At 33.6% G+C, this 72,089-nt stretch overlaps 6 protein-coding genes and 1 pseudogene across 12 annotated transcripts; 2 read left to right on the top strand and 5 right to left on the bottom strand.

Annotated features, from left to right (window-relative positions):
* Positions 1-3,437: 3,437 nt before the first annotated feature.
* Positions 3,438-4,677, top strand: LOC133678313 (uncharacterized). Its single transcript, XM_062100600.1, has 2 exons — positions 3,438-4,164; positions 4,435-4,677. The coding sequence occupies exon 1, from the start codon at positions 3,513-3,515 to the stop codon at positions 4,029-4,031; it is 519 nt and encodes a 172-aa protein (XP_061956584.1). The 5' UTR covers positions 3,438-3,512; the 3' UTR covers positions 4,032-4,164; positions 4,435-4,677.
* Positions 4,678-14,568: 9,891 nt separating this feature from the next.
* LOC133677920 (RING-H2 finger protein ATL46-like) lies at positions 14,569-16,162 on the bottom strand. The gene has a single exon (XM_062100058.1). It carries the CDS (start codon positions 15,805-15,807, stop codon positions 14,680-14,682), a length of 1,128 nt encoding a protein of 375 aa, XP_061956042.1. The 5' UTR covers positions 15,808-16,162; the 3' UTR covers positions 14,569-14,679.
* A 2,909-nt stretch (positions 16,163-19,071) lies between these two features.
* LOC133677919 (probable inactive receptor kinase At2g26730) lies at positions 19,072-26,817 on the bottom strand (annotated as a pseudogene).
* Positions 26,818-36,097: 9,280 nt separating this feature from the next.
* On the bottom strand, positions 36,098-37,534 carry LOC133677921 (RING-H2 finger protein ATL48-like). The gene is made up of 2 exons (XM_062100059.1): positions 37,377-37,534; positions 36,098-36,567 (listed from the first exon to the last, which is right to left on the bottom strand). The coding sequence occupies exons 1-2, from the start codon at positions 37,459-37,461 to the stop codon at positions 36,392-36,394; spliced, it is 261 nt and encodes an 86-aa protein (XP_061956043.1). The 5' UTR covers positions 37,462-37,534; the 3' UTR covers positions 36,098-36,391.
* A 4,987-nt stretch (positions 37,535-42,521) lies between these two features.
* Positions 42,522-47,588, bottom strand: LOC133678681 (protease Do-like 9). Of its 4 annotated transcripts, none has more exons than XM_062101121.1 (10): positions 46,901-47,588; positions 46,103-46,302; positions 45,836-46,016; positions 45,507-45,698; positions 45,141-45,373; positions 43,809-43,910; positions 43,645-43,695; positions 43,409-43,513; positions 43,138-43,254; positions 42,522-42,863 (listed from the first exon to the last, which is right to left on the bottom strand). In XM_062101121.1, exons 1-9 carry the CDS (start codon positions 47,415-47,417, stop codon positions 43,156-43,158), a joined length of 1,680 nt encoding a protein of 559 aa, XP_061957105.1. In that variant the 5' UTR covers positions 47,418-47,588; the 3' UTR covers positions 42,522-42,863; positions 43,138-43,155. The 4 variants fall into 4 exon arrangements, with proteins under 4 accessions (XP_061957105.1, XP_061957104.1, XP_061957103.1 ...); XM_062101120.1 differs by having other exon boundaries at positions 42,522-42,814; XM_062101119.1 differs by lacking the exon at positions 42,522-42,863 and adding an exon at positions 42,896-42,949.
* An 8,287-nt stretch (positions 47,589-55,875) lies between these two features.
* On the top strand, positions 55,876-62,594 carry LOC133678081 (rac-like GTP-binding protein 3). 2 transcript variants are annotated; one of them, XM_062100269.1, is made up of 8 exons: positions 55,876-56,206; positions 56,580-56,667; positions 56,801-56,910; positions 57,010-57,073; positions 59,817-59,881; positions 59,971-60,036; positions 60,548-60,645; positions 62,182-62,594. In XM_062100269.1, the coding sequence occupies exons 1-8, from the start codon at positions 56,102-56,104 to the stop codon at positions 62,186-62,188; spliced, it is 603 nt and encodes a 200-aa protein (XP_061956253.1). In that variant the 5' UTR covers positions 55,876-56,101; the 3' UTR covers positions 62,189-62,594. The 2 variants fall into 2 exon arrangements, with proteins under 2 accessions (XP_061956253.1, XP_061956252.1); XM_062100268.1 differs by having other exon boundaries at positions 55,882-56,206; positions 62,229-62,594.
* Positions 62,595-63,634: 1,040 nt separating this feature from the next.
* Positions 63,635-70,651, bottom strand: LOC133678080 (uncharacterized). 3 transcript variants are annotated; one of them, XM_062100266.1, is made up of 4 exons: positions 70,107-70,651; positions 68,871-69,242; positions 64,383-68,798; positions 63,635-64,208 (listed from the first exon to the last, which is right to left on the bottom strand). In XM_062100266.1, the coding sequence occupies exons 1-3, from the start codon at positions 70,269-70,271 to the stop codon at positions 64,416-64,418; spliced, it is 4,920 nt and encodes a 1,639-aa protein (XP_061956250.1). In that variant the 5' UTR covers positions 70,272-70,651; the 3' UTR covers positions 63,635-64,208; positions 64,383-64,415. The 3 variants fall into 3 exon arrangements, with proteins under 3 accessions (XP_061956250.1, XP_061956249.1, XP_061956251.1); XM_062100265.1 differs by having other exon boundaries at positions 63,635-64,151; positions 70,107-70,650; XM_062100267.1 differs by lacking the exon at positions 63,635-64,208 and having other exon boundaries at positions 64,471-64,651; positions 64,731-68,798.
* Between the last annotated feature and the right edge of the window lie 1,438 nt (positions 70,652-72,089).

Here is a 72,089-nt window from a genome sequence, read left to right as displayed (position 1 = left end):
GTATTTACATGTTATTTTACATCTAACATCTATCTTTCATTTTTCATATCACTAACTCGTTAACCCACAACCCAATATAAATATAATAACATTTAATCACACTTCATAATTTATTATAAGCATAGCTCATCATTAAAACAATAACATTACATAATTTCATTAATTTTCATACTTTTATTTTTATCTTGTACAAAAATAACCTAATGTCTAAAATTTTTATTTCATATAGATCTCAATCATGCCTAAACACAAACTCATCATTTTAACAAACACATCATTTCTATTATTTTATTAGAACATCAACATCAATTCCAATATAGTTTGTCCAATCTTTCATATTTCTATCATTATATAAATCACACAACTTCCATAATTTTATTAGGGCATAAATCTCATTATATTTTATTCAATCTTTCACATTTCTATCTTTACACCAAACACACAGCTTTGATAACATTCTTAGAATATAGATTTCAACATAATTTATACAATTTATCATATTTCCATCATTACATCCATATTATATTAAGTAAACTTCTAATTATCTACCTTATAACATTTGAAATCAATCATAAGCATTATCCATATCATTAGAATGCCAAAAACAAATGAATTAATCACATTTCTAATTTCATCAAATTTTCAATTTATGGTCGGCCACTAATTCCCTGAAATTGGTTTTTAATTTCTTCTATTTAGTCCCTAATCAAGTTGCATGCATTATATTTACTCACTAATTAACAAAATTTTGCATTTCTCTTTCAATTTCACATAAACCCTGAAATTCAAAGATTTGAGACTTTTTAATTCTAGATGTTAATTAGCTAAATTGAACATTTCCTATGTTATTTTCATAACCCAACACCAATAAAAATCAACCCAATCAACGTTCCAATACAAAATATAATAAACCTTAAAATTTGTAAATTGAGGATTTTGAAACCCAAAATCAACATCATTGAAATTAATTCGCTAGGAACCTCTTAACACAACCAAATCACCCAATTGAATGTGTTTCTTGCAAAGATACCAAGGTTCTTCCTTTCCTCTTCAACTTTTTGCACACTTTCCCTCTCTAATTTCCAAGCTTCCAACCCCTCTCTCTAATTTGGTTTATTATAATGGATGGAAATCATCTAAGTAGTTTTGGAGAAGAAAGGAGGGGAAAAATCAAAATTTATATGTCTTCATCCATTGCTATGGCCGACGGGTTTAATAGAGGAAGGAGTAGGAATTTTTCCAAAAATTATGATAATATCACTCATTTTATATCATACATTATATTTCCTTCAAAACTACAATCACTAATATTTTTTTTTTGGTATAAATTCTTATTTACTTTATACCCGAGATTTTAACTGATATACAACGAGTGTTTTTTTCTCTCTAATCATAAAAGTTTTTCCTCAATTTCTTTTTAAATTGAAAATCTCTTTATTCAACATGAGTTTTATAATTATAATAATATCCGGACATCAATTTCAAAGATTAACACGGGTCAGTATAATTTGTTGTCATCTTTTTATTTTACTCATTGATTTTTTTTTTTTTGCAATTAAATACGTTGAGATTTCATTGTACTAGAGTTAGATAATGGTTAAAATGGCAGCTAACCTTACTTTTTTTAAAAAAAAAAACTGAGTAATTATTGAGCAAGCTGACTAGTTTGTTTCTTTGAACCGTTAGGTCTACCAAACGACACCAGATTTTTATTTATTCATGGCATGCATGAAAATATTGCTACGCATGGATTTTGATATGTTCGCAGCAGAGCGCGGACCGAACTATAAAAGGGTGGAGAGACCAAATTTTCCACAAAAGTGCATTAGACAAAGTTCATAAAGCGGTACCATCCCGCTTTCCTGTCCGTTCGATGATACAGCTGGCTCTGCAATGATAAAATCAAATGGACTCTTGGTGATATTCAATCAATTTTTCTGGTAATGACACCTCATCTGGACCCCACTAAGAAGTCCACCCAACGTCTCTCGAAAAGTACCTGATTACCTCCTCTGTTCATTCCCCACCCAGGGGCCTCCAATCACGCTCGAGCAATTAGCAGCATAATTAATTATCAGATAATGCTCTTAAATCCACGCTTATCTCTCCATAAAAGCCAAAAATATAGGCTCAGACACAGCCCATCGATTACACTTTTCACGGGTGTTTTGTTTATGGAAAAGTGATTTTTAAAAATTATTTTTTAAGTTTTTTGATTTTACCATTAAAAAAATTATTCAACAAAAAAACTCTTTTTAAAATTATGAAAAATTTAGAAATATTATATTATTTATTAATTATATCAAATTTCATCATCAAATTTTTTATTGCTATATATATTTTGTTTTAAATATTTATTTTTTAATTTCATCCCTAAAAATTTAATTTTTATATTAACTTTGGTTCTTATTTTTAAAATTGTTATTTGTTTTTCTCTTATCATTGTTTAATTGAAATTTTTTATCTATTAAATTTAATCCTTATTCTTTTGATTGTTACTTATTTTATTTGAAATAATTTATGAAATGTTAATTATTATTATTTTAATTTCTTCATATTTTAATTTTTAATTTTTTAGATTTAATCTCTATTATTTTGATATTATTTATTTTATTTGAGATACTTTATGAAATTATATTTTTTTTCAATTTTATTCTCATTCAACTTTTTAATTTGTAAAATTTGTTCCTTATTATTTTAATAAAGTTGAAAAAAATAAAACATTAATAAGTTATTTTCCAGTTTATTTTCCATGACATAACCAAAAACTGAAAAATATTTTCCAACTTATTTTTTATTACACTATCAAATATAAAAAAATAATTCACTTTTAAAAAATAAATTACTTTTCAGCAAACAAACGAGGTCAAGAAAGGCAATTCTACAATTTAGCCCTCCATTTATAAAGCTGAATTGCAACCAGGTCCTCCGAGTTCAAAATTAAGTAGATTACCCAACAGTTACAAAAGAAAAAAGAACCATTAATTAATTATACCGAGAAAAATAATTTATACGTCGTTGCTGAAAAATAACAAAATTAAATTTTACAGTTAAAACTAGTAAAAAATTGAAGTTTTGCCTTCCTAAAAAATTATTCTAATTTTGATCCTCTAGAAAATTATCCTAGCTCTGCTCCTAAGAAACCATTCATTCGAGTGCTTGTAAATTTATGAAGGTGTTTTTTTTGTTTCAAAGTATTTTTTTAAAAACTATTTTTTTTATTTTTTATTTTAAATTATTTTAATATATTAATATCAAAAATTATTTTTTAAAAATAAAAATAAAATTATTTTAATATATTTTTAAATAAATAATACTTTTAAAAACTACATATTCACTCTCCTAAACACTGAAAGGATTTTATATTCGTGGTTTCTCCAAAATAAATAATTATAAAGTAAGATTCAAATCTTCCTTCACTGGCAGCTGTCAGTTCCCGGTATCTTTCCGTTGCGTCTCTCTCGCATTTAAAGATCACTCTCTCGTGAAGAGAGAGAATTCGATCAATCGAAATGGCCTTTAGAGAGGTAGAACCGATCCCAGAAGAAACGACGTCGAATTCTCTCATAACAAACACACGCTGCGGCTTCCTTTTTCCCTGCTTTTCTTCCCGACGATCTTCCAGCGTCGGATTATCCTTCTGGGAGCGAATCAAATCATCACCTTCATCAAACGGCGATGACCTTCATCCTAATCAATGGTGGGCCAAGGGGATGAGAGCGTTTAAGAAGATAAGAGAGTGGTCAGAAGTTGTTGCGGGTCCGAAGTGGAAAACTTTCATTCGGAGATTCAATAGAAATAAAAACAGCGGCAGCGGTAACGGAAGGCACCATGGGAAATTCCAGTACGATCCCTTTAGTTATTCGCTGAATTTCGATGAAGGACCAGGAGGACAGAATGGAAATCTCGATGACTTGGATGATTATAATGGTTTTCGCGATTTCTCCTCCCGTTACGCCTCCGTTTCTGCTTCTGGTCGGCCGGTTGCTGTGGATGCGTCGAAGAGTAAAGATGTGGCGGTTATGGTTTGAGAAGAGAAGAGAAGGGAAGTGAAGCGTGCGCGCGCCGTGGATGCTAACATTCGCTGAGGAGGGTCGCGGATGGAGTGGAGTGTGTGTTGACTCCGTGACGTAGGCGCGGCCATGAAACGCGGCCGTTCAAATGGTATTTTATAAAAATTTAATTTTTTATTGAAAATTAATTTTTATATTTTTTATATGTCAATATTAAAAATAATTTTTAAAAATAAAAAAATATATTATTTTAATATATTTTTTTAAAAAACAATTTACATATTCTCAAACACCTAAAATTGCAGCGTGAACTCTCCTAGTTGTACCCACAATATTGTGGTGGAGGATTTTCTCAAAAGATTTTTAAAAAAAATTGAAAAAGTTTTATTTCCTAAACTTTTTGGTTAATTAATTGAAATAGGATATAGCAAGACGACGGTGATAAGACAAGGACATGCATGCGTGTTAGGATTGAAGAGAGAGGGTTTGGTTGGCTTCTTTGCTTTATAAATGTATTTTTTTTTTATATAAAATGGGTTTCTTCTTCCGACAGTATTCTGGGATTGCCTCTCTTGCTTGCTGTGTACGTAACCAAAAAAAATATTTATGTTGATGTTGTGTTATGCGGATGATAAATGGGTAATTAAAGATTTTATTTTTTTAATGTTATTTATAGTTATTATCATAATTTTAAAATCTGGCCCATCCCGGCGGGTCGATCTGGGACTGGAACTGAACCGGATTGATGAAAAAATAGGAAAAGTCATGACTCGGTATGACCTGGCAAAACCCGGTCAAAAATCCGTTGATTTTTTTTACAAAAACGATACCGTTTTAAATTTTTTAAAAAATAAAGATTGACTCGGTCAAAACCCGAAACCCGGGTCTTGAACCGAGTCAGGTTTAAAAATTATGCTTATTATCAATAGACAAGAAGTTAAATATTCATATTTTTAAAAACATATATTATTCATCACTCAATAAATATAAATGTAAATTAGGTGAGGGTATCTTTCGGTATAATATTCATTTACTTATTATTTTGTTTTTAATTTTAGAATCTTAAAAATTAATGGAGATATACATGAGCTAAGCTGACCGAACATTCATGATTATATATATATATAAAAAAAACATCATTTTTTTTATAATCATTACTGCGTTTAAGGTTATCAATAAAATCTTCTTTTAACATATTTAAATAATGAAAAAGTAACTATTTCTCTTATAAAACATTTTCTTGGCGGAACAAATCCTGAAATTGCGTTTAATCATTTTTAACTACCCTAATTAGAATAATCAATCGGTTAAATAAATAATTAAATGACGGGATATTTCTATGGAATAGAATTTGCAAATTTTGAAGTAAATAATGGTGAAGGTCTGCGAAAATGAACCAAACACTTCCTCGAGGCTCAGACAAGAAAAATAATTGGATCCTTCGTAGATAATGATGAGAGGATAAGGAGGAAATGCTTTATTCCTTTGCTTTAAGAAAAGTTGACTCAGAATTCACAAAGGGGCGTTATGGCCTATCATTAGGACGACGAAAAGCATTCCAAATTAACAGAGTCTTCCTTGTTATTTCATCAGAGCTTGAAATTCGAAGGTAGATCGATGCCATCGAAGATCGAACCACTGACCAAAAGGGGACTAAAAATCCGTTGGCTCGAGTAGTTTGGTTGATTAGACAAAAGGTAGTAATAAGTTTCTTAATGTTTATCGAAATATCCTGCCTTTGGACGCTACAATTACTCCCTGCGCCTGAGGGCTTGCCCAAATGCCTGAGCGGACTTAGGCGAGTAGCCCAGCTCTGGTATCTCGGAAATCTCACAGCATTCATCGAATGATAGATTCAGCATTCAAGTCAAGAAAACAAGTAACTCTTTTTCGACACTTTTAATATTAGTGATTTGGTATTTTAATCTCATGGTTAAATTCAATTCGTTATTTAACATATTCATTCGTATAAATTACAAAAATCATTAAGTTATGATTTATGTTTTTAATTTCTACTAAAATTTTAGTAGAGTCTCTTTACGTTTCAAATCCCACACATAATAATTCATATCCAAGTATTAATTTTAGTCATTCAATCAATCAATTAATTCATAATAATACACACCCAGTGAAATTCATTGAGTGCAACTAAAAAATAAATTAAGCTTAACTTTTAGAAAACATTTCATTACAAGAACAACATTACAATTATATATTCATATCACAATCCCTATCTATTTAAATTACAATATGCTACTAAGAATCTACCTAATATTATCAACTAAAAAAATCAGAGTTCTGTATCAACAGGTGATATTTCAGATCGTGAACCTACAAAACATACAAATTTAAATAAGATATTTATCACAATCCAATAAGATATGCGAGATACAAGATGCACATGATTCTTCATGGAACAAATCTCCATAATTTCTTTCTGTAATAACAAAATCGACTCATTTTCAATAATCTCTACTAACCATAAGTATTATATAGTCATCTCGTCAAGGTAATTCTAAGATTTATCTTCCCATCCAGAAGTTGCATCTCGTACAGAAATCCATCTTGATAACTTTATCCATTGAAGCTCACCCCAAGGTTTTATTGATGGTAAAGACTTATTCCACACATCTTACAATATACCATGTTTTTATCAAGGGTAAATTATCCTTTGTACTCTTTATTTTGTATGTTCTTTAAGGAATCTAACCCTTTACAAGTATCACCCAACAATTCCAAATAAGTATAACCAATAATTTATTGATTTCTATTTTCCATAAAAAAATCTTTAATATTGATTTAACTTGATTCAGTTTGAGTCAAGACATCGTTAGTCCTTCATCTTATAATAAACTTTTGTGTACACATATTCTTACATGCCTCAATACACTTATCTATTATTTTGATTGACCATCATATAGCCTAAAATATGCAAACATAAATACCTATGTTATTGTCCTATTTGGCCATCAAGATAGTTCTCAAATCTCTTACCACATAGTACCCTAATTAGCCTATACTTATGTCCTTCTTCATGATCAAACAACCACCCTTCTTTTCACGAGTACACCATAAAAAACACCTTCATTAAACCATGCCACATTGTTTGTTATAACTCATCTTATTATCATTACAATCCTTAGAGTTCTCATGCATACATTGTTCGAAACGACATTTAAAATGCATCTTATTGTTGTTTCTTAATAGCTCCCTGACTCATATAATATAATGTCAAAACAACCTACAAATTACGCCCCGAATGTAGCCTAAAACACAACACATTTAGTATAATTAGTCACCACCCCTATGATAGACTACCCAATAGGTTCTAATATTGTTATCTTCTAATACTACTAGCCTTCCTTATTGCTATGAAAATTTAAAATAAATTGAATATTAAATCACTGGTTTCTTTTGTCCTCACTTTAAAGTTGACTCATCAACCTTTTCTATTCATGCGATTAGCTATACAACTTTCATCCAATCCATTTTATATTCCATACTCCATATTCTTTTCTTTCCTTTTCCTTTTCTCATTTTTCCTCGATTCTCAATGCAACCTATATCTATTGTATTTTCAACAATTTTATTCTAAATATCAATAATTTTACTTTTTAATTATCTAGTCCACCTTGAACGACTATCATCATTGACACTAAATTAATCTTAACCATCCAACATGAAGGCCAATTATTTCTGGCCATCTCTCATAAATGTCATTAACTCTAGCTAACCATTATGGTTGCTAACAACTCCAGCTATCCCTCAAGGATGCCAATAAATCAAGCTAACCCTTATGATTTTTAACAACTCCAACTACTCCTCATGGATGTAAATAAAACCAGCTAATCCTTACAATTGCCAACAACTTTGGATATCTCTGCTAATAAATCCGGCTAACCCTTATGATCACCTAGAACTTCGACTATCCCATCTGAAAACCAATAAATCTGGCTAATTCTTATGGTTGCCAATAACTCCGGCTATCCCTTTATGAATGCCAATAAATTCAGCTAACCCTTATAGTTACCAATAACTATGGCTATCCCTTAAGGATACCAATAAATTCAGCTAACCTTTATGGTTGCCAACAACTTTAGCTATCCTTCAATAATGTCAATAAATCTGGCTAACCCTTACAGTTACCAATAACTTAGTGTAACATCACTAACTTATACACATTCAGATCTTTTTATCATCATGGTCAAATTGAAAACCATGATTTTTTTAATTAGGTTCCATTTTTATTTCATAGATCTTTGCAAAGATTCAGTAGAGTTTTCCCAATATTTAAACATACCAAGTTTTTGACATCACAATATATTCATATAATCAATCTCAAGTCACGGTTCAACTATCATGAACCTTTACCAAATAACAACAAAAATTACACTCTCTTCCATAATCCAAATATTTTCCACATTAAAAGTACTTCACCAAATTAAAGGATGTAATTAAATTCTAAAGATTAAAATAAGCTAATTACATGTATATATCTTTTAACCTAATGAATACAAATAAATATCATATCAAATTCAAACTTAATATATAGAATTCAAAGATCATAAAAAATCTTAATTCTAGTTTACTTTATGTTACAAGCACTAGTGACAACTTAATAATACAAAAGAGAATTTAACTAATCCATAATTACATCACTAGAACCTAACAAAAAGAAGTGTTAAGGCTAATCTAATGCTCCAAACGAGGTTGAGATATACCTAAAAATTATTATAACATACAATGTAAGTGAGTTAAAGAACTAAATCATGTAATACATAATTAAAACTAATCTTTAATGTCATCGATTCAATTCTATCCAAAGGTTTACTATTATTAGTTCAATAATTCTACTTATACCATGAAACTTCTTGAAGAAGTTAATTAACTCAAGTATCCTGGTCATCAATCTCGTTGATGCCACTAACACCCTTTAGGATAACTAGTCAATAAAAAACCTGCTTATTAGGCAAACTAATGTCACTAGCACTACCCAAGGTATTAGTCAAACAAATTTCTCAGTCGTTAGAAACTAATGTCAGTAGTACCACTCAAGGTACTAGTCACCATTTTTACATTGTTCTTATCACTCTTGATATATGTATGTCGCGGGGGGAGGGAGGGCTCCTGTCATGCCTCCTTATGAGGGGTGTTGTGTGTTGGGAAGGGTTTTTGGATTTAATCATAAAATTATGATTAATTTTTAGGAGTCGCCACCTAGTATTATGATTATTAGGAACCTATCTAAGGTAAGCTGCATTGTTGTTTAATTGTTTTTTCTAAGTCAATTTTCTATTCGTTGGTTTTTTCTAAGGCTCAAGGCAGATCTCTCTTCATGAGAGAGTCTCTATCTTATCGGGTTAAATCCTAACCGTTCTAAAGTCTGAATTTTAGCATCGCGTCTATTTGCACTTTGTATCTTCAATACCTGAGGGTGTATTTTATTGTGTAATTTTACACCCTATAAATATGAAAGTTTACATCTGGATCCTAAATAAAAAAGATTGGAAAAAGATTTTTGACATATTAGTCAAATTCTAATGGATAATTATAAACTAGTTACGATATCTATTTTGCATTTTAAAACGTGAAAAAGATGCAATTTTTATTTTTATAAAAATATGCTTGAAAACATTTTAGGATTTGGCCGTATGCATGAAAACAATTTTTTTTTTTGAAAAGGGAAATTGATTTAAAAGTTTTTTGAGATTTTTTTTAAAATGTTTTGAGTTTTTTTTAAAATATTTCGAAGACAATCAGGTATTTTAATACTAGATTTATATTTTACAGTATAAATATACAACCCGATATTATGTAAAATTGATAGACAAATATGTGAGAAAATCACAATTTTTTTTTCAAAGGATTTTTGAATTGTTTTTGGATTTTTTTAAAAAAGGGGGCCGGGCCGAATCAGCCCAGCCATTTGAGCTGGGCCAAAACTAACCCGGCCTAAAGGCATGTTAATTATTCTGCCGTTGTATGCAGAAATGGATTTTGCATGCAGCAGCCTCGATGAAAAAGAAGGAGGTAATGCAGGGAGGAGAACCACCTGAGGTGGTGAGGGTCTTTGGTCGTGCTGGAGATGTCTGGCCGGTGGCTTAGGAGGCTTCGGCTGAGGTGACGGTGGCCGGTGGTAGAGGAAACAGAGAAGAAGAAGAAAATAAAAGGAGCTGCAGAGAGGAGAGAGAAAGGTTTACGGTGGCTCTCGGTGGTCGATAAGTGGCTTCCTGTGGTGGAGCTGATGTTGGGAAGACCGGTTATAAGGGTGGTGGTGGCTAAAGGCCACGGAGGAGAGAGAAAGAAGAGAGAAGACTCGTTGCAGAAAAAATTAAGGAGAAGGCTGGTTTTTGTAATTTTTGGACCCGATTTTCTCCTCCCTCAGGTCATCAATGGAGCCTCTATTTATAGGTGGTGGAAGAGGGTAATCTCGTTCACATCGTGGTAAAATTTTAACTCTTGATTTGATTGGTAAGGATCCCAACCGTTGGTTCAAAGTAGCTTTCCTGAGTTGTCAAATCTGCAAGAAAAGGCTGCCTGAGTTGACCTCTTCACGCCGTCGCTGGTGTGGTTTTGCTGTCATTCATCCTGAAACGTTCATATAGGGTTGTAGAGGAACTGCAAGGGATCCGTTTCGTGCAAGTTTTGTTCGATTTGATGGAGAAATCAAGCATTAAATGCACCTGTAAATAAGGTTCCAAAGCATTTTCTTTTGGGTAAAAGAAGAAGACAATGAACAGTGACCAGACGACACGTCATCTGGTCCTCTTTTTTTTTTACTCAAAACGGCGCTGTTTTGAGTTGAACTAAGGATTTAAACTGATTTTCAATTTAGTCATCTAGCTTTCAATTTCTTTCAATTGAACCCCTAATTGTCCATAAACTTTAGATTTAATGCAATTAAGTCCCTAATGAACTTCAATTGGAACCCCAAAGTTACGCGCCTTTTACAACATGGTCCTTGGTCTCGGATTTTGTCAATTTAACCCTTAATTGACCATTAAACTTTTAATTTCTTTAATTTTACCACTGGCTTTTGTCAATTAAGCCCCTAAATTTTGCCACCTGTTGCAGAAACGTCCTTGGCTGTCAATTTTTTCAATTTAACCCCTAATTGACCCCAAAACTTAATTTTTTTTTGTAATTTGGCCCCTAATTTCGATCAATTAACTTGGTAAAAATTAAATTTGGTTTCTTAAAATTCTAATCTTCTTAATTAAGCTTAAATTAGGCTCTCAAACTTAATTTTTCACCAATTAAGCCCCAAATAAAATTAATTTGACCAATTTAAAGTATAATTAAGTCCTTGCACTTAATTAAATCCTTTAATTGGACTCAAATTAATTCTTACACATAATTAAAATTCAATTTGGCCCATGATTAAATCAAATTGGCCTATTAAAAATTTAATTATGTCATTGGACTTAATTTTTATGCAAATTCATCCAATAATCATTTAATTTGACCTTAAATTTACATTTTTTTCTCTATTTTTTGGTATAATATAGTACAATTAGGCCTTGAATTTTCTTCAAAAATTATAGCTTGATTTCCCGGCCTGTTTTCTTCACATTGTCAACTTTTATTTTATTTTTTGATTTTTATTTTTAAAAAAATTGATTTTTTAGAAATAATACAGAATTGAGTTATGGCAATGTACATAAATTCATTTATTGGTTTAGAGGACGATACTTGATGTCCTATGTAAGTTGTCTAACAAATGTGTTGGCATGAAAACATGTAGAATTTATGGATTGCGTGAAAAATATATATATAATAAGTGAAAGAATCTATGGGATTGTGTACAATATATATATATAAAATGAAAGAAAGAGTATGAGAAAATATGTTTAAAAATATACATAAAAACATGCAAAATAAAATAAAAAATAAACAAAAAGGGTTTAGGACTTTCCCGTAGCCAGGCTGCGCCTAAAGGTGTGCCTAAATGCCTGGTTGTGCCCTTGGGATAGCCCAGCTTTTCTGGCTTGTCCCAGGTGAGCAGGAGCTGTGCTTATCTACACGGAGCCTAGGCAAGCTAGATCAGGGAACATCAACTATACTAAAAGATTTGGGGTTTGTAATAGAGCTTTATTGTTCATATAAGAATAATGAAACTTTTGCCCCTTTTAGTTTATATATTTTTTCTTTTTTTTCTTTTAATTAAGTCATTATATGACCTAACTGAATAAAATTAGGATTGAAATTATAGAAAAAATATGAAATTAAAATATAGAGGATGGAAAAGAAAAACTAAAAGAAAATACATGACTCCCTCTATATTCATATCAATTTTTTATTTTGGTCTAAATATTCATTTTTTATTCATTGAATTTGAGAAAGTAAAGAGAAACTCATTAAAAAACGATGATAGAAAAAGAAATTTATTGGTTACCATGAGCTTGGAACCAAAATGACCAAGCCTGGTGTTAAGGGGTTTCTTTCGACTAGAGGAATTTAATAGTGGTAATTTTTTCTTTTATTTTCATTTTGCTTGAAAAATAGAATGGTCTCGAGAGAAAATTATTTCAGTTTGATTTTGTATGTTTTTTTATAGTTTTTTTTTGGAGTTTTTTCTTGCTTAAGAAATTGGTTTTGAATGGTTCTAATAGTGTTTATTAGGTGTTTTAATTGAAAATTAATTTAAAATAGATTTTTTGATAAAAAAAAACCTCATTGATTTTCTAGTCAACATACGTCGTGTCATTTACACAATGAGTGACATATCATCTATTACCTTGTGTTTTTTCAAAAAAATATGCCATTTGCTCCTTAACAAAAGAAGAAAAACAAAATATTCTCTAGGCACGGGAGCTTAGGCTGGTTGGCCCATCCATGTGATTGGGCGTTGTTTAAGGCCCAGACACCTAACCTAGCTATTTTTTTTTTATAAATATCTTTTTTTTCTTTTTTTTTCTAATTTCTTCATCCAAATTGGGTTTGTATTAAGTTTTGATCCGAAGTGTGCAGTGTAAACTAGTGTATAAGAAAAAGAACATGTTTGCACATCACCTCCACATCAACATGCTACTGGTGGCTGCACCTAGACACCAAAAGTAATGATCGCCTGCATTTTTGGTCTATACAGCATGGGAGATCATATATTCTAAAGTTTAGGCCTACTTAGATGATGAAATCTTTCTTCGCGAATATAATTAAAAGATTGACTTTGTAGTAAAGATGGAAAAAGGTCAAATAGCATGACTTGGATGAAAAGGCTCTCCAAATCCATAGTCACAACATATTTTAAGACAATAATTTTAGCACAGTTCACATCAATCACGAGTGTAAGCGCAATCAGAACAACACAAAAAATCCCTTGCGACAATCTTTGAAGTTACAGTAAGCCATGTGATTTCTAGAGAAAGAAAAATGATGGTACTAGCAGGGAGCCATCTGCCAAGGCCACAGATCTGGGCATTCTAGGGAGGTCATCATGTTCCATGCAGGACTGATTACCCCCAGCACGCAGTTTTATTGCAATGACCAGGCGCAGTGTTATAAGCTTATCCCAAAGCTTTTCTAAGAGGAGTTGAGAGGTGAAATGTCATATTTTCAATCAGCAGAACATTTTAAATAGTTACTAAATTTTTTATTTCTCTTTGCTCTCCTCTGATGATCTGGTTTCTATAAAATATAAAGCTTGCATACAAATCAACAACCAAAAGAAAAATCAAGTTATAGTACTTATTAATAGAAAATACTTGAGTGAAGAAATAGATTGAAGCAAGGATCAATATTTTTTGCACGCTCTCTGGTTTTAGCAGTGTAATTGTAATCTTAAATAGTAAAGTTTGTTCAAATTTTGACCGAAAGAATAAAAGAAATGAGTTTTGGAAAGAACAGAAACTTTCGTACCTTGCACTTCTTTTAGTTAATTTAGTTTTTTTATTTAATGTTAGGTTTTTTTGATTTTATCTTTTAATATTTAATTTATTTTTAATTAGTTTCATAGTTTTTTATTGTCATTTTATTTGTGTTTGATTTTGTGAATATTTGTTCTTGTTGTCGTTTTTTTCTTGACTTTCAAATAATCTTTGTACTTACGGTCTTAAACAAGTTAACCCCCATATAATTATTTTTTGAACACTCGACCCAGCTTACTAATTTTGAAAGCTGTGGTCCTCATGAAATTTGCATCAGAGTAGGGGCAATGCAATTTAGTACTGCTACTTTCTCATGTCTTTTTTGAACAGTTGCATTCTCACGTCAATATCCAATTTTTCATGCTATTCACTCATTCCAAGGTTCTCGGCTTTTATCAAATAACGTGCTGGTCAGCTAATCCGGATTCTTCAGACTTGAAAATTCCTGATGTTATACAGAATTTAATCAAGTGATCAAACTTATAGGCAATAAAATTACAGAAATGGGATACTATAACCCCAGCTTGTTTCTATTTTCTGTGAACCAAACCAATTCTGGGTTTCGAGTTTCGAGATATTTAGATCACTTAAGATTATGGATGAGTGATCACAGGCGACCACTCCACATCTCTCATGTAACATTTTCATCTCAACTCATAAGCACTCCTGCAGTATTTTACATGACAATATTCAATGGGCATCCTCGGCTAAAATAATGAATTAATAGTACATAACATGGAGGAAGATACGTACAAATTGATCAATCAAGAAGGGGCAAAATAGTTTAGTGAGTGAATAGTTTATATATCTCTTACAATTTCAGTACTGGGATCATTGATTGGTAAACCTACAGCAACAGAAGACGAAGATGACATATCCATATGAATGCTTGAAGAAGTTGGAAATCTGCTCTTCTTAGACCACAGCCAAATCTTGGAAACTGAGAAACTATCGCCTCTTGTCCTACCTCTGATTTTCTTGTCTTCCAAATCCCCGTCAGTTGAAGGGCATCCATTATCTCTTCCTCTGCCGTTAAGATTACCTTGAGACAAGGCCACTTGCAAATTGGATTCACCTTCCACATACTGAACTGTCCCCATTGAGTAACATCTCCTAGCATCCAAATTACACCTGCTGGTCTCTCCATGTTGTTTCTCTCCAATACCTTCCCCGTCATTCAAAGTTCTGAACTTGCCAAGTCGCACTGAAAATACCCTCTTTTCACCATCTCTTTTGTCCTCCACAATGGTAGCTGATTTTTGACAATTGACAGATCCACACTCTTCTTCACAAGAGAATCCATTTGATAATTCCCTTGAGAGATCAAAATTGAACAGTGGGTTTTCCATTGGAAGACTAGAGCCCGAAAGGGTCCCTCTACAAAGAGGGCAAGTTGAGTTTGAGAGAAGCCAGGTATCTATGCAGTTAATGTGAAAAGCATGACTACACAGAGGAAGCAACCTGAGCCTTTCTTGGTCTGAGAATTCACAGAGACAAACTGCACAATCAAATGGCTCCTTTAAACCCATGATGTCTTCGTAATAAAACACAGGTAGAGCATCAATGAAAGCTTGGTCTAGACCTGAATCATGCAAGCGAAAGAGCTGTTGAAGCTGTCTTTGTAGAGAATGAGACCCTGAGGTTTCTGGGTACCTATTGGAATGATAAATTGGGGAAAAAGATGCCCTCTTTAGGAGAAATCTAACAAGTAAATGAAGAAGACCAGAAACAAAGAAAACAACAGCAAAAATTACTATAACCAAAAGAAGCACTGGACTCAATTTGTTAAAAGAAGATGATGGTGGGGTTGATTCTTTCTCATAGTTGAGACTATTGTAAGGAGTTGAGATTGATGGGGGAGGTGGTAGAGGAGTTGGGTTTATTGCAAAACCATCCTTTCGTTTCACATTAAATAGAACTCTACACATTTTAGCAGATGAGTGCGCTCAAGAACAACACTTTCTCATGAGTAATTCGAGTTCAGTCTGTTCCGACTTCTGACAGCCCTTTAGAACTGAAATTGGTTGCCCTCATATAGACATTCTTGCTTAAATTGAGATTCTAGAGGATACAAAAGAGTGCACAAACAAGCTAAGAACATATTCTTAAGGAGGAATTGAGTGTGCTGTGAGGAAATTCTTTAGCTCTCTCTTAAATGAGGATTATGTGGTAAAAAAAAGAAAACTGTCTTTTTAAGTTTTAACAAAGTGTGAGCGCTGAGGGCTTTTGCTTTTGCTTAATGATAACTTCATAGAAGGTAAGGTAGGGTTCTCCAAGAACCAGCCTTTTTACACATACACCACCAAAAGTGTTCAAGAAATTGTATTTGGTTGGTCATTTGGTGATGACGGCGCCTTGTCTTGAATTTCTGATTTTTTTTATTTTTTTTTACAAACCACCAACCAAGCTTGTGTACGTAGCCAAACCGCCTCCACTACCACCATAACGTAAAACATTTGTATTATCGGGTAGTTTGATAAGTTTAATTATTGAAATAATATTTTTTGTGTTTGGATTTAATTTAGTATTGGTGTTGTGTTTGATAATTAGATTATTTTAGGTTTTGAATGTGCAATTATATATTGTTAATACAATTGATGTTATTTATGGAATCAATTAGACTTAAATTAGAGAAATTAAAGTTTAAATTGATTATTGGGTTAGTTGTCATATCTAATTATATTGTTTGAATTGATATAAATTTTATTTTAATTGATGCAATTAGATAGACTTTTAATCAATTGATTTTATTAATAAAGTCGTCATGGTCGAAATCATAACAACTAGAGTTTGCGTTGAATTTTTGTATAAATTATTGTAATGGTAGATTCTTTTCAGTTGAGATCATTTACTTTTTAATTAATATTTAATTGTTGTAATTTAATTTTTAATTTTAAAAATTGTTCAATTGATAAGTTGTAAAAGTTAATTAAAATTTTGCAATTAATTATAGTTTTATTTCTATTATTAATAGTTCGGGTAATCACGTTGATTATAATTGGATGATCCATTATTTCTAACATATATGGATGTGGGATATATGAAGAAATTTTATTTTTAGAGATATGCATTCTATAATTTTTGAGGAGAAATAAATGGACTGGTACTTGAGTATAACACGTCGAATCATTACACCTAACCCAACATAAATTCCTTCATACGAGGAGATGAAATATAAGTCACATGCATGTCGGATTCAAAATGTTATAAGTATTTGTTACTTTTATAAACTTTGACAAAATCATTTTATTGTATTTATGGATTAATAATTTGATTTGCTTCATATTATGTTAGACAATTGTTACATGATGGTCGACATGTTACGGCTAATCATCGTGATCTCGAGATGATGATGATGAACTTACTTGTTATTATGCATCTTCTTGGTTCGATACATATCATACAACACTTGACCTGTTAGAAGAGACATTAAACCTAGATGATGTTGTCTTAGAAGATAAGACCACACAGACATGTGAGAGTTGTACTATTGATGAAGCTGGTTCATTCACTGATCATTGCAGGAGACATAAATAGCTTCATATGTGTTATTGTGTTGTATATAATTATGTTGTGTTATTTTTCCAGTTAAGAGATATTTTTATTATTACTAGTTTTGTAAAATTGATTTTGCTAATTGTCATGTTGATTTTAAAATTGTTTTACATATTTTTTATTTTCATACTTAGTTTATATAAACATGATTTAATATTGTCAAAAAATAGACAAACATGTGAGCAAATTGTTTAAAATTTCAAATCATTCATTAACAAATTAAAGAAAGCACAAATAAAAACAATGTTTAAAAAACACATGAAATTATAATTAACAAATAAAAATAATATTAAAATATTACACTTTGAATCATGAATTTAAGGTTTGATAATTTATAATCTTATTTGGCTTTTTGTTGTGGTGATTTAGACGTAGTTTTGTATGAAAATTAGGTTTAGAACACACTGCTATTCTCATTAGTGGTTGCTTAGCGGTTCTAGTTTGACTACTAATAATAATAACGATGGTTTAATAAAACACTAATAGTAATAGCGGTTATTACCATTAGCGATTTTAAACAGCCGCTATTATCTTTTATGGTTATTAATAAAACCTCATTTTTTAATAGCAGTTAAGTTAAAATTATGTTATTTTATAAACACTTTTCTTTCTTGTATTATTTTTCAAAAACTTTTATTAAACTATGCTAGTTTGATAAAAAAAAAAAAAAAACCTGAATTTATATGAGGCAGAGTTTTTCACCCTAGGGATTTTTAATTTGTCTGTTATATTAGACTGTTAGAGGGAAGAAGGGGGTGGTTACTAGGAGTGGTTGTAGAGGAGTGTGAGCTGTTTGCCCATCTTGATTATGATAATTTGCAGTAGGCACTAATAGGGTTACTATTTTCGCATGGAGACTTTGTGATTGTGCACAGACCCGCTGCTAACTGTTTAAAGCTCATTTGGGATATGAAGACTCTTCTTTAGACCTCCTACTGTCTACTTCATCAAAGTTTTGATGCATGTAGTGAAAGGCTAATAGAAAGACCAGTGTGCCGCAATAGAAAAAAGTGTAATGATTGATCTCTCCACCACCACTCACAGTTTGATTGTCCACAGTAGTCTGTGTGACTTCTGGATCTACAGAAATCATTACCATTCAATGATGGTTTTTGGTATGATCGCCTGTTAATCACCAGGAAATTCCCATCAATCTTGGCAAGCCTGAAGGTTTTCGAACCATTTTTGAGTCTGAAAACCTCAGATATGTAGAGCAAAACCAAACACAGCCTATATATATGAGCACATGTGATTATACAGAGCAATTTCTTCTGATGACTAAGGAAAAGAAAAATGAAAATGGAGACCAAACCTAATGGTAGGTCACATGAGCTCTCAGGACGCATGGCCTTTATAATAACGTTCTTGAAGTTTATTTATATATTTTAATCATGCCCACTCGACAAGGTGATAATGACTTGCCATATTTGTGGTGGTTTGACAATTTTTATGTGATGTGATGATTGTTGTTGTCCAACCAACATCGTAACCAAGAAATTTTGGTTAATTCTTACTACTTCCAAGGTTCTTAGAATATATATATATATATATATATGTATGTATATATATATTCTAAGAAGGAATGATTTTATATACCAATATGTTTTAAACCAACTCTACGATTTGATGTAGGGTTAATGACCAAATTGTATAATATTTTATTACTAATGCGGACTCGACTTCCATGGCATAGTTTAATCATGGATCTGAAATAATGGATCTCTCTTCATCCTCTTTTATTGTGTTTATCATAGCTGAAATTTGGCTTGTGCTTGGCCTCTCATTTGGAGACGGATTTATGCACTTCAATGCTACCTGCAACAGGTTCACCATCCTCTCTTCACCAGCACCTACTGAGATCAAGGCCCTGTCAAAAACTTCAGCTGTCCATTCTTCTCTAACCACTGAATGCACCCAACTTGCCAAATCAAAGCCATTGTTTTGGACTAGTTTCCCTGTCAAAAGCTCAAGAAGAACCACACCAAAGCCATAAACATCCAACTTGAAGGTGCTATATGCGACGTTTCTACCCAGAGCATCGGTTTTGAAGCTATCAGACTGAGAAAGGAATGATTGGTCTTGGCCTTGAACAACAATAAGACCATATTCACTAATGCAGGGCTCCATTTTATTGTTGAATAAAATGTTGGTGGATTTCAGGTTCCCGTGAGCAATCCCACCTTCTTGAAGCTGCTCGTGCATGTATGCCAAAGACTCTGCAATACTAGCTGCAACATTGAGTCTGCTTCCCCAGTCAAATACTTGACCATTCTGGGATCCTGAATCATCAACAACAATTCAAATTTATTATATTTTCCTGTATTTAAGCTTATATTATTGTTTTATATTTATGAAGTTGCCTGGGTGTGAGAGAAGGAAGGCAAAAATGAAAAAAAAAATCAAGAATATTCAAATCTGTGGCATGGTCTGGTGTTTTGAGTGAAAGATTAACTTTAATTCATTTATCAAACAGCCCAGGAAACCCCAATCAGACTGAAATTTACCATTTCTCTCGGTTAAATGTTTTTCCTGTGGGATTTTTCAGCAACTCGTCCTCGTATTTCCTCTAGTTACATCCCCAGGGTGCACTTAATATTGTGGAAATTTAAACTACCCTTATCCTATAATCTCTATTTTTTTTTCTGTTTTGCAATGTCATTTATATCCTACGAATGCGTTTCCAGTTTCCACCTTTAAAATGGGGTAATCTTACAATTTAGAATACTAGACTTACCATGGAGAAGCTTGAAGAGACTGCCATTCTGCTGATACTCGTATACCAGGAGCTTCTCTTGCTTGGAGCAATAAAAGGCTACTGGAGGCAATACTCTGGGATGCTTCACTTGGTCTATCCTCTGAATTCTGCTCTTGAAGTCTTCTGCAGAAATCCCCGAGTCTTTGATCCTCTTCAATGTCAAGATCGTAGCATTATCGAGCATGACCTTGTACAAACTTCCATGCTTTCCTCTACCTAGCAACTCAGCTGGAGCTCGAAGCAAGTCCTCAAATTTCAAATCCTTCACCACAGGACTGGGAAGAACCACAAGTGATGATGATGTCGTTCCAGCCTCAACGGATGTTATTGAATACTCTGATCTATTACCACCAGTCTTCGATTCACTTGAAGTTCTACTAGGTTCTTTGCTCGCATTAGCTACCTTCCCCTTCTTGACTACCTTAACCGTTTCTCCTTTAGATTTATTTTTCTTAAATAAATATAAAGCAAATAAGAGCAGCACAACCACGGCAAGTAGTATGTAGCCTGAGAAGATAAGGAACCGATCAGCTGATGAGTGCTTTGATCCCTTTTTTGACGGTGGAGGGGATGGTGGGCAGGCTTCTGATAATAGTGTCCCACTGTTACCTGCAGAAGAAGAAATGGAATAATAGGAACTAATGCAGGGCACGCATTCAAAAGTTAGTTATAAAATCCATACGCACCGTTTCATTTAAGTAACCATACGTACTGTTTCAATTCCATAAAATGTTGCATAGCAATTAACACACAGCCTGCGTGGTAAAGGTTTTCGTAACCAATTAGAATTATAATATTCTATATAAAGGCATATGCATGATAACAGAGGATAACAAGAATTATAATGAAAGAATGAATTCCTTATTATCAGGAAACGACTATCTGGGTGTTGTTGGTGTGGTATCGACTATCTGGGTGTTGTTGGTGTGGTATCAATGGCCTCTCATAAATCCTTCCCACTAAAGCCCCTATTACAGTATTAACCATCACTGGAGACCATCCAATTCGAGTCCATCATTTCTTCACTTGTAACAACTGGTATCAGAGCCTGCAATCCACGGACAACCACCATGCCACCAGACACCAGAGCAGCTGATCTCAAACGAATTGAAGACTCCATTGCAGCAGTCTCGCAGGATCACAACCTCAAGTATGAGTAGATGGCGGACTTACTTAAAGGACAAAATGTCAAACTGGATCAAACCATAGCCAACCAAGGTGCTCAGATTAGAGACATGCAGGGTATTATGGGCACCATGGCACAATAACTAGAATTGGCTTTGCATAAGCTTTCTCCCCACACTGGCAGCCCAAGTCAAGGCAGAGACAAGCAAGTATCAAGCATGGAAGGTTATGAGTCAAGGCACAGGAGCTCGCAGGAGGAGAGAATTCCTTCATACAAAATACACAAACCAAAACATTTCTTCCCAATTTTCAATGGTGAAGATGTTCATCGCTGGCTTTACAAATGTGCTCAGTATTTTAAGATTGAAGAAATTGCCAATACTGACAAGTTGAGAATAGCATTTTATTATCTTGAAGGTGTTGCATTGTATTGGCACCAGAACTTTTTAAGGAGTACAGCCAACCAAGGAGTCACTTGGGAAGAGTATGTGGAGGCTATTGGCTGCAGATTTGGATGGCAACAAGATCCTTTGGAGGCACTAATGGAGCTAAAACAACTAGGAAATCTGGAAGAATACATCCAGGATTTCGATATTTTGTGGAACAAGGCAGAAATCAATGAGAAGCAAGCACTGGTCATTTTTCTTGGAGGTCTAGAGTTGGAGATCAAAAACACGGTAAAAATATTTGAACCCAAGACTCTTAAGCATGCTTATAATTTATCCAGGCTACAAGCTAACACATTATCCTACAAGAAACTGTCTCCTCTTCCTAAACGTTACACCCCACCTTTCAATACCACACAGTCACAGATCCATCTTCCTACAAACACACAGAACCCTACGACCATGCAAAATACCATAAAACCAAGTCCAGCTCCTTGGCACAATAATCCTTCAAATACCACTCACAGGAATAATGTTAAACCAACCAAATCTATAAAGAACCAAGACTTTGAAGAGAGGAGGTTTAAGGGGTTATGCTTCTGGTGTGATGATAAATTCGTTCCTGGCTATAGATGCAGAAATAAAAGGTTGTATTCATTAAGTGTTACGGAGGAAGAAGATGAAGTCATTACAGAAGAAAAGCTGACAGACAATGACGCCCTAACAAGGGAGTTTTCACCCCACATATCCTTGGATGCATTAGAAGGTACGGTGGGGCTCAACACGATGAAGGTCTCTGGTAGATTGGACATAACTACGGTTAGTATTCTAATTGACTCAGGAAGTACTCACAACTTCCTCAATGCTGAAATGGCTCTCAAACTCCAGCTTAAATTAATTGCCACTAAACCAATGATGGTGCAAGCAGCTAATGGTGACAGGATGATTTGCAAATCCTTGTACAAAAACTTGAATTGGAAGATGCAGGGAATAAGTTTTATGGCTGATGTGTTCATCATAGACCTAAGTAATTGTGAGATGGTGTTAGGTATCCAATGGCTATCCTTATTGGGTGATATACTATGCAACTACAAGCATTTATGGATGTCTTTTGATTGGCAAGGCAAAAAGGTGTTACTTAAGAGGGAAAACCCACCAAAGTTGCAATATATAGAACTGAAGCATCTAAATTCATTAGCAAGCAGCCATGACCAGCTAGAGGGGTATCACTTATGTAACTTGCAAATGGTAGATGAGGCAGAGGCAGGAACTACTCTGGAGTCCACTACTGTCACTATTCCTTCAACAGATAATCAAGATATCCACCTGAAAAACCTGTTAGCAGCATATATTGACTTGTTTCAGGAACCCACAGGCCTGCCTCCTCTTAGATCCCATGATCACAGGAGTCCTCTAAAGGAAGGAGGAGACTCAGTTAATCTAAGACCTTACATGTGCTCTGGCCTTCAAAAAGATACATTGGAAGACATGATAAAAGAAATGTTGAAGACAAAAATCATAAGGATGAGCAACAACCCGTTTGCCTCGCTAGTAATCCTTATTAAGAAAAAAGACTCCACATGGCGTCTCTGTGTTGATTACAGAGCCTTGAATAAACTCACCATCAAGGACAAGTATCTTATTCCCATGATTGAGGAACTTTTGGAAGAATTAGTGGGAGCTTCTGTGTTTTCCAAGATAGACTTGCGTTTAGGCTACCATCAGATCTGCATGGCGAGAGAAGAAGAGTTCAAAACAACTTTCAGAACTCACAGTGGCCACTACGACTTCTTGGTAATGCCATTCAGCTTAACCAATGCCCCGGCCACCTTCCAGAGTTTAATGAATGAGATTTTCAGGGAGCATCTGAGGAAATTCACTCTAGTATTCTTTGACAACATTCTTGTCTACAACCATACTCTCACAGAACATTATGAGCATCTAGTTACGGTTCTCAACTTATTAAGAGAACATCATCTGGTGGCTAAAGCCAGCAAATGCTTCTTCGACAGGGACCAGGTGGAGTATTTAGGACACATCATTTCTAAGCAAGGGGTGGCGACAGATCCCCATAAAATACAAGCCATTCAAGAATGGCCACTACTTATAGGATTAAAACAACTACGGGGGTTTTTGGGATTGACTGGTTACTACAGAAGATTTGTAAGGGGCTATGACAGCATTTGCAAACCACTCACTCAATTACTCAAAAAAAAGGCCAAGGGATGGAATGATGTGGCCACCACAGCTTTCAATCAGTTGAAAATGATTATGACTAATGCTCCAGTATTAGCTCTGCCAGATTTCAACAAAACATTTATCGTGGAGACAGATGCATCCATGATGGATATGGGAGCAGTACTCATGCAAGAGGGATACCCCATTGTGTTCATTAGCAAATCATTGGGTCCTAAACAACAGGTAATGTCAGTATACGAGAGGGAAATGTTGGCTATTCTCCATGCAGTCACCAAATAGAAGCATTATCTCTGGGGGCACCATTTTATCATCCGAACAGACCACATAGGTCTGAAATATCTTCTACAGCAGAAGTTGACTACCCCTTGCACAACATTTATGATTGGTGAAATTACTGGGGTATGACTATGATATAAAGTACAAACAAGGCCGCGAAAATGTTCCTGCAGATGCCCTTTCCAGAATTCCAAACAAAGAGGTTTATGCTCTGACCACTTCTACCATCTCTACTGACCTCTTGGCAGAAATCAAGAATTCTTATGAAGGTGATGTTATAGTTTAAGGAATTATTAAACAGTTACAAGAGTCTACTAACACCCACCCACACTACACTTAGGTGAATGATCACCTTAACAGAAAAGGAAAGGTGGTGGTAAGAATCCTGCACTACTGGATAAGCTCATCTCCATGTTTTATAATTCAGCTGTTGGAGGACACTCAGGCATGACAGTAACAGCTAAAACCATTGGGGGTTTATTTTATTGGAAGGGTTAGCAGAAACACATCAGGCAATTCGTTAGGGAATGCAATGTGTGCCAGAGGAATAAACATGAAAACATAGTCAGTCCTGGACTCCTTCAACCATTACTCATTCCTTCTGCTCCCTTCATTGACATCAACATGGATTTCATTGAAGGACTGCCCAAATCTGAAGGGAAGGAGGTGATATTAGTGGTGGGGATCGTTTCAGCAAATACGCACACTGCATGGCTCTTAGTCATCCTTACTCTGCCTCAGGGGTGGCCAAGACCTTTATACACAATGTCTATAAACTACACGGGTTACCAGCCTCAATAACAAGTGACAAAGATCCGGTTTTTTTGAGCAGGTTTTGGAAAGAATTATTCACCAGTCAAGGGGTTAACCTCAACTATTCCTCAGCCTACCACCCACAAACAGACGGCCAAACCGAAATTGTTAACAAATGCATCGAACAGTACTTACGCTGCATGACTGGTGATTGCCCGAACCAGTGGGTCAAATGGCTACCTTTAGCTGAATGGTGGTACAATACTAACTACCACTCAGCCACCAAGATGACACCTTATCAAGTTTTATATGGAGTTGTCCCACCCCTACACATTCCTTATTTTCCTAAAGATTCAGCTGTGGAATCAGTCGACGAGTACTTATCAGCTAAAGAAGAAGTCATCAAGAGGGTCAGGGAACATCTCCAAGCAGCACAGAACAGGATGACTATGGTGGCTAACAGAAAAAGGAGTAATCGCAGTTTTGAGATCAATGACTATATCTTCCTCAAACTCCAACCATACAGGCAACATTCATTGGCACGTAGGTCCTCACAGAAGTTAGCTGCAAAATATTATGGGCCTTATTAGGTCTTGGCCAAGATAGGGAAGGTGGCTTACAAGCTGGAATTGCCAGCTTCAACACTTATTCATCCAGTGTTCCACGTTTCTCAGCTTAAAAAACATATTAGAAATCACAAGGCACTCCTCCGATGATACTAAAAACAGCTGCACTACAGCCTCGAACAATGTTAGACCGACGAATGGTTAAACGTCACCACCAAGCACACACTCAAGTATTGATACTTTGGGAAGGACTAGCTCTTACTGAGGCTACTTGGGAAGACATGGAGGAATTTAAGTTGCGCTTCCCACTATTCAACCTTGAGGACAAGATTGGTTTCAAGGGAAGGCAATTGTTACCTGCAGAAAAAGAAATGGAATAATAGGAACTAATGCAGGCCACGCATTCAAAAGTTAGTTATAGAATCCATACACACCGTTTCATTTAAGTAACCATACGCACCGTTTCAATTCGATAAAATGATGCATAGCAGTTAACACACAGCCTACGTGCTGAAGGTTTTCGTAACCAATTAGAATTGCAATATTCTATATAAAGGCATATGCATGATAACAGAGGATAACAAGAATTATAATGAAAGAATGAATTCCTTATTATCCGAAAACGACTATCTGGGTGTTGTTGGTGTGGTATCAACGGCCTCTCATAAATCCTTCCCATTAAAGCCCTTCTTACAGTATTAACCATCATTGGAGACCATCCAATTCGGGTCCTTCATTTCTTCACTTGTAACACCCACATAATTCAGGGTTACCTGTGAAGCTGTCTGCCCCAAACTTGCTTTTGACATCAGGAATTGGACCACTGAAATTATTGTTGGCGACACTTAATTCCTTGATATAGGAGAAATCAAAATCCGGTATTGCCCCACTGAGCTGATTGTTTTCAGCAAAGAAGGTTAGTAGGCCTAAAACTCGAGACATATCAGGAAGCGCACCAGAGAAGTTGTTGTTGGATATATCAAGCCTTTTCAAGTTAATTAACTGGGAAATAGTGTAAGGAATATCACTAGTAAATCAGTTCCCACCTACGTGCAAGTGGCTTAGACGTTTGCAATTTCCTATCTCGTCAGGTATGAAGCCAGAAATATTATTCTCTTTCAGACTCAAGACAAGAAGAGACTTCGTTGTGCAGACAGAAGCAGCATCTAATATTCCTGTTAAGTTGAACTTATTAAGAATAATCTTCTTAACATTTTGTGATCCCAAGCAGTCCACACCTTTCCATGTGCTATTGCAGGGATCCGAATTGATGTCCCAACCCCAATTCTAATCATTTTGCTCACCTGCTGAAAGTTTCTCCATGAATTGCAGCAGTGCCGTTTTGACATTTTCATCTTCTGAATTGGACTTTGGAAGAACAAGAAAGATCAAAATGGGGAGAACCCAGATCAGAATTCGATCCATTTTTTTGGATGAACTAAGTGAGTAAAGCAAAAATGGAACTATATTGTGGTTTCCTCCTTGGTAGTGGGCTCAGATTGGCTAGGTATGTAAAACAAAGGAGAAAGCAACCAAATCGATGCGGTTGCTTAAACCAGTTTTCAGTGCCAATTGGCCGAATTTACAAAGAGAGGTAGCATTATTCTAAATTTTATTGCCATAAGGTCTTATAGAAACATACCAAAAGGCCTAAAACAAGATTTTCAAATCAGGAGTTGGCAGACTTGAGTGGTCAAATTATATTCAATTTTGTGTCCATCTCAGTTGATTTCTACAAAATTAATAGTGTTTGATGTTTCAGGTAATGACTAAACAAATCAAAATGATACAATTTTAACTTTCTTGCTGTTCAGATTCTCATTGGAATTTGCTGGCTAATAACAAAGAAGAAGAAACCTTCTCGTAGATGCAATAACATTTCCGTTCTCCATCTGGTTGTCAGACCTTTGTAGGTAGCTAATACTTTTTCAACAGCTTCTAGACTATTAATACCCGCGATTCGGATTTTATTTTTCAGCAAATATATATATATATATATATATATATATATATATATATATATATATATATATATATATATATGCGCGCGTGTGTTTTCAATGCATTTTTTACCATAAAATTCCAAATTAAAAATAAATAAATTTATACATGTATTTAATTAAATAAATCAAGAATTATTTGTGTCAATAAATATATAAAAAAAATCATTAATGATAAGTAAAGACTATACTAGAAAAATCAAGACATAGATATAGATCAAGATATTTGATCTTGCAATACGAACCATGTATCCAATTGGGTTTAATAACTTTATTTTTTAGAATAAATTCTTTATTTAATTAAACAATTATTTGTGCTAATAAAATATAAAAAAAATTCATTAATGATAACTAAAGACTATAGATCAAGATATACGAACTCGTAACAAAAACCATATACCTAATTGTGTTTAATAACTTTGTTTCTTAGAATAAATTTTTATTTAATTAAATAATAATAGAAATAGACACACATGTGAAAGTAATTGAATAATGATTACTAAAGACTATAGATCAAGATATATGATCTCGTAATAAAAACCATGTACCTAATTGTGTTTAATAACTTTGTTTCTTAGAATAAATTTTTTATTTAATTAAATAATAATAGAAATAGACACACATGTGAAAGTAATTGAATAAAACCAAAGAAAAAAATATTATGCGAGGCCTCATATATTTGAAAAAAAAATGTTATAATTTTATGTTAAACCAAATAAAAATTAAGTGATATTTGACCAAAGATCAATTTGAAAAGTTGAAAGACGAATGTGGTTGTAGATATCTGAACTCGAAACATGGGTTATAAACTTGATTGTATTTAATAATATTATTTCTTAGAATGAATGTTTTATGTAATAATAATAATAATAATAATAATAATAATAATAATAATAATAATAATAATAATAATACTAGTAGTAGTAGTAGTAGAAAAGAGATTAAATAAAATTAAAGGGAAGAAATATTAAGCAGGGTTATAGAGAAAGAATGCCTCTTAACATAAAAACTAAGTAAAACTTAAATCATATTCTATCTAAAAACACTACAAAAAATTATTAAAATTAAAAAAAATAGCAAATAAAGAATAAAATTATAAAAAAAAAAGTAAAAAAAGCTCAAACATGGGCCTGACATAGATGGCCCAGTACACCTAAGCTTTAAAAAGCCCAAGTGTATAGATCTTTCAACCCACGCTCGGGCGCCTAGGCTGAAGTTATTTGTTTTTATTATGAGGTGGATGACTTGTTGTTTGCCCTGAATTTTTTTAGAGAAAAAAACAAGCAATGCGTCTACTGCCTTTTTCTAAATTCCAGTCACAAAAGTGGCTAGAAAATTGAGGCTAGTGGTTTTTGGACCTACAAACCTATTTTTAACCCTTTTTTATATATCCAAAGACACTTATAAAACACAATAAACACCTTGATAAACCCATATATGGCTGTAAAAAAAACCCAAAACAACTTAAAACCAGAAACATTCTTGATCTCAAATTAACCAAAGCAAACAAAGTTAAGGGCACATGGCACCTACAATAAACTTTCCTCATTTAATGGAACTCATTGACATCAAAATCAATCTTTTTCACGTCCTAAATTATTGTCAACCAAGACTTTTTCTCTCTCAAACTAGGGACTAAAAAATTAGTGTCTACCACAGCAAAAACCTGAAACATTCTTGATCTCAAATCGACCAAAGCAGCCAAAGTTAAGGGCACATAACACCTACGATAAACTCTCATCATCTAATGCAACTCATTGACATCAAAATTAATTTTTTTGTGTTTGGAATTAGTGTCAACCAAGATTTTCTTTCAAATTAGTGTCAACCAAGACTTTCTCTCTTTATCACCAGAATCTAGTCACTTTCTCTCTTTTCTCTCAAACTAGAGACTTAAAAATAAAGAATTTTTGGACTAAAATTGAATTTTCAAAAAATATATGAACTGAAAGTTTTTAATGTAAAAAGTATGACGATCAAAGTGAACTTTTGGTGCCATTTTTTAAACTACCACCAATTTCCTCTATTTTTTCACTTTAGTCCCTCTTTTTTCAGTCTTGCATTTGCTCAACAAATTTGAAGAAATTAGGCTTCAATTTGGCCTGAAAAAGGATGCAACCGGTAAAAAAAAAGTTTGAGGATCAAAATAAAAAATATTATTGCCACAGTGAGTCCACTGTGAAATGTGAGAGTGTGAACAATGTTTTTTGGTATAATGATTTCCCTACAATGTTTAGAATTTTTTATAATGATGCTAGATTTTTTTTAGAAAAATAAATATTTTTTTAGTTAATTTTATTTTCTTTTATTTTCTTCTATTCACTGTTATTAGGATTCTATAGTTTTTCTATTTGAAGTGAATAACTTTTCTATTTTTCTATTTCTATTCATTATTAATAATATTTTTATTTTTTTCTATTCAAAGGGTTGTAATAGGTATTTTTACAAATGGAGACTTGAATAGATAAAAAATAAATATTCTAGTTGTCTCTTTATAGTTATGGTGTTTTTGCTTTTTGAGGGTTTTAAATTAAAACAAACTTGATTATCCTTTGTTCTTATTTGCATCAGTTGATATCAGAGTCCAACGATTCTTGGTGGTTTTTGTTAGAGGACATGTATTAGTGCTCACCAATTTCTTATGGTTAGTTATTATATGTTGTTAAATAATTATAGTTAGAAGAGATTGTAGAATAAGGCATGCTTGTGTATGAGAAGACAAGGAGGTTTCTCCTCAGGAGAAAAATGTCCAGGAACTATTGTATTATTTTTATCTGTGTTAGTTATTTTTATTGGAAATTCTAGTGATGGGACCCACACAACTAGAAAATTGAAAAAAGACAATGAAAATACCAAAAGAAAATATTTTATTGTTTTATTGATGAAAATTGTGATGAAAAAATTACATTTGTAATTTCTAATGGAAACAACAATGAAATAAAAAAATCATCAGCAATTCCATTAACATTGCTTAGGTGTCAGATTTTCGACATAATTGTTAATAGAGATTCCATCAATGATTTTGAAATGAATTAAAACCCAATAATCATTCTTCTTCTTCTTCTTAGCTTAGGGCTCTTCTTTGACAACCCCCATTAATCCAGCGCCAACAATACCTCTCTTTTCTCCATTTTAGGTTTGATTTCTTGTTCAATAACCTTAGATTTTGTTTTCTTGCTAATTAATTGGTTACTAATTTCTTTTTTCTTAATAAAATGTTAATTGATGTGTAGTTGATAGTAGTTTAATGGTTTTGTTGAGTGAGTGAATGATTTACTTAATGTTTTCAGGGCTTTTAGAGATTTAAATATGAAAAAAGGTTGGATTTTTTTAGTGCTGAGGTTTGTTTTTTTCCACTATTTATGGTTTATAGTTCTAGATAGGTATAAAGTTTCAAAATTAATCACTCAAACTTGTATGGGTAAAATGACGTTAGGTTTTGTTTATGATTTTATAGTATTGGTGCATGAATCACTCTCTATTTATCTCATGCTATAATCTTTATAAATAGAACTATGCAATGCAAATATCCATTTTCCTTTTGTATCTATGTTAACATTTATGCTAGTATGGTTGGTTAAGAACCACATGTCCATAGCCTACAAACCCAAGAATATAATGAGTATTATTCTTAATAGTAATGTGTCTTAGTCAACTGTAATATAATGAAGAAGCAAAAAGCACAACATGTTTGGTGTGGCCATGCTAGGGTACCATTTGTTTTATCCTTTTCAAATTTTATTTTCTATACCCATCAGATGATTTTACCTTTCTTTTTTCTACTAATATAATTATTGAGAGTCTTGTTCAAGTATCAAATATAATCAATCATTTTATGATGCATGTTATTCTTGGTAATTTTGTTAGATTAGCTATGTTTGGAAACTTACGTTTAACTCTCATCATTTCCATAATGTTTCTAAAAGTTGCAAACATATCTTTTTATAATTAGTGGGTAATTTTTAATTAGTAACTAATATAGTTATTTCATGATAAAGCTTTTGGTAAATGGTCTAAAAAACACCTTTACTCCCCCCTCCCCGATACCTAAATGTTCCAATCAATTTCTTCATATTTGTTATGTTTAAGATTTTTTTCTTTCTTTAGAGATGACACGATAACTTTGTTGTGTTAGCTAAATATATACTACTAAATACGCTTAAAATAGTTGTCTTTGTTTCTTTTTTGATATGAGGCTTTTTGTTTGTAAATGTTATGATGAGTTTTTATTGCCTCATGGAAGGAACTATATGCTTATATCATATTTTTCAAATGTGTTTATTATTTTCTTTTAGATATCATGTATTCAATAAAAAAACAAGTTCAAGTTTAACAAGTGCATGTCATGATTTTACCCTTCAGATGATTTTACCTTTCTTTTTTCTACTAATATAATTATTGAGAGTCTTGTTCAAGTATCAAATATAATCAATCATTTTATGATGCATGTTATTCTTGGTAATTTTGTTAGATTAGCTATGTTTGGAAACTTACGTTTAACTCTCATCATTTCCATAATGTTTCTAAAAGTTGCAAACATATCTTTTTATAATTAGTGGGTAATTTTTAATTAGTAACTAATATAGTTATTTCATGATAAAGCTTTTGGTAAATGGTCTAAAAGACACCTTTACTCCCCCCTCCCCGATACCTAAATGTTCCAATCAATTTCTTCATATTTGTTATGTTTAAGATTTTTTTCTTTCTTTAGAGATGACACGATAACTTTGTTGTGTTAGCTAAATATATACTACTAAATACGCTTAAAATAGTTGTCTTTGTTTCTTTTTTGATATGAGGCTTTTTGTTTGTAAATGTTATGATGAGTTTTTATTGCCTCATGGAAGGAACTATATGCTTATATCATATTTTTCAATTGTGTTTATTATTTTCTTTTAGATATCATGTATTCAATAAAAAAACAAGTTCAAGTTTAACAAGTGCATGTCATGAATCTAGGTAATGATTATGAAGAGGCACCTAATGTAGAAGTTATTAACCAAAGCTCAACCGTTGAGGACCATAGAGAAAACATCCCTTCTTCAATAGAGTCTATTTCAGGCAAAATTATAACAGAATAAAAGAGCAACCTATATATGTAATTAATGTCTTATCTTATGATGTTATTTATTTGTATTGAATTATTTTAAGTCTTAAAATTACATGAAAATATCTTGGTTAATTTGATTTTTACGTTTATGAATATTAAATTGCTCATTCCACCACCTCTATGATGAAATGGTTATTCGAAGAACCATTATTTTAATGGATTCAACTTCATAACCATCCCAAATAGATATATATGGTAGATGTTAGGTGGAAAAATTTTAAGGTTAGATAAATAATATATAATTCGAGTTCCTAGTTTTTTAAATTTTGAAAACTAATTAATGTATCAAATCAATTAAGAAAAAAATTTGATGGGACTAGAGCAACGAGGTACTTGTCAGGAGAGTGTGGGAAAACCACAATACAACTAGGTTCGTTTAAATAAATTAATATTAAATAACTTTTTTATATGATGCCTGTAAATAAGCAATTAAGAAGGCCAGATTAGATGGTGTGGAGAAGTTAAAAATCTATAAGCCGAGGCATGTCACAAAGAGTAATTGGGCATTGTATCATAAATTTATAGTTTCGGAAAGTTTTACAAAGTGCTCATGATTTGGTACAAAAAAAAACTCATAGTTCAATAAGCAAGCACACTAGATAAGTTATTATGTTTATCAACCATGCAAAGCATCTAATAAGAACTTGTTGTTATATAATTTATTATTTTTCTTGGAGCTTTAATTACGTGTTTGTTTATGAGACTTTTAATAAAATATTTAATTTGCAGGAAAAATAGCTTGGACAAGAATTAACTCTAATGGAGTTATACGAGAAAACTCATATAAAGGATAAGGGAGAAAAGAAAAAAAAATATTTGTTAATAGAAAAACGAAAGTGTTTATTGTAAGTGTTTTGATAGTTGTCGTTGGTTTGAGATTATTTATATGCATCAACAATATGAAATGTAATTGAATTTAGAAATTTGACCTTTTTTTTGTTTTGTAGGAGACATATAATGCCAACATGATTATGAAATTTGGCTTAAACACTTTCACCCACCCTTTTCATAATCCTCAATGATGGTTAGAAACAGTTGCAGATGATGGACTTAATAGAAATTAGATTTATGGTTTGTTTATGACATCGGCTCAAGAACTCAGGGCAAACCATATTGTTTCAACTATAAACACACCACATTCTAGCCAAAGTTATACATCATAAGACTTTGATGCGAATATCCAAATAAAAGGTTCGGGGTTTTAACTTGTAACAAACCCTGTTATTCTTTTCAATGTTCTTGATCTTTGAGGGTTTTGACTTGTAATAAACTTTGCTATTCTTTTCTCCTATAAGCATTAGTTAGTATCAAACTCTAACGATTCCTGGTAGTTTTGGTTGAAGGACATAGAGGATGTTGTTAGAGATTACTAATTTCTAGTTGTTAGTTGTTGTGTGATATTGAATAATCATAGTTGAAAGAGATTGTAGAATAGGATGTGCTTGTGTAGGAGGGGATGAGGATGAGGATGTTCATTCTCATGAAAAAGAAGTATGGAAACTAGTGTGTTGTTTCTATCTGAATGAACTGTTGTTATTGAAAATCCTGGTAATGGATCCATGATGGAGCGACCCGCACAAAGGTGTTGTATTAGGGAGCCACGATAAGGCAGCTCGCACAAAGATGTTGTGTTAGAGATTCATAACAAGATGGTCCGCACAAAAATGTTAAGAACCTACAAAATATGTTCATGAAGGATGGTTGTTAAGTGAGGTTTGAACTCGAGAAAAAGTTCATTTCAATATAAGAAGATTGATGCATGAATGTTTATAAAAAAAATATTTTTTCCAAGTTTATTTTTTTTATTCTTTTATTTTTCTATTTACTATTATTTGGTTTTTCTAGTTTTTTTATTTGAAAGGAATGATTTTTTTATTCAATATTAATAGAGTTTTTAAAATTTCTTATACAGAGGACAAATGGAGATTTTGGTGAATAAAAATTTGAATATTTTAATTATTTATTTTTTTAGTGACAAACTTTTTTTTTTTATCTTCTTTTCTTGTCTGCCGTCAAGTAATAACGTTGAAGATGTGGACTTTTCAACAGCCTTATTATTATATTACAGAAGTTTTAATTGAAGTATCTCAACATCCGTTCCACAATTTGGTTCCTTCTTTTTCTTTTTTTTCTTTTTTGTGTAGTAAATGTTATATGCAGGAAATGCCTCTCCTAAATGAACTTGAACTCAAAAGTATCAAATGAAAAGAGTTGCGAAAAAATACAACAAAATGTGAATTTTGGGATGCAACTATTTTGAAAGATTATGTAACAAGCTTTTGAAATATAAGTAAAATGAGCAATCGAAATCTTTCTAATTCTATGATCTTGATCAAACTATTGCAGATCATTGAAATAAAATAATTAGGTTTCCCCATTTAGCTTTAGAGAGTACTATATTATTGTGCACCACACTACCCTGCAGATGAGTCATAATTTGTTTTAATATAAAAAAATATTAAGTAATTTATTTTTATTTATTTTTTATTGGGTTATTTCAATCTCATGACTAGAATCGTAAATTTGATAAGTTAATTTGGGTTAAATCACGTAATTTTTTTCGATGAAATTATCTCAGTCTCATAACCTAAATCATAAGTTCGGTGAATTGACTTTGATCATTTTTTTAAGTTTTTTTTAATTGATTTCTTTTTTAGTAATATCCTTCAATATTGGACTGATTGAGAATTAAATTTTATAATTTGTTTTGATTTTCTTTTTATAGGGTTAATTTTAGTCTTATGATCTGAGCTGCAAATTTAAAAGGTTAACTCAGGTCATCTTTTTAATTCATTTTTTTAGTTGATTTTTTAATTGAAAATTAGACTTCATAATTTATTTTAATTTGTTGATAATTTATTTTAATTTGTTTTCTATAAGATTATTATAATTTCATAACTCGAATAATAAATTTAACATTATAATCCGGGTTGATCCAAATTAATCTAAGATGTTATTATCTTACTAAAAAGAAGATGTCTTCTTGAAATTTCTTTGGATCAAATTATATTTTTATAAATCATTCAAGTTATTTTTTAACTTATAAAGTTAACTGGTTCACATCGAAATAACCCTTACACAATTTGAATTTTTTGTCCACTTAAAAAACATTAGAAATATCTAAACATTTTTTTTACACTCAAAAAAAATTTATAAAAATATATTAATTTAATATTTTTCTTAAAATAAACATATTTTCGAAAAAAAACATAACAAAAAAAGATTGCACACTCCCAGACAGAATAGTCTTGAAGGAATGGCACCAAGTACATCGGATGCCGATAAAATGACTGCAGCTGACGATATAGGCATCTCGGGTTTGGTATCATATAACTGAACAAGATAAATTCATTCAGAGACAGAATCATGTGTGCCAGTACAATACTTTGAGTTCTTCAAATAGCCATACATTGGTAATTGTTAAAGAAAACAATTGAGCAACGAAAAAACCATTTCCAGACAAACAGAGAAGCAGTACGACATAATCCATCAATTAGAGTATAACAGGTTGTAAGCACACATTGATTATATTTGTAATCTTAATAAGATTGCCTGTCCAAAGTAAATATCATCCCTTCTTTCAGTTCTGAGACAAATATTCTCACTCCATCCATGCTCTACTGATATCAGTTTTACATAATAATAGTAATCGGAACTGGATCATATGGGAGGACTGCCACCAGCGATGAGAATATATAAATTGTGATTGATTTTATTAAATAAAATCAGAGCATAGAAAAAGAACAGCTTGTGTCACTAACGAGGAACGATACATGCTATAGAAGGTCTAACTTGGTTTTTTCCATGGGTTATCCCCATAGTAGAAAGCAGTGCCAACCATAAGGGCCACAGTAGCCCCTTGGACAACCACTCGAGCTCTCATTAACACCTGCCCCAACTGAGAATTGCCTCGTCTGAAACTGATTAATCCAGCCGTGAGAACTCCTGCCGTCATAAGTGCTCCTGCAATAGTTATAAACAGTCAATCAAGCTGAAGCTAAATACAGGACTGTCTAAAGATGAATCCCATTTCTTATCATGAGCTAAAAATAGCACTACTAATTTGGAATTTCTGACTGCCAATATGCATGTCAAAAGCTCAAATGTTTGAAGACAAGAAGCCAGCAGTAATATAACGTATAAACGATCCATTTAAACACAAAGTGAGATGCCCAGACCCTTAATAAATTAGGTATCTTCTGAAACATGGGATCTGCTCGAGATAAACCGATCAGAAAAATGAAAGATGATAGTTGTTCAAGGTAATCTAAAATGTATCCACCACCAAAATCCCTCTATTGAGAGAGGGAGGAGAAAATTCTTAAAGGGCATGGTTGTTTAGTGCTAGGATTTGGAATGGAAATGGATCCTCATTCCATTTCTTGTGCAGTACAGCTTGATCCGCTAAAAAATGGATTACCATCACGAAAGAAACGAGCTACAACACCTTTCTTTTGTTAGAATGAGATACCGCTCTACTTTATATGAGATAAATTGTTCTATTTATCTGGTGGTATTAAAACAGCATTAGACGTAAATTTAATTTCAGGAGAAAAAAAAGTAAATTATATTTCGAATTAGAATTAGAATTCCAATCCCATTTCCAAAACCGACCAAACAGCTATTTCTTTTTCTTCAAACCTTAAGACCATAATCAATATAATCATATTCCAAACAAATTCTATGATTCCCAAATATATTGTCTACGCATAAAATATGTATATTATGAAAAATAAAAAAAGGGCAATGGGGACGATCAAATTAGTATTTACCGACGGGAACGAGGGGGTTCCGGACGCGCTTCTTCTCCTCGAATAGCTGTTCAAAGTTGGGTTCCGCCGTACCCATCTTCTCCATTAATTTACTCTCTCTCTCTCTCTCTCTATATATATATATATATATATATATATATATATATATATATATTACTCCACTTTGTTTTACGGCAGGAGAAAGAACAAGTGGATCAAGCAGAAGCGCAAATTTGAAACTTTGATGCTGGACGCCATTAATATATTCAATATTGGCAGTCGGTGACTTGGGTCTTGGAATTGTAATCGGGCTTCATTCACGGCTCACAGGACATGGGCCTACTTACGACCCATATATGCACATAAATTCATAAATATTAAATTGGGCTCAACTTGTTAATCCATGACAAGACTAGGATCCAATTCAAAATGGGTTTCTCAATTAATGTTCGTATAATAGTTATTATTGACGCGTATAAGTATTGTCCATACCTTTATGTTGTTTAAAATATTTAAGAACAAATTTAATTTTATATTTATCAATAGTTGTTATCGACTTTTTTTTTAAAAAAAAGATTCATTTACAGTCTAATAATTTATTTTTAAAAGTAAAATCCATCAATTCTCATATATGATTATTCATAATAGATTCAGTTTTACTATTGAGTATCTCCTTGTAATAAGAAGTTTTTGGAGAGGACATTACTTTGGAGTAGATTCAAGGTTCGTTTTCTACCAAGTATGTTAGAAAAGCAAAACCAAATATTTTGTTCATTTTTGTCCCTCTAAGCTTAACTTCATTATTTTTTTAATTGATGATGATTACTTGAGTTAGCCTCAATCTTTCTCTTAAGTGAATAATTTTATCATACTTCATTCCAAGAAAACACATCCTTAAATAAAGTAATATTTCTTGATTTCATAATAGTATTAAGATTAATATCTTCAATACTTTATTTGTGTACAAGAGATCGATATGCACTATTATTTTATATATATATATATATATATATATATATATATATATATATATATATATATAATACACAATCCACGGCCTTAAATCCTATCTTAACATTTTTAAGTTCAAGTATTACTACTTTTACAAGACACCCCCCACATATTAAAATATATATGTATCTAAAAAATACATATTCCACAGTCTTAGATCCTATCTTAACATTTTTAAGATCAAATATTGCTACCTTTGCAAGACACCCCCCACACATTAAAATATTTGTTGGAAGGTCTTCTACCTTTATAGAATTCATATGGTGTCCTTTTTAACTTTTTATGAGGTATTTTGTTAAGTATATAATTAGCAATTAGAATTGTCTCCCCCTACAAGCTTCGAGGTGCTCTTAAACTTATTAACATGATATTTATTATTATTTTTTGTTCAGTTCTTACATTTCGCAATGTCATTTTATTTTGGTGAATAAAGAGTAGTAGTTTAGTGGAATACTATTTTGGGAACAGAATTCATCAAATGGTGCTTTGTATTCTCAACCCCTGTTACTTCTTATTACCTTTATCTTTTTATTAATTTGATTTTCAACTTCATTCTTGTGATGTTTAAGCAATTCAACAGCTTCATCTTTACTCTTAATCAAATATGTATAATAATACCTTATGCAATCATCTATAAAAGTAATATAATATTTTTTCCACCTCTAATTTACATAAACTTTAAATCACTAATATCTGAATGAATTAAATATAGAGGTTTACTACTTTTTCAATTGTTTAAAAATAAGTTTTTGTGAATCTCTACTTTACACAAATCTCACACTTATGATTTTTTAAAAAAAAAAACCATACTTGGTAATAATTCATGGTTTATTAACCTTTGTATAGAATTATAATTCACATGACCTAACATGTCATGCCACACATCATAAACTTAAGAAAATAAGGAGAAGAGATAATTTTTTTTTTATTATTACTACTACTACTACTACCATCACCACTACAACGGTCATTACATTCATTTTAAAGATATCATCACAAAGATATTCTTTTTCAATAAACATATTACGCTTTACATAGTATAAATTTATCACTTTTAAACATCATCTTAAAACTATTTTTACTCAATAATAAGTCAGACACTAAGTTTTTTCTAATGTCATCAAAATGCAGTACATTATTGAGGGTGAGAGGCTTTCTAGATATCACGTTCAATTTGACCTTTCTAACACCTATTATGTTGGAGGTTAATGAGTTCTTCATATATAGGTTTTTTCTATCCACTTTTTGTAAGTGGAAAACATCCTTTTAGACAACAAACAAGTAAAATAATATAAAACTTGAAATAATGCAACTTGATAAAAAAAAATATTTAAATTATACAAGATAAAAAATAAACACTTTTGTTTATTGTACTTCAAACTAAACATACATTATGTCAAAACATTATGTTTAAGCAAGAAAGATAAAATGCATAATTATACCAAAAAGTTTGCAAGTAACATGTATAAACTAAACAAAGATATAAACATGGTTTATAAAAGCTTAATTCATAAAATATATATCATGCAAAAACTAAAAGAGATTCAAATAAATTGAATGAATTATAATTTTAGAAGATAAATTATAACTTTAATATATATATATATATATAACAACTTTCTAAAATTAAATAAAAAAACATAAAGCTTTAAGCAAACTAAAAGGTTTTAAATTAAAACATATAGTATTGAAATAAATCTATATTTGAGAATATAGCAGATTAAAAATAAATAAATTATAACTTAAATTTTAAAAATGCTAAAATCTCTTTAATAATTAATCTATATAATTAATATTTTTTCCCACATGATAAACTAAGTCTAATACATAGAATAAAGCCTTAAGATTGTAAAGTCAAAGTTTACAGACATATATAGACTAGTATGAAGATATGTTTAATTTATCATAACACGATTGTAGTTCAAAAATAATTAGCATGAATTCAAGGCATGTTAAATAAAAGACGTCCAACAAAAGTCTAGAGTTTATACATGTTTAAATTTGTAAACTCAAGACAAATATGCTTAAATCAACTATGTTTAAATTAAAACAGGAAGGGTACGTACTTGTTAAATCACTTTAAAGTAATGAATCTTAATTTTATTGTTATCAATGATGAATCATTTATTTTAAAAGCTTTATTGCTCCTCTCTTGTGCAACTCGGATATATACAATATTTCTCTCAATATTCCAACAGCACCACCTTGGTTTACATGCATCTTTATACCAAGATTTTTTAACCAAAAAATATAAAACTTAAATATCTCTTAACAATGTGAACCTAAACTATAGATTTGGGAGGAAAATCAAAGCATAAAAATGAAAGAAAACACTAAAAATAAAGTGAGAAAGAGTATGGAAAAATCTGAAAATTTTAAGTTTTAAACTCTTCCTTCACCTCCTCATTTTATAGTGAACTTCAAAAGTTAAAAGGTTGAAAAATTAATAAAAAATATTTCTCACAATTATCAATAATTGATTAACTACCATAAATCAAAAATTAAAAAAACCAAGAGTGTTTTTAGTGGAAAAAACCAGAGGTTCTTATTAATTTCTCATTAACCCATATTTTTTATTTATTTAAAATAAATTTCCAACAACAATCACTAAACCAAGTCAAATTGTTTTCTTACTATATTTATTATTGGTCTTATATTTTATCCAAATTGTATTTAAAATTATTTCCTCATTTAAATCATTGATTTTCCTCCTCTCTTACAATGATGCTTTTATTAATTCTAATTTCTTAATAGTTTTTAAAAATTTAAAATTTTGAAATTAATCTTCAAATCTATATTACCCAAGATAACTTGTCAAGATTTAGATTTATTGGACTTTATTTTTTATAAGAATTCACTTCATTTTATTTTTAAAATACTTGATATAATGTCATAGAAATGAAGAAAATGATTTTCGACTTCACCACAGGATGGAGCTACAGTAAATTTTATACGGTGCTCATACCATGTCATCAACGTATCCTAATTTCTTGGTTTGTTTTATGTCTGCAATTTTCTTCCCTACAACTCCCAATCCCTAAAAAAGCACAAGCCATCGGGACCTCTCAAATCCATAATCTTCATCCAAAACACCAAAAAAAATCACAACCCAAGCCTTTATCTTTCTCGACCAAACCTTTTCATAGTTTAAATTCAAATAAGTCACCATCAATAACTTGAGTCTTCGCTTCTCTAATGGGTCTTTCCTATGCTTTTTTTTTTTAAAAAAAATCATATATATATATATATATATATATATATATATATATATATATATATATATATATATAACTATCTCTTCTTATCCATTCATGTTATCATTGCAAATTTAATCTAAGCTACCATATAACCAGGACACTTGCTAAGATACCTCCACGCTTTAAACCATTTCATCACGAAAAATTAAGAGAGTATTTATAAGTGGGGTAGAAATGCTTTTCAAATTACTTTTCATTCTAAAATATATTAAAATAATATTTTTTTTATTTTTAATATCAACACATCAAAATAATCTAGAAATATCAAAACATATTAATTTTTTTAAAAAAATAACTTCAATATTTTTTTAAAATCACTTTTCAACTGCATTACCAAATACAAGCTTAAATACAAGCTTAATCTAGTGCATTTTTCTCATAATTTTGTTATTGTCCCCGCTAGAATTCGACAATGATGGATTCAATCTCACACAAACTAACTGGGAGTAGTTTTTTTATTAATCATTGTTAATGTTAATAATGAATTTATTTTTTCCAACTTTATTTAGACCCGTTCGAGATTATAATAGTAGTAATTCAGATTATCTTTTATTTAAAAATATATTAAAATAATTTTTTTATTTTAAAAAAATTATTTTTAACATCAACATATCAAACATATCAAACCGATTGAAAACATAAAAAATAATTATTTAAAAAAAAAACCAAAATTTTTAAAAACATAGTTTGTGTCACATTCCCAAACACTCTTGCTGTGTAGGATACCCAGTCCGGTGTCTATTTTCTTACCAAACACAAAAAGTATAGTATATGGTTTTTCTTCTCTTTTCAAGTACGCGGGCCGGGGGGGGGGGGGTGTCAGATCACTTTGTGGGGTAGGGTATCAGATCACTTTGTTATTTGATCTTCATACCTAAATAATTTTGCTCAGGCGAAAAAAAGGAAAATGGCTAGTATCCAACACAACAGAATGTGCTCCCCATCTCTTGGGTGGATACTGGCCATGCGATCTTGCATTTCTTTCCTGTTAAGATTGCATAAGAACAAGGAGCACAAATATAGAAAAAGAACAAAACTCATATACTGAGTTATCATTCTGCACCTTATTGTGGAATTTATTATCTGGCACCTCGAACAGGAGAGCATCCAGCGGCTGCTTCTCACAATCACTTGCTGGGTTAGTGGACGCACTAACCAGAAAAATGAGAGCGAGAGAGAGAGAGAGATCGGCTGTCCAAGAGATATCAGCATTAAAACTACTCGTGTATATAGATGACGCCTGTAAATTTTAAAGGCATAACCCTAACCCAATAAAACAAAGTCCTGACGCCTGTAAATTTCCATTATTGTGTTGCCAATTTCGACCTTGCAATGCAAGCACATAAGCAATCAGGTAAAGGAAAGAACGTTCCCATCAATAATACACGCGGTGAGCTTCCCTCATTGAAAAAATCTACTCCACCCTAGATTTTATAAATTAACAAGCCACACCCCGTCTTTAATGAAGGTAATATGGGGGGTAACAGGGCTCTGACAAGATTATTGCAACGTACCTAGACAAACACTCAAATTCATGGCTTAAGATCATCAGAAATTGCAGAAGGTATGCCATGAGTGGTAAGAATATCTACAGTAGCTTCCTTGGCAGTCTTTGTCCGGAGAACAACTATCTGCACCAAAGTACAGGTATAGATATAGAAATCAGTACCAGACAGAACTAGTATAAATAGCCGAGATGCAAATGTTGGAACACACAGACCCAAAGACCCTCTGTGTGTGTGTGTGTGTGTGTGAGAGAGAGAGAGAGAGAGAGAGAGAGAGGACCTGGTCATATTCCAGATCAAATTTCAGAAACTCATCATCAAAATTCTCAACCATGTTGGCCAAGCTCTTCAAATTCTTCACTGGCTTACCATTGAAAGCAACAACCTGCATAGATACAGAATAAATGACATCCAAAAAGAGATGTAGTTCACCAAAAGAAAAGGGGAAATAATAAACAGGTTATACCAACTCAATGACAGAAATAAAAGGCACTAGTTACAAGACTGATTCTTCACCTGGGTGTTAACAATGTCCTCATACCCAATATTAATGTCAGCTACAAGCACCTGCCAGAAATTTTCCAGGAGAAGAAAAGTAAAGTGCAAGATCAGTAGAGTAGAATAGTGGCCATAGGAGCTGACATGTGTGCGTGCATGTGAACGTGTGTGTGAGAGAGAACCTGAGAAACCACAACTATCTGCTCATCCGGGGATTGTGGCATTGAATGCAAAAGTTTGTCCAGAAGCTTGACAGGAGCTTCAAATTCATATTCCTTGCCATACTGCACAATTATGCAAAAGAGCAGAGGCAATGTAAAATCAGTTGACCATGAAAGTACTATAATGCTAAGTATTGCATTAAACAGAGAGAGAGAGAAATCCATGAGAAAGTTGGCATGAAACTGAAGCTGCAATTGGCAAGGTGTGAAAAATTGAAATAAATAAATGAGGTTAATATACAATTAATTATTTGTCTTCAATACCCATTAAATTAAGTTCAGAATATAGCAAAATCATAGAAATGGAGAACAATATTGGAATAGATAAACATGTAAATGCAAGCTACAAAAATAAAGGCTCCGCAGGTGAAATAAAATACTTTTGTTGAAAAGATAAACAGGAATCCTCATATTGCAACCCTTAGAACAAGAAAAAAGAACTATGGCTAGCAAAACATAGAAGTATTACTACAACAGAAATTCATTTTAATTACAATCCATATTTCTAATCCTAGTTCACAATGCTAAGTTACAAAAGGACAGTGATAACAGAAAACAAGCTCAGGAAAGTTTGATGGAACTCACTAGTGACCTAATTAGATGAATATCCATTTCAACCCAAGATAAGTTCTGGATTTGGACATTCAGTTACACATTAGCACATTTTCATTAGGTGAACAGGTTTAGTATGTAGGAAATCGGCTTCAATAAAAGGGTAATGCCCAGAGTTTTAGTACAATTAGAATTTAGTCCTTGTATTCTACAATCAACACACTTCCTCTAATGTTTTATGTTGTGGTGAAAGTTCAATATCCTATCATCCCCAGATTCAAAAGCCAAGAAAAATCATGGTGTTGATTTATTAAACATAAGTTGATGTACCTACAGGCAAGACAGATAAATGACTCCATGATGATGCACCAATTACAAATTAGATTATGCAGTACTACATAAACCATAACCTCCTTAAAGCATTTGCACCAACAAATACATGCAAACTTGCACAAACATACAAGACGAAAGTTTAACGGGCCTTGTCTCTAACACATAAAGCATACAAGTTGAAAAATAGCACGCAGTAACATCATATTCAAGAAATGTAATAAATATCACACAGCCATAGCTTCATGCACAAAAAGAATTAATCACTCACTTCATAGAGTGTCAATTAAAATAGATGTATTTAAGACCCATCAAGTTTTACTATTACTAACTAACTAATACTAAGAGAAGGCAATGGCAGTATCATGAGAAAATATATACAAAAAGGAAAGCAAAAGGTGAAATATGCACCTCAGAACGGAGATAAGGAACAGAAACTGTCGTGAATACAAATCCTGCAATAATATAATAGGATGGAGGTTTTCCCTTGACATGCGGAGGAATTAGCCTTCTGTGAGTTGAGAGTTTGATGTCAAATTCTAGAGTCTTAGAATTCCGAAGAACTTTGATCACAGCATTATCCCCAGTATACTTTTGGGAAATAAGATAGCTGAAACCAATGCGCTCACCATGCCGAAAGGGAACTGATATGTCAAGAACAAAAGGAGGTGAAAATTTCATGCCACAAAGAATGCCATGTGAATTAACTTTGGAAAATCAGAGTTCCTAACAAAGCTCCAGGTGCTTGTTTTTAAGCATAAAACATTATACACGAACCTGTTCCATCATTAGCAATATCTACCCCATCAAAGCTGAGAATGATGTCAGATGGCTGCAAGACTTCAGATTCTGGAGCAGTGGGGTCAATTCTTCTGATACGAACACCCTTCTGATCAGATTTCATACCCATTGCCACACGCATATCTGGATTTTCCATTTTCTGCCATTCAATCCCAAGAAACGGAAATCCTAGCATGTAAGGGATGATCATTAGACTTTAACCAAGATCAATGAGCAATGTGATACTACAATAGACACATTGCAATTTAATTACACAGTATACACCTGTATACAAAAGCCAGAACCAAACATGTACAAATACTTACCTGTGTATGCTCCATTCTTCTCATAATCTTGGATGAAGTGCTTGATGACCGGAGTTGGTATAACATACCCTATATTCTCAGCATCTTCATGTTTAAGGGACTGAAACGCAATGCCCACACATTCACCTTTATCATTAAAGGCAGGACCACCAGAATTTCCTGAGTTTATAGCAGCATCTATCTGCAAATGAAACCATGAGAAAGGCATGTGAGGGAAATAGTTCGATAATTACAGATAGCAAAATGCAAGGGTTTCAACAACATTACTTGCAAACCCAGAAGCTCTGTGGATCCATGGGCGTAGGATAGGATCTCTATCCGAGATACAACACCACTTGTAACAGAAATTGTGTCCCCTCCAATTGGGTAACCAACAACAGTTACAGCATCTTGAAGTGAAGGCAATTCTCCAAACTCTACAGGTGACACACCTTCCCAGAACTCATCATCATTGACTGTTAGCAAGGCTGCAAATCACAAAAAGAAATTTTGCTTTGAACAAAATATCTCATCCTTTGCACCCATTGAGGTATATAGAGTTAATAAAGCTCACTCCTTTATAAGAGAACCACACATTTAATTCAAATTCTGATTCATCTTATGTGCAAGATCTACTTCTACAAATTTCTTTTCCAGTACAAGTATCTGTCATCTAGTTTTAATTCATCACACCCATTCCCTTGCCACAGGAAAGCTTTACCACACGTGGGACCATCTCATATCCTAACATATAACTATCCATATCCCCAATGTACTCCATGAAACTTGTATGAATTTTTCTTGCAAGTCACATTTACTATTTCAAATCTAAATCAAAATTGACTAATTACTCCATTCCATAAAAAAAAGGGGGAACATACAAGTTATCCTAGCCAATAAAAGCTGGTATTTTTCGTTCTATGCCAAGAAAGTAGGGTGCAGAAAATACCAAAAGCATCAAACAACAACATAAAGCTTAAAGTCGACAATAGTAAAAATTGATTAAGCACGTATCTATCTCAAAAATATGCCCTATAATTGATTGAGCTGAAAATCGAATACAACACGAAAAGCTTGAATCTTTACCAATATCACATTCAGTTCCAATAGCAAGAACAGTAGCCAAATACTTAGTATCAGAGCCACGCTTCTTAAGCTTAACCTGTGTATAATGCTCCACAGAATGCGCATTAGTCAAAACCCTCCTTCCACCAATAACAAAACCACTACTACTGGAACTATACTGCCTCTTCCTCTGCCACGGAAGCGATAAATTCGGCTCCGTGTGCACACAAAACACTTTCACCACCGCATCCATCGCCGGAACCACCCTGGTCACGCCCTCCACAGGCGGCGCAACCCCAATTTCTCCATTAATTAATGGTGGGGGTTTCTCGGGCTTCTCTGGTGAGTGCTTGGATCGTTTCTTAGGACGGCCGCGGCGGTTTTCGTGTTTTTTGGCGCTGGTTGGGGTGGTAGAATTCACGATTTCGACATTGTTAACGGAGAAAACCTCATCGTTTATGGTGGAAGTTATGCGGTCTAGGGTTGTCTGGGTTTTAGATTTGCGGCCTCGTTTCTTCCGTTTTCCGTCACTGGCCATTGAGGAGGGAAGGAGGTTTAGTGTTTTAGGGTTTGTTTTTCAAAGTTAGATTTTGAAGGACAGTCGTAGATTGTCAGTGTGATGATTTTGTAATCATATTGTAAGGGTTTATGTTAAAAGCAATCAGGCCCGCTGGGAAGGAAAAGAGAAGAAGGTACGGCAAAGCGGATTTATGAGATTATGGGTATTTTAATAAATAAGTAAGCTAGATATTGTAATTTAAAGTATTTTTAATTTAAAAATATATTAAAATAATATTTTTTTTATTTTTTAAAATTTAATTTTGATATTAATATGTTAAAATGATTTAAAAATATTTTAAAAAATAAAATAAAATTTTAAATAAATGATGTTTTGACTGCATTATTAAACGTTTTTTATAACTATAGAGTCATCATGCATAAAACAATTATTTAATGAATTAAATAGCTTTTTATATTAAAATTTATACATGATTATTTTTAAAACTTTAATTTTTTAGAAGCTAAAATAACATGTTTTTTTTATTTATAGAGACTTATTTTTCATTTATTTTGCATGTAAAATTCATCTCATAATAATTTTAACTAAATAAATATTTTTTTAAATATACTTTTAAAACTGTAACTTTAAGTATTTTTCTAAAAAAAAATTTTAACCACAATCCCATAAATTATCACAATATCAAACATAGATTTACTCAGCACTGTTTTTGTTTTTCTTTTATCGTTTTTGTATTATAGTCATTGAATTTTTTTTTTTAAATTTGTCCTTTTTTATCATATTAGCTTGGAATTAGATTTCATGGCATATTTTGATTTATTTTTCTATGAGATCATTGTAATGTGAAAAAAAAACATCATTATATTGAATTGATACTTTGTTTTGTAAAGAAAAATCATTTTTTCCTTGCAGAAAAAAGAGACCAAATTTGACAGGGTGGCATCAATGCAAGGTTTTTTTTTTTAATTGTTGTTTAAAGTCACACCTTTTTAAAGAATTTTTACACATTTATTTTCGATCCTTATAGTTTTTAAAAGTTTAGTTTTGATTCAAAATTTTATTTTATTTATTTTTCAATCCCTAACTTTTAGATATTAATGAGGAAGTCATCGAAAAACAACAAAAAAAAAAAAAGATTTTGGTTGGCCAATTTTGGGCAACTAAAAATATGATTTTTATATCAATGGATTGGATGTTTTGAGGAGAGTTTGATAGAGGTGGATTTTCCTCTCACAATACCCCCAAAAAATAGATTGATGTCATTAAAGTTTTCTTTATTTACAGTTTTTTGCGTTTAAGAGAGATTAGTGTTTTGTGATTTCAAATGGGTTTTTAAAAGCTTTATAAAGTGTTTCAATGTAAAAAAAAACAAGTTAAAAATGGGTTATTTAAATATCAGAAGTTGAACCCTGATTTTCTCGTCGCCAAGTTTCTAGGTTTCTAAGCCCAAGCGTGCAGGTTCATGGGTAGCCGGCCAAGCATACACTAGCTTGCCAACCATAACAGTGTTTGGCCTTTTTTGATTTTATTTTTATTTTATTTTAATTAATACCCTCCTTTTTATATATTTTTAACTTTACATTATTTTTTATTTAAATTTAAATTAACGCCATATCTTATTTTTTAAAATTATTTAAATCATATTTTTTAATTATTTTATATTTTTATAATATTCCAAAGATATTATTGTAATTTATTTTTAAATTTTTTCTTGTATATATGATATAAATAAACTGTATTTGCATGATGTATTTATAAAATAAAAATCATTTATTTTTAATAAGAAAAAATAACCTCTAACGTAAAAAATCAAAAACATATAAATTAAAAAGAAATCAAGGTTAAATATTTTTATTCTTATCTATCTATCTATTGCTTTTATAATAAAGATTAACCTTTTATTTTAATATTTAATTTACATTAACAACTATTTCTCAGTTTATATAGTTTTTTAAAAAAATATTATTATGTGTCAACAAACTTTGCGTTTCGCAATTAAAATATATAATACAATAAAATGCATTCGCAATATTGGCACATTATTCTACCATGTTAAAAATTGAGTTGGAATCCTACCTGCAACAAAATGCAAGTTATCAAGCTAATTTTACACTAGGTTTAGATAATTGTTTTGTATCACCCTTGCGTATGCTAATTTTTAGCTTCTTATCAATTTAGTACATGAACTATAGTTATTAAACCCGATCTAGGGGTTGATTCAGCTAAGGGACCAGGTCCAGGTTTCATGGGTCAACCCGAGTCAACTCGGGTCAACCCGGAAAAATTTTAAAAAAATTAAAGTTTTAATATTTTATATGAAAAAATTAAGAAAAAAATCCATGTAAATATAGGCTATACATATTTTAAATAATGAAGTTGAAAAGAATATTTTAAAAAGTTTTTTTATCAAAGATATTATGTTAAGCTTTTAAGTTGAAGTATTTAAACCAAAATTTTTTTTTATCCCACATTGAAAAACATAGTTTTTTTCTTGGGAACATGGAGTATATATACTAATGAATTTCAAATCCCACATTGAAAAAACATAGCTTTTTTATTGTGAACGTAGAGTATATATACTAAAGGGTTTCAAATCTCACATTTAAAAAAAAAAACATCGGGTCTCACCCGTGTCACGGATTGACCCGCCGAGTCGACCGGGTTTGGCCGGGTCATTGCACCGGACAATCTTTTTACAAACCCGGACCGGTCCAGCCCCCAGGTTGACTGGGTCCTGGGTTGACCTACTGGGCCGACCCACCAGGCCGACCCGGATTTAATAACTATGACATGAACTCTATTTTATTATCAAATAAGTATATAAATCTTTTTGACCATGCCTTATGAATGCCAAAAAAACTAATCACCTTCCTTGCTCATGGAGGAAATGGAGGCGTATCCAAGGTGGCGATGCATGTAAGGCGTCTCACGGTGGTTAGGCGGTGATTGGATTTTTTTCTCTCTCTTTTCTCCCTCTTCCCCTTTAAAAACATGCTAGCCCAGACAAAATTAAAGGTTTTCCTCCATTTGCTTCTTATTTTAATTGTGCCCCTCATTCTTTTTATTGTCCTTTATTTGTTTTTAATTTTTTTTTTAATTTCATCCTTTATGATACAAATCAAGCCAAGTCCGTATTTGAACTTAAAATGTATGATGACTAGTTTTGTGAGATCAGTTGTATCTCTAAAACCGTACATTAAAACGAGTTAAAATTTTACAAGGAGATACTAGACACATGTAACTATAATTTGGTAGATTTTCAGGTCAAATGGATTTTGAGAACATATAATTTCATAAGATCAAAGTTACTAAACAAATCTTGTCAAATCTACCAAACTAGACCCTTGTTCTGGAACATATATGGAGATACAGGTAGAATATCTCTGCGATTCAATTGTTCTAGAAATCTTAAGCTTGTCAACCATATATGGTAGCTCCAATCATTCATTCATATGAGAGAGAAAGAAGTATTTGAAGTTAGGATTGGAATTTTGCCAATAATATGTGAAAATTAGAGATTTAAGCTTTATAAAGGATTTTGATATGAAGAATTTGTTTTTATTATCTTATTTTATTTATTTAATTAATGTTGAATAATTATTTTTAATTCGGATTTGTTTTGACCCACTAGAAATTGTTTAGGAGTTTATTTTATTATTGTACTTTATGTTAGTTGAATGCTAGTTTAGGCTCATTAGTTTTCAACTCAAAAGGGGTTCATTAGGGTTAGTTAGAGCACACTATATTATATTTTTTTAGATGCAAATTTCAGCAACAAGTTGCAGAATAAACATAATTTTTTCTTTTATTTGTTTGTGGCAAAACAACTTTTGTTTTTGTATGGACAAAGATTGTACACTGACTTATTGAAGATTAACTAGTTTCGTGGCATCATTTGCCTACTTAGGGTTCTTAGATATAAGATTATCTCCGAGTCTAAATCTTTTTTCCAATACCTTTAATTTTTAGAAACAGGGTTACCTCTGGGTCAAAGTTCTATCAAACTTGATTTTCAGCTTTCCGGGTTGTTATCTACTTCGTTAAAAGTTGTTTGATCATGTAATAAAAAGGTTTCACATCACTTTAGTATTTTGTCATATTTAAAATTTATATCAAATTTGGCCCTTATTATTTTGATTATTTGTTTTCTTATAAAAAAAATTCATCCCTTATCATTTGATTTCATTTAGTTTTTACTAGTTAGGTAGTTCGTGCTACACAATAGGCCAACCTTTGTTTCAGCATAAAAAATATAAAAAAAGATATTTTTTTAAATAAAAAAAATAATATTCAAGTAATTGGCTTGAGTGAGTTTAATAAATTTTGTTAATTTAATAATATCATTAGAAAATAAAAATATCGACAACAAACAAAATGAAAAAAAAATGATTCAATGTAAAAGATGAACGCTTGTCAATATTATAAAAATATATCTTCAAAATATTCCAAAAACATCACAATGATCTTATTTGTTAACAAATTTCAAATTAAATGAATATAATAATTTCATAGAAAAAAAAAGACAAAAAAAGTGAATTATTGTTAACTTTTTAAACTATGACCCGGGTTATAAGATCAAAAGTATTATATATGAACCATCTAGGTGGTGGCCTAGTGGTAAAAGCTTAGGACTAAAAGGTTTGCTTCCTCTGTAGTCTCAGGTTCGAGTCCTATAGTTGCTCATATGATGGCCACTAAAGGCTTACATAATCGTTAACTTCAGGGACCGTGAGATTAGTCAAGGTGCGCGCAAGCTGGCCCGGACACCCACGTTAAACTAAAAAAAAAGTATTATATATGAAAAAATCATGAGGGTTAAAATCTAAAAACAAAACAACGCAAAAAAAATCCAAAATAAAAAATACAATAAAAATAATGAATTTTTAAAATTGCAATGAAAAATAAATCAAAAGGCAACAATAGATTTTAATTTTGAGAGTTAAATTGAAAAGAATAAGAACATTAACAAAAGGAAAAAAAATAAAATAATACACTATAAAGTTGGATTGAAGGGTCAAACTAAAAACAATAAAACTTTCATAAAAAATTTAAGGAAAAAAAATAAAAATTCATAAGAATAAGCATCAAATCCTAAACACCAAAACATAATAAAAAAACTAAATATACAGAATTCTTCAATGTGTTTTTTTACACTAAAAAAACTCTTAGATGTAAATCAGAAAACTTATGCACGCATATAATTAAACAACCCAATAACCATTGTGTAAAGTAATGAAAAAAAATTTATCAACAATAAACCAAAATGAAATTGAGAAAACCAAGCGAAAAATGAAGATCAAGATATCTAACATCGTAATATGGATAATTTACTTGGTTATATTTAATGAATTCCTCTATCAAAATAAATTTGTAATAGAAAAACACATAAAATTTGTAATAGAAACTGATATACACATAAAATTTATTGAACAATAATTTTAAAAAACAATGCAAGGTTTCACATATGAAAAATCTTATAAAAAAATCAATATTAAAAAAAACAAATTTAATCTATATAAAATTAAGAAAAAATCACAAATGAATCATACCTACCTCTCTAAAAATTAAACACACTCAATATCATTTAAAAATAATCATAATCTAATTAAAACATAAATAAAAAATTTATTTGAAAAATATACACAAACAATGCATTATTTTTTTAAAAAACTGAAAAATTAAAAAAAAAACCAAGGCAGACGCTGCTGGGCCTAGCCCAATAAAGCAACGGCCCGCGCATGACCCTTTATTTTTAAAAAAGTTTAATGGGGCAGACGATGTGTCGTCGGCCCTAATTATTTAAAAAAAAATAACGTGTCGTCTGCGAAACCCGGAATCCAACCATTGTGTTGTCCGAAAAAATAGGGTCCTTTGTTTTTTTCACTCAAAATCTCATTTTCAATCCATTTTGACACAAAACACATGGAAAACACTATAGAGACCTTGTGAAACTAATTCGTGGCCACCAAAAAACCAATAAACTGCCCCAAAACCCAAAACTCACCCAAAACAAAAAAAAATTTCTGAGCTTACATATGTTGTTTTAGGTATTTTCAAGGTAAACAAACACCTAAACATAACCCCTCCTCATTATTTGAAATATTTTGACATAAAAATCAATTATTTTGATAGTCAGAATCTTCCCCAACGACCATTTTCTCTCTTTAAACCGGAATCCAGTGACTCTCTCTCTCTCTCCTCCTAACAGAAAAAGACTAGATAAAGAGGAAAATGAAGTTAGGTACCAAAATGTATTGTTTTTAAATTCAAGGGACTAATCACCCAATATCTAAAAAATATTGGGGGGGGGGGCTAAAATAAATGTTTTAACAAAACTTTCAACCCGCCCCCCATATTAAACGAGATTTTCACTTCAGTTCCTTAGCTTTTAATTCAACCCTTTCTCTTAAAATAATATGTAATTAGGGGTTAACTTGGGTTCAAAAAGGCCAAATCACATAAAATAAAAGTGCGAAAACCAAAGTAAAAATTACCAAAAAATACACTGCTCCAATCCACAGTGTATCGTGAGAGAATGCACAATAATTCTAGCATAGTAAAAGGCTAATGCCTTTTAGCTATAGTTAATGTTAGATTTGGTCTTTATTATTTTAACTATTATTATTTTACCCTGGTTCCATTTTTGAATTTCTTTTTTTTATTTTCATCCTTCAATATTTAATTTATTTATAATTTAGCTTCCTTAATTTTCTAGTGTAATAATCTCGATCTCATGACCCAAGCCACATGTATGGAATTTTAACCCATATTGATATCGGTCTTTTTTATGTCTTTTTTTTCTCCGATTCTATTTTTCAATTTCATCATTAAACATTAGGTGTATTGAAGATTAAGATTCTTTATTTTTTTTTCTCAATTTACTTTCTATGATGATAACCCGATCTCACGGTCTAGGTGATATATTTTCCATGCTAACTTAGATTGGCTCGTGGATTTTACATCATTTTTTTTTATTTTTTTATTTTTATATCAAATTTATTCCTCATTCTTTTAATTATTTTTATCCTTTTATAAAATTGATTTTCAGCCTTTAGCATTTGATTATTGAGGATTGATCTTCGTTATTTTTTGAAGTGGTTATTCTTGTCTTACGACTCGGGGCTATAAATATAAGATATTAGCTTGGGTTGATATTAGTCTTCTTTTCTAATTTTTTTTTATAGTTATTTTCTTTCTCGATTGAATTTATTAAATATTTTGTATCGATCTCATAATTCAGGTAATAAATTTATCATATGAACTTAGATTAAGTGTTTTTTTTTTCATTTTTAAAATTCTTTTGTTTTCATATTTTAATATGAAAGTTAATAGCTCGAGTCACATAATTTTTTTTATATTTTAAAATATATCAACAATACTTAATATTATTTTTCTAGATTAAAAAAAAAAAAGAAAAACAATAAAATCGACTCTGACTCGCGTCAAAGTGTAGCGCAGGGGGTTTGATAAGATTTTTTTAAAACCGTGCTTCACTAGTCAAGAGGTCCAGTAGACCTTTTTCGAGGTCATGCCTGTAGATCATCCTAGGCTGCCTTGGAAGCTGAGCATCTTGGTTTGGGCCTGAGGTGAGAGGGTCTTTATTTATTGATGGAGACGATGGTTTCTGTTTTGAGCCAGCTAATGGGATTTACTCCAGGCTTATCTTCCATAATTTCCAGCTTCAAAAAGGCAGTGCAGGTCCTGGCTCGTCAAGAATGATATATACTCATGGGCATGTGTTTTGAGGTCTGTAAGTGATGCCTTCTGGCAACAATGTGGCCAAATTTAATGCAAATGCAAGACCTTTGAGACAAAAAAGAAATAGCAAAAGGGAAAGATCATTCTTAGAAGCCAAGCATATGCAGCAGGCTGTGATTTGCTTTTCGAAACAGTGCTTAAATTTCCCCTTATGAGCAATCATATCTTTCTGCACTTTGCGGGATATGTTACTTAATCTTTACTTATTCCTGTGCCCTATTGGATTCTGCAGTATTTTTCTATTTGTCTTGCTTTTACTGCCTTTTGGTATCAACTTTCTGGCTACTAATGGAGTTGCCATGTAGCCTCTCCTCTCTTTCTTCCCTTTTCGTTGCATCTCTCTCTCTCTCTCTCTCTCTCTCTCTCTTCTTTCTCCTTCCTAATGTGCTTATCTCTCTAGTTTCATTCAACTACAAGCACCATAATTTTTGCAGGTAAAATCCGCAACAAACCATGGTGGTTTGTCTTCACTAGAAATTATTTCTCTCCTGTAATCATGATGGATCAGCCAATGGGGCAAGGATTGATCATGTCACTGATGTGTTGGACATATTATATAAATATACCATTTGTCAAAGAAAAAGAACAGAGTAATATTAAAATATAGAAAAATAAAATCCTAGAAAAGAAGAAGAAGAAGAAGAAAGTATTAAAATTAAAGCAAGAATAAAATAAAGTAAACACCGTAAAGAAAAGAAAAAGAAAAGGCAAAGAAAAAGGATTTTAACAGTGATGGCAAGTGAATGAGTGAGAATCATGTGATCCACCTCCACTACCTCTTAACTTTGAATCAAAAGAAGCCATGACAACAATGCTCATAAATTATTCCACCTACAGCAAACCACCCTCTTCTACTCTTTCGTCCTTTTCTGTCTTTCCTTTTCACTTTCACTACTCTCTACTTCAACTGCTAATATTTCTTCTCTCTTTGTTTGTATACATCAATGGCTTCTAGCGCTTCAAGGTTTATCAAGTGTGTTACTGTGGGAGATGGGGCTGTGGGCAAGACCTGTATGCTTATTTGTTACACAAGTAACAAGTTCCCTACTGTATGTTAAATGACCCATCTAACTACATCACCTCTGCTTCATAATTTGTGGGTTTTTTGGGTGGTTTAATGTGTTTTTCCATCTGGGTTTTGCTGCTTTTATTTATTTTTGTTTCTTACCTCAATCTTTAATTTTGTCTCAGTATCTCACAAATCCTTTAGCTTACGGGTTTTGCTACTTGGATAAAGTGTGTTTTTTTTTTAGTTTCTATTTTCAGATAATGATCTTGTGCTTGGCTTTATTTTTACTTTTTTTAGGCATAATTTATTTTATCTCCATTCGAAAGCTTCTTGCTTTCTGCTGTTGTTTTTAATCCTTCATGCAAATGAACAAAAAGTAAATAAATGTTATTTTTGTTTTGGGCTGGCTATAGGATTATATACCAACGGTGTTTGATAACTTCAGTGCAAATGTGGTAGTTGAAGGAACCACTGTAAACTTAGGCCTCTGGGACACAGCTGGTATGATTATTTGGACCACTGCATATTTTCTTTTTAATCTTTATTTACATATTCGTGCCTTCTTTTTTCCCTGAAAACATGTTTGCATGACTGGGAATCTTTTATGATTCATTTGTTTCATTGACTTCCATAGGGCAAGAGGATTACAATAGATTAAGGCCCTTGAGCTACAGAGGGGCAGATGTCTTCGTCTTAGCTTTCTCACTAGTTAGTCGAGCGAGCTACGAAAATGTACTTAAAAAGGTGCAGCTTTTTTCCAATTTGTTATCTTCTTACCTTTCTGATTCTTTTTTCTGTTATATTTCTTGTTTATAAGTTTTAAATATGAGATTGTTTGTCCAGTGGATTCCAGAGCTTCAGCATTACGCCCCCGGCATTCCAATAGTACTGGTTGGTGCCAAATTGGGTAAGTCTATTAGCAACCATCATTATTTTTCCTGCCTGATTCAATGCTGTTTATGAATTATTTTTTTCTTGGTATTTGGCTATGTGATCCTGTCGGTGCTGTTTTGTCTAGGTTATACTGGTTAGTATTTGCTTCACTGTTGTTGTTACATATTGTTTAATAGGAGAATGATATATCTTCTTATCCAGAACTTGGTGAACTTACTGAAGGCAATTCTGACATGTAAATATTATATAATTTTGTCAGGCTCATTTGCATCCGCTTGATGATATAAGTACAGGGGTGAGACCAGGGTAGGCTAAAATAACGACATGTTCATATTTCAAAACTTATATCTATCCCAAAGTCAAAATTTCTTGGAATTGATGCCATTGGTACGTTTTCATTGATTTAAGAAGTTTAAAGTAAATGATGACTTTCCTTGTTACTTTTTAGTTTTAATCGATATAGTTTATGCACTCTAGAGAAAATTAATGTGGCTTTGCCGCGGCCTATGATTTCTAAAACTTTTTCACCATTCAACCTTGAGCTTCAATGGATGAATCATGTAACAGTCACAAATTTTGAGCAGACTTTCTGTACACGTATATATATCAACAACACCCTTCCAATGGAAGGTAATGTACTAATTTTCAGATTTTGATTTCCAAATTCTTGAGTATTAGCAGGTAGGAGATAAAGTTTTAGGAAAGAAATTATATGTAGATCAATGGTGTGTAGCTTAAAGATGCTTGTTCAAAGCTAGAGGTCTCAAGTTTTTTATTGGTAATCTTTAAAAAAAATTAAGAAAGAAAGAAGGAAAGGAAGGAAGAGGAAAAGGAGAAGTTTAGGAAACTACTGAAATCAATGGTCTAGGCATATAAAGGTTATTTTTGCTATTAATATTTGGATTTTGTACGAGGACATCCTTGAAAAACCTGAATCCCAACTGATATTTCTGCCATGTTCAACCATTTGCCTTCTTAAAATCAGTCCTTGTTCTTCAGCTTTGATAATTCTTCCCAAGAAACTAGGTGAATTTTTCCTTCCCTCGGTTGCTCCCCAAATGAATGCCTGTGTTTTTTCAATTCTTCACAAACTGACACTGACACTGACACACACTGTTTGCTTTGAGTATGATGGAATAGCAGAAAGAAATGATGTTTATAATTACAGGTGGACAGAACAATACTGAGAAGGTTCTTTCTAATATTGTATATTAATGGAGTAGCAACCCAAATAAAATGATTTTCAAGCTGGTGATGAAGCTAATGGTGTTAATGGAAAAATTACTAGCTACCTGGCAGAAACTTTTACCAATTAAATGTTGGTAAAAGAATGCGGAGTTGATTGTTGCCTGCAACTGCATGAAAGGTGGTGTCTGAAAAGGTCAGGTCAGTTTGAGGAAATATTGTCCAGTTATGGTTCAACATATACCGTATTGAGAGCACTGGCCTGGTTATGAAAAGTGAAGAGGTTTTGTTTCGTCAACCTGGTTAGTAGCATGAGATGTTTGATTGAGATGGATTTTGAGGATTGAGGATTTGTTGTGTGATCATAAAATTGTTAAGGCCAGTTCTCAAGGTTCGAATACTTTAGCAAATTAAAAAACTTAGGAAATCAATCCATTATTTGTTAATTATTGTTCTATCAACTTCCCTGCAGATAGGCTGCAATGTGCATTCTCTAGTCTGTTCATTCTTTATGCTATTCCATAACATTTTATCATCTGAGAGGGACATGTTCAACCATCTTATTAGATTGCAGAAGGCACGAGTGTTGGTAAATCCTTTTTTTTTTTTTTGGAATCTTATCTGGAAAAAATGAATAAGAAAAAGAAAGAAATACCAATCACTCTTGCAAATAAGGACTTCTTTCTTTTTTTGGCGGGCCAAACTAATGGTGGTCATTGCATTTCTGAAAAAAAAAATGAATAAGAAAAGGAAAAAAATATTTGATCATTCATGCCAATAAGGACATTTTCTTGTGCCAAATTAATGGTGATCATTGTTTTTCTGGAAAAAAAGGTATGTGAAAAGGAAAAAAAAATCAATCATTCTTTCAAATAAGGATTATGTTTATGCCTTGAGGGTGCTTAAAAAATGAGTTTGGTTGTTACCAATTTAAAGTTTCCTTCGGGATAAATGAAGGATTTATAGATTATTTCTCTCTCATTTTATCCTTTTGACATTTCATGTGATAGACCTAGCTGGAATTGAATTTTGTGGGACAAGATTACTGCTCATATCAAGTCAAGGGAATGGCAATTACTTTTTGTTCTTACTTCTCCTTCCCTCTCCTTGTTCTTACTTTTCTCACTGACTTTCATGTGAAAGATTGTCGCATGAATAACGTGATCTATTTTTTTTTTACGAAAAGTTGCTTATGATTCCATGCTATGTGGCTTATATTTACAACTCAATTGTATAATCATATCATGGTCCTTTGCACCAGCACCAACTATTTTATTAATTTCACTAATGAAAAACATAATTCTTTCATACTGTCATGAAGCCTATCAGTCCAAGTTTCTTGACCAAATGAGAACTCCTGCCTCTTTGATGTCAAGTGAAATAGCATTGCCTCTCATGTCCTTGAAAGTACTAGATTATGAGCAAACTGATTGACATGAGCTGAGCCATTCATACTGCCGTCCCAATCCATGATGTTTCTTGGATTGACATTTAACCTTTATATTGTGGTGGTTAGCTATGTGAATCACTGTAGATGTGAATCTAATGCATCATTTAAAATGGACATGTAGATCTTCGTGAGGATAAGCATTATTTGGCTGATCACCCTGGATTGGTGCCTGTGACCACTGCACAGGTGCAGTTTCTAGTCAATGGTTGTTTATAAATTTTTTTGTTGGTTGTCATGCGATCAGCCTTTTTAATGACACGGGTTATTATGATCAGGGAGAGGAACTCCGAAAACAGATTGGTGCAGCATATTACGTCGAGTGTAGTTCAAAAACTCAACAGGTATGCCATGATTTGGCAATATGTTGAACTTTATGAGAAGTACCGCGTATACTATCCATGATAACTGACTTGCCCAGCTAATAATTTTCTGGGTGAATTGCTCATATAAAGTTAAGTCTCCTAGAGGAAAGGAGATCGAAAAAACTACCAAAATTTTTACATCTGCAAGTGCATGCAGTATCTGTGGTGTCATTCTCCTGATTTAATGTTATTGTGCTTTTCTGGTTTTCCTCTCGCCACAAATGCTTGGCAAAATTGATATTCTAGTTATGAAAATTTTGTACAGGGGCACTGTGTTATTTATTTGTCATGCATCCTGACCATGTGACAGTCCCAAAATAACAAATTGCAGGCTGACATGTACTAATAATTTTGATATCATGTTATTATTATCATACATGAATCTTGCCCTTCTACTATTGTGCCAATGATGATCTTTTCTAACTTTTCCTTCCAGGCATTAGATTACTTTATTATCATGTTGTAAATGACATTTTTCATGTTATTGCAGAATGTCAAAGCAGTTTTTGATGCTGCAATAAAGGTAGTTATCAAACCAGCACAGAAACAAAAGGAGAGGAAGAAAAAGCCACGCCGAGGATGCCTGTTGTCAGTACCATCATTTCTCTTACTTTTAATGAGTTTATAATTTTTTGATATAGATATGCAAAGTTTTCTGTTCTCGTATTCTCTCAACACATGGATCATGTGCATCTTGATGTCAGTTATTTTGTGTTTTATAAATGTCTTCATTGGCATTTCTGAAGTTGCTTTTTTTTTTCTCAATCCCTTTTGCTTGAGCCACTGCCACCACTTGAGTAATCATGTCAAACCAAATGGAAACTTTTCATAATTTTTAGACTAGTAGTATATAGGCTCCAGCGGTCGTTTCTAACAAATGTAATTAGTATTCCTTTTACTTGTACAAGATTAAGCGGTTGGCATCTCAGTTGTATTGGCAAAGTCTTACTTTAAAATAGTGGAAAAGGAGGGCAGGGACATGATTTTTGTGGATGCATGGGAATGTCCTAGCGCCCGTGTCCCTTCAGTTGCTAAAAGCGACCATCTAAATTACACATCCATGAGAAGATAGCGTTGGAAGAATGAATTCAAACTGTAAAGTCCCGTGGATATTCACTGGTGATTGTCAATACGTGGGTTCAAATATGTATATATTGGAATGAAAAATGAGATCGAGAGTTGGAGGGAAGTCTTGTGGAGATAAGAGTTTGAAGAATAGTTTTAAAATAATGGAGTCTCATAGATATAATATTTATTCATTATGCAACCTGAGGTTCAAATGGTTGTATTGAGATTTTTATGGATGAGACATTGATTAAGAAGTCTCATGGATATTTACTGGTTCGTTGTGCAATATAAGGGTTCTAATAGGTGTATCGAGATCGAGAACGCTGAGGGCTGTATGGGAAGAGATATTTTTCATTAATTTTGATGGAATGCGTGGATATTCATTTCGTATTTGAATCATACTGCTTATGAAATTTCTAGTTAACTTACCCTTGATGCCTCTGTGTTAGAAACATCAATTGGTTTCTGAGAGCATGAGCTATAAGGTATTGACACCAGGTATATAGGCATTCAGCCCTCACCAATATGATACAGGGCAACAGTTACTAACTGTTTCTGTGAGCAGTGCTCTTTTGTCATGTGTATACTGGCTGTCATAGAGGGAGCATTAAGAATGAGCAGATATGGTTATGTTGCATATATTAGAGATGACCTGATGTCCTGCTTACTGCTAGCTGTATGTCTTTCGTGATTGAGTTTGCCATTGTCACAATAGCCAGCTACTTCTCCTCAGAATGCATGCACGTCGCAAGGGAATTGTTAGAATGATTTCCGTCTCAGCGTCATTAACAAGTCCTCGTGTCTATGATGATATTTGATAGGCACTTCTGTCTCAGTGTCATTAACAAGTCCTCATGTCTATGATGATATTTGATAGGCACCCGTGCAGAGATAGCTCTCGTATCACCCCTTCATGGTTGTATTTTATGCGCGCAGAATGTTATGTTGTTTCTTCCCTTTGCATTGATAAAACTCGCTTCCCATTTTTGCCAATTTGTGTATCTGTTGTCTGCTTCCACTCTAATCTTCTATATTTTGCTTGCGTGTGATATTCAGAATCTGAGCTGCTACTTTTCTTCTGCATGATTTCTTGTGAAATTCAGAAATGTCTTTTGCGGGAGGAGGCTTGTGTGTCTCAAATGAAGTACCCCTCGTCTCCAAAAGGTGACTACTCTTTGGCATCACTGCGGTGCTACACTGCTAAGATATTGGGTCCTGCGAGCTCGGATTTGAATGCACTATATTTTGATTGCGGCATGGCTCCTTGCTAAATGTCACTCTCTAATTTCGTCCTAATTTCAGTGGAAAAGACATTTTCATCCAGTAACTCCTTGCATATATATTGTAACTCATTGTAAAAGGTGGAGTTCAGCTAGGTTTGTTGCAAGTTTTTATTCTTCATGGCATCTTTCCTGACCTTTTGGCTTGACACTAGCGAGAAATGATGATTTGCTTCTTGCTTCTACGAAGCTGATTGTCGGTTACTTTTTGGCCGCACCTTTAAGTTTTACAAACCTGATAGTTATGAAAACAAAGAAAACACTCTTTCCGGGCCTCGTTGTTGCTTCTTCGATCCCTATATTCAAAGATAAGGTTGATATTTGAGTGATACGGAGGGTGATGTTGTTGTACACAGGAAAGAGAAAAGAAAGCCTCCCATCCCCGGCAGACGTTATGGAAGCAACAGCCCAATACTGGTGGTTACTATGTCGTCGCTACTTGAGCATCCGCGCCATTCTGATGGCCATCAAAGCCATTCTGGTTTTCCTATATTATTCAAATTCAGCGGCTGTGAAGGGCATCAACAACGTTACCTGCTGGGCGTTTTAGACCCCAGCCCCAAGAAATTAAAAAATAAATATTATTATAGCACATATAGAGCTGTGAAAAAGCCAGCCTAACCCGTCACCATCAAATTAAGTACCCATACAATACAACAACAGTAAGCAAGAGAGACTTGGCAAGCGTGATTTCATAAAGTCAAGGCCCGTATAATGAATGTTTCTTCCTAGAGATGACAAACCCCTAACCTAAGATTTTCGAGACTAATAATGGTGGTTCAACAATTTTCATTCGAACCTCAAACCTAAAAGGAACCTCAGCAAAAATACAAATACAATTCCCACAATGAACCACCCTTGCGAGCTTTCAAACAAATTCTATACAATAAACATACAGGGCACCGAGAAAAATTGAACTGCAACAATAGCTATCTGCGGAAAGGATCTCTATCCTCCGAAGCCAATTCCAACACCAAACACAGTGATGGCGCAGAGGCCACCTTTAAAAGACGATAGCAGGCGTTATATCGTTGGTCAAATATAGGACAGAAATGGTAAAATATGATATACAACACTAGATTAGCTTAGAGTTAAGATACCCTTACGAGAAGATAAGAGGAAAAGTTGGGTAGAACTGGGTGTCTGCACCAGGTTAATAAATAGAATAAATTAAAAGGAATACAGCATCCAACCATAGCAACGAAACCATATGCCAGAGCAAGAAAAGCTTGAGCACCAAAATTCACTGACCACTCTGATTATATGTACGTGATTAAAAGTGAGAATGAAAAGATAAATGAAGAAAAATTGCTTAAAAACAAAGCACATACAGAAGGGCTTCTGCTTAAAGCAGTTTACTAATCCAATCACCATTCATTCTCAGAATGATTGGAAAATAAAGGGTGATTTTGCCTCCAGCAGTATAAATTGTCGATGCACTGCACAACAGTATGGACACCAATTTCAAATGTCTGGGCAACAGTCACAGAATGCACGCTTTCCATTGGTTAAAATATCTACAAAGGGTAAAGTAAACTGCAGCTACCCAGTACAAATTCAAGGAAATGACAGCTCAAACGACCCCGGACAGATTCCTTTTAAGGTACAATCTGTCCTTTTAACATACAATGGGTACACTGACAGGGTGGGGGTTGGAGGCTGAAGATCAAATAACTCACTTACCACCCATCCTTGAGAACACATGTTAGATGATCTTTTGGAGTTAGCAACATCAATCCAGGAGAACTGTAATTGAAAACGCAAAGAAAGCAGAAACACAATTACTTGACCTGTGAGCAAGAGCTTAAGTGCAACCCATGCCCAAAAGAATGCAAGTTAGAGAAGGTTCCCCCCAACCTCTTATAAAATAAATAAATAAATAAAGGCAAAACATGCAACCTTACAGATAATTCATACAATGGAGGCCAAGGTGAAACACAGAGTAGAACATATATTTACAAAACACGACAAACTTACTGGTGGATCACTGGATTGTGTCATTATTCATCCCTACTGCCATGAGGATTGCTTATAACCTTCCCATTCACCCTCTGGCTCCTTCCTCTTCAGAACACCTCCGCCAGTCACTTGATACATCCTCGATTGCTCCTCTGCAAGGGCCGGTGAACTGGCAACTGACAGTTGCCTTGATGCAAGAGCTGAAGTCTCAACTCTACCTTCAATGTCTGGGCCTAGAGGCCCTGCATTGAGGTCGAGGCCCTGCCTTACCCATTTCCTACTGCTCTCTGCAGCACCATTATTGTTAATGTCTGGGAGGTTAACAGCATAAGAAGGCCTTGGATAATGAGATGAGACTGCACCTACCGGTGCTGCTAATACTTGAGAGGGTACTGTGGGAAAGCAAAGCCTCCCACCAGATGATGAATCCACATACGATGCTGAACCACCTGAAAAAGTTGCAGAGGGCAGAGGGAAGCTGTTCCCAAAAGGAAAGACAGGATACTGAAATGGAGTAGATGGAAACGGCACTGCTGGAGAAGATGACAACACTGCTCCCCTGTAGATATCAGAATTAAATGGGTTGTTGCCAGTAGAGGGCGCCAACATCCTCCGAGGCCCACCAGTTGCAACTATAGGGAAAGGCTGCTCTCTTCTATCATGCAAGATAGATTGGATCGTGGCAGCAGGATATGGATTCCCTTGAGGAAACCAGGAGTGCAAGCTTCCCGTTTCGGAACTGTTGATCCTAAGGCTAGAAATAGATGGTTGGGATGGCACAATGTTTCGGGCATGTTGGCAATGTGGTGATGGTTCGGCACTCACCTCATCTACAAGAGGGCCATCATTTAAATCAAAGTCCCTGCGACTGCTGACCTCTCCATTTAGAAGACCACCTGATGACAATTTGGCAGGAAGAAGTGGGGCATCCAGCCTCCGACCAATGCTTGTCAGGTGATTACCCATATCACTAGCCTCATCTGCTCTATTCAAATCAAGATCAAATCCCCCAAAGCTCCGACCAGATAATGAACCCATTAGTGTATCACGTGCACAATCATTATTTTTTGCAAGGTTGGAGACAGAAACAGTATCCTGAGCAGAAATTCGAAAAGCCAAATCCTCAAGGATTCTTTCATCAGGTACATTCAAGTCGATATCCAACAAGGGCCGACCAGGCTTGGAAACCATTTCATCAGGGAGCGAGATGTTAGCTGTACCTAATGAAATCTCCAAAGCTTTTCTAGGTTCAGCTGGACGAAATGCACTAGTGGCTGCTGATCCCTTCCAACCAAGCTCCCCCCTACTCTTAAGTAAATCCTCTGGTGGAACAAAGGGCCCTTTTGCAGCAGCAGCTACTGTAATGGAAGCGGGAAGCCCACTAGACACAGAAGAAACTGGCAATGGAAAAGGGCTAATTAGTTGAATAGCAGCAGAACATGCAGGTTCTCTCAAGTTATTTGGTTCCTCATATTTCCCATCGTCAGCAATAAAGCCTTCATTCAGATCAAATTCAACTTTTGTTTCCAGATCCGATCCCCCTGTAGCAGATAAAGAAGAAGCATCAGCAGCGGCAGATGTACAATCCTCAGTTTCATCAGCTCCTGAGCCAGCCAACTTTGACCCTGTTGACCTCACTACTTGTTCTGATGCCTGAACAAGTGTGGGTTCTGCCTTGTGAGCAGCTAGTCTGGCACTACATTGCTTATTGCTGTGATTGCCTCCCAGGCTCTCCACCTTGCACTCACTTTCATGATCAGTTGCAGCTGGGGCTGTATTACTTTCATGTTCAATTTTCTTTTTCTCGGTAGAATGACTTCTGCCATCTGTTTCACCAGCCTTCACATCATGCATGTTTTCAGAAATCATATCCTTACCAAAACTAGAAAGTTGGGGCATTTCATCATTGGTTCCTTCTGAAAAATCAGACTGCATCATAGCAGGTGGTTTTGGATCTGCCTGAATAGAAACATTCAGCTCTTTATTCATGTTTTTATTGTTCTCGTCATCAACCTCTACATGATGGTTTGATGATGATCCTTCGATTGCTTCAGTCCCAACTTGAACTCCTGTATAATTCACCTCAGTTAAGACAGAACCATGCAACTTATTTTTGTCATCAGATATGCCATCCCGCTCTTTCTCCCATGGTTCTTTGCCCCCACAATTTGATGTTTTCACAGCCATGCTAGCAGAGGACACGGGAGCTGCTAATGTTTCATCAGATTTCACATTGCTTTCCATGCATGGTTCAGCAGCATACACATTGGAAGAATTGGAAGGTCCATTGAGCTCCCCTGCGTGTTTTTCTTGTGAAAACAGGACGGTTTTAGCCTCCGTGTTCTTGGATGGAGGAGTGCCAACAACAGTAACCCGCTTCTCATCGTCATCATCAACACCATCAGCAGACTTACCCTGGCTTTGAGCAGGATCGTCACACAGAGATGATTTTCCTCTCAAACCACTTGGCGCCCAAGAGCACTCAATGGGCATGCTTATACAAGGAGAATTTGTTGGCGAAACCACATCAGACTTGGACATCTCCCCAGCAGCCACACTAGCAAGTAGATTCATACCAACATCATCACCAACTGTCATGGATGCATTTCCTTCAGAATACTTCGCACAACTTTCAATCAGGGCATTCATGGAGCTGAAAGAAGCATCATATGACTTCTCCGATTTAAGTTCAAACACAGTCAAAGAGGGTGTAGTTTTTGAGACTTCACCTAACTTCCTTGCATCATCACCCGTCCGACCATGCTCTTTATCGGGAACATTGGCAGGTGACCCATCTCTCTCATCTGACCCAGTCAGCACCTCCTTGAAATCATTGCTTTGCCATGACTCAGTCTTCACATTTGATGTGATATTAGCTCGATAAGGATCATTTTTTTCCTTCAAATTGTGATCAAACTGGTCATGCCTCTCTGAAACCACAGGAGAAGAAGCTCTGCTACTCATGACTAAAGCATCTTCAAAAGTTCCTCCACTGGAACTTTGTGCAGGACTGCGACCTCTATTGGGAATTTTAACAATAAATTTATGATTATTCCCCTCAGCCATGGGAGCATCAAGTACCTTCTCACATGCCAAACTAGACTGTTGCAATTTCTCTGAACCTGGATTTTTGTGCAAGGGAGAACTTCTACTTGACCCACTATCTCTTTGGGCCCCAGATAAAGCTGGGCCTGAAAAGCCATTAACTGGTTTACGATGCCGCAAAGAGCCACCAATGATCTTATTTGCTGCCATTGAAACAGCAGTGGAGCTCCTTGCATCCTCCTTTCCTGACAATCCCACAGTTTTGGCATGTTCGCTAGAACAAGATTGACTGTTGTTGTGGGACTGACTAGAACTGCTGCTTTTCTCATCCCTAGCTGCTGATACAGGTAGATCCATCGCACCACTGACACCAGTATTTCTGGGCTGTCCATCTTTCAAATTATTACCAGCTGCATTGGGTGACGCTGCTGGTTTTATGGGCCCTGGAGATGATCCAGACTTGGTCACAGTCTCCCCTTGGACAAGCTTGACTGGACCATTTTTGGGAGCAGAGAGTTGCACAACTGAGCTCTTCATTGCAACCTCAGAGGATACACCAGGTCTGTGCCCACCATGTGAAACTTCAGGAAGACGTGATCTGGCAGTCCAGGAGACACCTTGGTTAGAGCCAGACTTTGCATTTGCATCCATTTCAGCCTCAACACGTTTCTTCCATGTGTCAACCAAGCTCCTTGCTTTCTTTTGTATTTCCAAGTTCTTATGCGTCCGCAAATGATTCACAGATTTGCCAATATTACACATTTGCAGAGCATGAAGATTTATAGGGAGTTTATCCAAAGCACGAAGCAAAACTAGTAGAAATTCCTCGACAGATTTATCACTATCCTTGTGGCTATTACCATCACCAATCTTCCCTTTATGGACCTCCTGCAGCCATTCATCAAATACAGGCAAGCCCCTTAGCTGCACAAACCGATTTAGGCAATCAAACTTATCTGTGGCAGCTATCGCACCAGCCAGTAATGACCGGCCAACCAAATCTACTTTTCTCTCGTTCCTCTCTGGCAGCATGAGATGCACTAATTTCTCAACCCCTTCAGAATCCACAAGCCCACCCTTTTCTGTAAATTTAGAAATCTCAGATTTCCAAATGCTTTCTGGTCTATGAACAGAATCCCCATCATCCATTTTCATAAAACGTTCTCGTTTAATGGGCTCAGACCCCTGATCTCCACGATCCCTTTTCTTTCCCTTAGATTGCGAAGGGAAGGAGGCGGCATTATTCTGTACGCTATCAGAACCAGGTTTCAGCTGTGGTGTTGAAGTTGGACCATTCATTGTCTTAGGAGAACATCCACCAGGCTGAATTGTTGCATGCATTTCTAAGCGTGTCTTAGATAATAGCTGATCCACTACTTCTTGCCGTTCCTGTGTAAGAAAGAGTTAACCAAACAGAATTGACAATTCAAAGCAAATTCAAGAACTGCAGCTACAACTCACATTAATATAATCCTGATCAGTTAGCCACCATAAACACTTGTTTGTAGTGTCATAAACTCGCCGGCAAACAAATGAGCAAATCCCAGATGGAAGTTCAACACCTTTTGGAAGGAAGGCAACTTTACACGGATGGAGTAGTGATGCAGCAGGAATTTCATCCTTGTGAAATGAAAAGAATACTTCGTTTGGCGCAGCTTCCAAAAGGATGCATTTGCCAAGCTTTACGTCAGCAGGCCGATAAAGCCAATTCACACCTAACTTTAACTTGTTCTCTTTACCAGTAGTCAGTCTTTGAATTATTCCTATGAAAGGAGGGGAATCCTGGGGCGGTTTGAACAGAGCACAGTCTCCAACACTGATCTTGCGTCCATCCTGTTAAAGGGGGAATAAGTGACATGGCACTTTAGGTAACTTACTAAAGTCAATCTTCATACCAATAACTTCAGTAAATGTTCTGCTAACATAGAAAAAAAATTAGCATGCATTTTGACAGAATAAATAATTGCTGAATGGAATATCATTAATTGGCCACTCCTATCATAATAAGGATATCATTATGAACTTCATGGATTAAAGATCACCGCTTGCTAGTCCTTTTTTCTCATTCCATTCATTGAGTACTTCATTAAGCATTAATATATCAACAATGGTAAACCGAGCCATCAATCAGAAAAGGAAGCAACATACAGAATCATTAACGCATGTGATGATCAGGAGAGATAAATCATTCGAATTTACACTTTGCACAGCGAAAAAGTAACAAAGCTGATTGTTCGGTCAACAATCACAAGAAAACATGTGAAATTCAAATTCCATAACCTCATGCAACCTTCAACTACAGCAGAAAGCTAAATGACAAATTTCTATACACAAACCAAACCCAAACTTGCTACTGAAAAAATTTATAAATACGGGAAAAAAACATAAAACAAAAACTGCCCCGAGAACCCAATTTAAGCACAAATATCATGTGGCAACACAAAATCAGTCTCCAAAAGCCAACTTAGCGAACCCAATACCAACTGAGCTGCAATATCTCCACGTTAACCGAAATCAAAGAAAATCTGGGTCAATTCCTACAATTCCTATGTCAGACAAATAATATCTTCCTCTTTTGTCAACGAAGGTAGTGATTTTCCCAATTATTCATCATTGGAAGCCGTATAACATAGACTCCATGATCGAGACAAAAACCCAAAAAATAACAGAAAAAAATGCCCAAGAGAAAAGGAGTACCTTGTAAAAAGAATCGGCTGGAGATGACAAAGAAGAAGGAGAAGGAGAAGAAACAAAATCGGGAGCAGCTACAACTGAATTGTTGTTAACACGTATGGGAGCAGTCAACATGTGCCGAATACGATCCTTTTTCCTCTCCTCCTCAACTTCCCGCCCATGCAGCATAGCCTTGCATTTTCCCCTTCGAGTACCATCAACCCTTAATCCTAACTCACACTTCCCCTCAATTAATTCACGAATTCAAAAACCCTAGATCCAACCAAGGCCAAAAAAATGGAAAAGAAAAAAGAAAAGAAAAACCCTAGCTTCTGTAACCGTTTATCAGTGCAATTCAAACCTAATTTGACCAAAATCAATTAACACCGCTGATCAATCGATCCGAATCGATATGCGATCCGTTAAATAAGAGATTCTGCTTTGATATAAAGTGAGAAGAAGAGATATCGAGAATTTAGAGTGAGAAAATCATGGAGAAAGAAAAGAAAAGCGAGCAGGCGAGCGAGAAATCGTAGAGAGAGAGACGGCAAAAAAGGAAAGGTGTACGTGGTAGATAGACTGAACCATGGACCGAGTCTAGTCCCTGTCAAAAGTATTGATGGGCCTGAACCCATTTTTAGCCTCGCATCTTTTTGGGTCAGACGTACCACTCTTTTTATATAATCTATAGCCTATTTGGTGGAATATTTTTTTTTTTAAAAAAAATTATATTTAAATATTAATAGCATTTTAAAAAATTATTTTTATAAAAACAATTACATCATACTATCAAACCCGTTAATGAGATCTTTGAAATGTAGAAATAAATTTGAAATCTTAAATTGTTGAATGGAATAAGAGATTGAACAATGATTTTTTGTTTGATACTTGATACTGAAGTGTAAAGAAAAACTGTGTCAAAATTATGGTAAAAATTAAAAAAAATCACCTTAATCTTGAATTGAATTATGATATCCTTATTTGTATGTTAAGTATAAAGATTGGAGATTGTTATAGTGATAAGCTCTGGTCTGGATTCAGGAGTTGAATTGAGATTTAATAAGTATTAAATTGTTCCAGGATGTTATGCACAAGGCAAGGTGCGATGACAGATCTCTCTTTGTCATAGAGACGGGGTCAAGATCTTGGTTTAGAGAGAGAAAGAGAGAATTCCTTGAAGGATTCGGTCTCCTATATACCTGCAACATCTTATCCAATAAAGGTGTCTCCTCTAGCAGCAGTGGTGCCAGCGGTAACCCTTATATCATATACCGATCTGGCATTTATAGCCTAGATTATGAGGGCAGTGATGGAGGTGATGCCCATGCGCCAATACTGGCACCCCCTATACCACTAGCAGCGCAAGTACCACCAGTTTCTCTGCACCGGTGTACAGTGTGGTTACATTGGTTCGAGTAGTAAAGAGCATGTGAGAATTGGGGTGCAAGTCATTTGCAGAAAAACCAGATGTTGAGATTGTAGGCAGATGGCTACCATACAGTATAATACATTATGGAACATATTTGGGTGGTGGAGGATTTGAGAGTGAATTGTGCCACTCATTTATTATCAGACATAGCACGATCTTGGTGGGATACATTGCGATTTAAGAGACTTGTGAGGTCTTGAACATGGGCTAAGTTTAGGGTGCAGTTTGAAAACTAGTTTTACCTATCATATCATCAAAAGGTGAAGGGGCAAGAGTTTTTGTCCTTAACACAAAGTGATATGTCAGTATTTAACTTTAAGAGGAGGTTCTATGACCTCTCAATGTTTGCCTCGCATCATATTCCTATAGAGCAATAATTAATTGAGAAACTGCATGATGGGTTGCGACAAGAGTTAAAACAAGCATTGCTCCCCTTAAAGTTTGGGACAACTAGAGAACTAGTGGAAACAGCTGAGGCCTTGAAGGCTTGTATGAAAAAGGGCCAGCAGGGCCAGGTGAGTCTGAGCAAGTGAAAAGATGTTAAGTAGATATCCAGCTAACCTTCTTTTCTAAAAAAG

This window comes from Populus nigra, chromosome 18, assembly GCF_951802175.1.
Source record: "Populus nigra chromosome 18, ddPopNigr1.1, whole genome shotgun sequence".
Lineage (NCBI taxonomy): Eukaryota > Viridiplantae > Streptophyta > Magnoliopsida > Malpighiales > Salicaceae > Populus > Populus nigra.
Note: the sequence above shows the minus strand (reverse complement) of the source record. Positions and strands in the feature narration are given on the sequence as shown.

Coding starts and splice junctions, on each gene's coding strand:
- LOC133678313 (XM_062100600.1), top strand. CDS start 3,513: ATGGCCTTTAGAGAGGTAGAACCGATCCCAGAAGAAACGACGTCGAAT.
- LOC133677920 (XM_062100058.1), bottom strand. CDS start 15,807: ATGTGTAGAGTTCTATTTAATGTGAAACGAAAGGATGGTTTTGCAATA.
- LOC133677921 (XM_062100059.1), bottom strand. CDS start 37,461: ATGGAGAAGATGGGTACGGCGGAACCCAACTTTGAACAGCTATTCGAG. Junction 36,568..37,376: donor GAACCCCCTCGTTCCCGTCG/GTAAATACTAAT, acceptor TAACTATTGCAG/GAGCACTTATGACGGCAGGA.
- LOC133678681 (XM_062101121.1), bottom strand. CDS start 47,417: ATGGCCAGTGACGGAAAACGGAAGAAACGAGGCCGCAAATCTAAAACC. Junction 43,911..45,140: donor TTCCTTATCTCCGTTCTGAG/GTGCATATTTCA, acceptor ATAATTGTGCAG/TATGGCAAGGAATATGAATT. Junction 43,514..43,644: donor AGGACATTGTTAACACCCAG/GTGAAGAATCAG, acceptor GTATCTATGCAG/GTTGTTGCTTTCAATGGTAA.
- LOC133678081 (XM_062100268.1), top strand. CDS start 56,102: ATGGCTTCTAGCGCTTCAAGGTTTATCAAGTGTGTTACTGTGGGAGAT. Junction 56,668..56,800: donor AGGCCTCTGGGACACAGCTG/GTATGATTATTT, acceptor TGACTTCCATAG/GGCAAGAGGATTACAATAGA. Junction 56,911..57,009: donor ACGAAAATGTACTTAAAAAG/GTGCAGCTTTTT, acceptor TTGTTTGTCCAG/TGGATTCCAGAGCTTCAGCA.
- LOC133678080 (XM_062100266.1), bottom strand. CDS start 70,271: ATGCTGCATGGGCGGGAAGTTGAGGAGGAGAGGAAAAAGGATCGTATT. Junction 69,243..70,106: donor CAGCCGATTCTTTTTACAAG/GTACTCCTTTTC, acceptor CCCCTTTAACAG/GATGGACGCAAGATCAGTGT. Junction 68,799..68,870: donor CTGATCAGGATTATATTAAT/GTGAGTTGTAGC, acceptor TTTCTTACACAG/GAACGGCAAGAAGTAGTGGA.